The 72,089-nt window shown below is 40.9% G+C and overlaps 1 protein-coding gene across 2 annotated transcripts; it reads left to right on the top strand.

Moving 5' to 3' along the window:
• Positions 1–16,290: 16,290 nt before the first annotated feature.
• Positions 16,291–68,471, top strand: BDNF (brain derived neurotrophic factor). Of its 2 annotated transcripts, none has more exons than XM_040980297.1 (2): positions 16,291–16,935; positions 64,779–68,471. In XM_040980297.1, the coding sequence occupies exons 1-2, from the start codon at positions 16,933–16,935 to the stop codon at positions 65,541–65,543; spliced, it is 768 nt and encodes a 255-aa protein (XP_040836231.1). In that variant the 5' UTR covers positions 16,291–16,932; the 3' UTR covers positions 65,544–68,471. The 2 variants fall into 2 exon arrangements, with proteins under 2 accessions (XP_040836231.1, XP_040836232.1); XM_040980298.1 differs by lacking the exon at positions 16,291–16,935 and adding an exon at positions 37,803–37,850 and having other exon boundaries at positions 64,779–66,023.
• The last annotated feature ends 3,618 nt before the right edge of the window (positions 68,472–72,089 follow it).

Here is a 72,089-nt window from a genome sequence, read left to right as displayed (position 1 = left end):
CAAGCAGGGAACTGGATGGGAAGCAGAGCCGCCAGGATTAGAACTGGCAACCATAAGGGATCCTGGCGCGTGCAAGTCAAGGACTTTAACCACTATGCTATTGCACCAGGCCCTAGTGAAACTTTTGTAACACATTGTACACTAAAACGATTTTCCTTAGCCATTATGATGCTATTTCCCTGCCTTTCCCCAAAATTTCTTTTCTTTAAAAAATTTATTTTACATATTATTTGGGGGAAAAAAGTGACAGAAAAGGATGACAGCAGAAGAGGTTTCTGTTGGTTCATTCCCCAAGTGGGCCTAGCATCTGGGGCAGGAGGGGACTGAAGCTGGCAGCAGGCACTGCAACCAGATCTCACATAGAGATCACAGGTTTGCAAACCCCTGGCACCACATCCCGTTGCTTTCCAAGCTGTGCTAGCAGGGAGCTGCATGGCAGGTATAGCTGCTGGGTCTGAAAACAATATTCCAGTGTAGAATGCCATCACTATCAGTTGCTTAACCAACCACTACATCCCGGTGCAAGTCCCTCCTGGTTTCTGCAGAAAAATCTCTGAGCCTATGGAACTATATCATAAAAGAGACAAAAAAAAATGAATGAATGAGTGAATAAGCACATAAATGATGAGTTCTGGGGGTCAAGTCTTGGATGTCGTGTATTCCTCTAACATAGTCTTATTTGTTTATTTTGTTTATGTATTCAATATTTATTTATCTACTTGAAAGGTAGTTTCACAGAAAGAGAGGAAGATGGGGGAGAGATTCCATGCATCAATTCACTCTTTTAAACGCACACAACAATGAGGTCTGGGCCAGGTTGAAGCCACGTGCCTGCAAGTCTACCCAGGTCTCGCCATAGGTAGCAGGGCCCAAGCAATTGAACCATCTTCTGCTAATTTCCCAGACAAATTAACTAGGAGTTAGATCAGAAATGGAGCAACCAAGACAGACAAAAACCATCCTGTAATACTGGCATCACAGATAGCAGCCTAACGCATTACACCACAATGCCAATCTCAACAATCCTGAACAGAGTAAGTGGTATCATGAGGGCAAATTGTGCTAATACTAATTGTTGTAAAGCCCAGGGTACCTCCCAAGAGCCTCCGTTTTCCATCTGAGGATATTAAGCATTGTCTGCTAAAAATTCAGGCCACAGGTAACAGATCATGAGAATTTTTTCCAGTTTGATTACTAACACAGGACTTTGGGTTTTTTGAATACATTTTCAGGATTTGTAAAGGAATTGAATAAAAGTTTATACTTCATTAGACCTCTTGAGAAGATTCAGTTTGAAGATACACAGACTAAACTCTTGAAGCAGTCTCTAATACTCAGCACTCAACCACACCAGTTGGTTTTATCAAAGTGCTTGTAGCTTTTATTACATAATAAATGATAGGTGGTCAAAAACTAACACAATATTTGTTTAAACCCAGAATTCCCTCAAAAGTAAGAATGAACTGGAAAGTAAAGTTTACTTGGGTTTGGGGGGAGAGTTTGTTCTCATGGGGCTTGTCGTTACCTTGTTAGTGACAAGTTTATCTGCTTTTTTTTTTTCTTTAAACAAATGCTGTACCTACAGTCCTTTTGTGGATGCAGTATTTATCTTTACATTATGTGTATGCCCGTATCTTTTAAAAAGAGCTCTCATGGGTTCTAAGGAAAAATCCTGATTAAAATACCTAAGGAAAAAGCCTGATTAAATTAAGATGCCTCACTTAACAAAATATACTTCTATGCGTAGTTAATATATCAAGCATTAGGTGGTCTGAAGAAAGTTGATTTAACAGACAACAGACTTTTTCCACTAGAAAAGGAAAATAGAAATGAATATTTTTCCTATGTCAAATGTAGGAGGAGGGAAAAGAAACATCGTTTTATAGCTTTTCCATTCACTCCTATTGGATGTTCTAATTTTTGTCTTATTGGTTTGAACTTATTTTCCTTGAAAAAAAAAAAACACTCTTTGTACCAGTTCTTCCGCATCTCATGCTCCAGCGAATAAAATTGATATTGAACTCTATTTTTCTTCTTAGGTATATAATACCCAAAGAAAATTCAATAGACAGTTGATTTTATCAAATAGAGTAATCCAAAGATGACAGCTTCCTTTCAGACTGACTGTTTTTCAAAAGGAGGTCCTCACAGGATTTCTTTAAATAGTTATCTTCAGGACATTGATACAATAATACACTGTTGAGAACTTGATTCCGTGTATAATAAATACTTAAGGCATATCTATTTTATTGATGATTATGATCTTCCTGATACCATGCATATTTGCAGATAAATCTGTCCCATCCATAGAGTCAGTATGGTAAATTATTTTATTGCTTGTTCCAACTTAGATTGATTGGAAAGAGATGGTCAAAGCATTGCATTTCAAAAGACCATGAGATTGCAAACAGGTATAGACAGAAAGAGCATTATAATCAATTAGAAATGTCTGATGTGAGAGCAGCAAGGGAGAGTGCCTGCACGTGTGCTTTTCAACCACACCAGCAGTAAGTAGTTCTAGTGAAAGGACGCATCTTCAAGAAACTCAGCAAACACAGCACAGTTTAGGGCAGTAAATCCATTCATTTTAAGTAAGTGGAAAGAAAATTTTCATGACTGTTTGCTACAATTTGAACAGCTGCCTTATACATATCTGTTGTTTTTGCTACTGAACCAATGTGTTTATTGAACATATATCAGTTAGAAATCCCTTCATCAAGTTTGTCAAATTCCCTTCATCCTTTTCTCCTTGATAGGACTAAAGGGCACACACACACATTTACATCTTGGTTATAAACCCATAACCAGATTTTGATTGTCTTAGATTCTTGTGTAGCTTGGAGTCTCTAGGGTTCTGCCCACACTCACCTGTCTTCATTCATGGCCACCTGTGAGCACTGTTGCTTTGCAAAGTTATTCCTGCTAGAGTAGCAGCATTGGGAGAGTAGACAAATCCACTTATGACAGCTCTTTTTGAGTTTCCTAAATTAAATGGTGTTGACAGCGCTTAAACGAAATTAAATCAGAATTACTGAAAAAACATGCAATCCAAGATTTTTCTAACCATCAATAAAGTGATCGCAAGTTTAGAAGAGTGGTGGGCATTTGAGGCAGTGACTGAGTCACTGCTCAGGTTGTCTAAGTCCAAATCAGAGTGCCTAGTTCCTATTCCAACTCCCAGGCTTGCAATCCAGATGCCTGTCAAAATAAACCTGGGGAGGCAGCGTATGATGGCTCAAGAATTTAGGTCCTTTTCTATTATGTGGAAGACCCAGACTGAGTTCTAGGCCACTTGCCTCAGTATGGCCCAACTTTAGTTGTTGGGGGCATTTGGGGCGTGAATCCACAGATGGAAGATATCTGTCTTTCTCTTTCAAATAAAATCAAAATAATTAAGTAAAAAGTTTTGAAAACAAGATAAGGAAAATTTTGCTAGTTATAATAATGACATTAAGTTTAGGGTTGTAAAGATGTTTTGTCCTTTTAACAGGAAACTCCAGGTCTTAGAGCCTAGGTGCACATTTGAGCAACACAGGAAAACTTGGCACTAAACCAATAATTCCATGGGAAATTATACAAGTAACACATTGAATGCTTTGTGTGCCAACTTAAAGGTTTTCTCAGTTTCACCTAAATACATTACTACAGAGCTGTGTTGCATGAAGGTGCTCCTATGAGACTGTAAATATTCTAAAATCCTAAGAAAAGTTTGGAAAATGTGTACATTTTTTTCTGAAATAAATTGTTTTAAAATGTCCAAAAATAACTAAATCTCTCCACATAGGCTTTTATTTGAACTTCACCACACCTTTCCTCTCTCTTTCATATCCTTCCTTCATTTATATTACAGGTACAAGTGAAGCTTAGTATTTTCCAAGATAATATCCTATCTACATCAAGGAAAAGCAAGATAAAAGGCACATACTGGTTTAGCAATCTTTTCTTCACCCATACTTGCCAAATGGTGTGTGCTCAGTACACATTTGGTGATTGGAGGAAGAAATCATCTACCTGTAGCAGTAAAGTCATTAAGCTGTTAAGCAAGTTTTTATAGGCCTCAAATTTGGATTTGATTCGGTGTCATTGTGTTCACAACTTGACTTTTCTAAGAGCTACAAATGAAAGCAAGAACTCATTCTAATTTTGAATTTAAATATTACAATAGATGGCAATTAGCACAGACATCAAAGGAGTGGAAAAAATTTCACCATTACAAGGATGAGGATGTTATTATTATACCCAAAGAAAGATAATTAGATGCAAACCTATTAGAGCAGCTTCTAATGAAATAAAGCCTCGTAAAATGGGTTAAATTACTTCCTTAAGACTAAACAAATGATTTTTCAGAGGTGTCTCACTGGAACTGAATATGAGGACAAGTCGTGGCAATTTGAGCTCTCCTGTAATAACATTCCATGACAAAGACTGAAAATGAACGGATCGGTGTAATTGTGATCACACCAATATTTACAGAACCATCTCACTTTCCAATGTCTTTCACACATATTTTCATTCCTTTATTAGATTAAAAAGTGTGTTAAATCAGATTTGGGATGTTTGAATCTCAAACGAATAACCCACTGGAATCTATTTCATTGATTCAGTAACACATGTGACACCTGGCAATTTTCAGAGCCAAAGACAGTATACCTGCAAGAAGGGAAATTTGAATTCTCATTTCATTCTCCTCCCATAAATTCAACGATCAATCACTGTGGTGGAATTTTCATCTCATTCTAAGTGCCTGCCTTTGGCACTGGAAGGCAAGTAGTAACTTTCTAAAATAGTTCCAATATAGAAGGCAGGGACAGCCTTTTATCCATGGGAATTTCCTAAAACCATACAATGCCTTAAACGGTCAGAATTATTATTCAACCCCAGAAGAAGAACACAGCCTTTCAAAAGAAAGAACAGAATGGCTTACAAGTAAGGTGACACCTCAGTTTAACAGCTGAAGACAGCAGTGTGAAATGATTTGGGAGGGAAGTGAAGCTTACCTTAACCAATTGAAGGATGTAAGGGAACTCAAAATTGTCAGAATGCAATTATCCCAGCTGGAATTTGGTCAGGCCAGTATCTGACACTTCTAAGCAATGCTGCAGGCCTTTTTAATGAACATGAAGCCTCCAGATTGGATTTCACATCAATTCAAGGTATGAAGTCTGTACTCTGTGAGTAAGGAGTGCAAAGATGTTAATTAGTTCACTACCGTCAGGTTCAGAGTGTCTTCCCAGGAATCAATAGATCTAAGTCCATTTCACAAAAGGAAACTGAGACTTGAACAACACCACAAAATAAGCATATAACTTTTTAAAAAAGGTTTATTTATTTTGATTAGAAAGTCAGATATATAGAGAGGAGGAGAGACAGGGAGGAAGATCTTCTATCTGATGATTCACTCCCCAAGTGAGCACAACGGCTGGTGCTGTGCCGATCCAAAGCCAGGCACCAGGAACCTCTTCCAGGTCTCCCACAGGGGTGCAGGATCCCAAGGCTTTGGGCCGTCATTGACTGCTTTCCCAGGCCACAAGCAGGGAGTTGGGTGGGAAGTAGGGCTGCCAGGATTAGAACTGGCGCCCATATGGCACATTCAAGGCAAGGACTTTAGCCACTAGGCCATGCTGCCAGGCCCAAGCACTTAACTTTTGTGCTTTGTTTTGTGTTCCCAAATCCATGAATTCCCCAATTCAGTTTAATTCAACAACAATTCAGGTCTTTGTTCGGAGTACTGAGAATTTAGAAGGATACCTAATTTCTGCTTTTTACATTTTAATTAATTTATTTAAGATTTATTTATTTTTATTGGCAGGTCATATATACAGAGAGGAGGAGAGACAGAAAGGAAGATCTGTCTGCTGGTTCATTCCCCAAGTGGCCACAACGGCAGGAGCTCAGCTGACCTGAAGCCAAGAGGCTAAAGTCCCTTCCAGGTCTCCCACGCAGTTGCAGGGTCCCAAGGCTTTGGACCATCCTTAATTGCTTTCCCAGGCCACAAGCAGGGAACTGGATGAGAAGCAGGGCTGCCAGGACATGAACTGGCACCATATGGGTGTGTCCAAGGCGAGGACTTTTGCCACTAGGCTACCATGCCGGGCCCTTATTTATTTATTTAGTCTGCTTGAAAGGCAGAGAGATAGAAATCTTTTATCCACTGATTCATTTCCCCCAACTTTCCCCAACAGTGAAGGCTGGGGCAGGCTGGAGCCAGGACCTAGGGACCTCGTCCGGGTCTGGAGTGTGAGTGGCAGCAGCTCAACCATGTGAGTCACCACCTGCTGCCTTACAGTGTGCATGGTATCTGCTACTGCTGGAGTAACTGACATCCTCACAAGTAGTTCTATCAGAGAGCTCAGTGTGTTCAATGTGATATAGGTACTCAATGGGAAAAAGAGAGAGAAATTCTGTTTTCTGCAACAATATGGCAAAAAACTATGTAACATCATGCTTAGTGAAATAAGCCAGGTACAGAAAGGGAAATACTACATAATCCCAATTATGTGATATCTTAAAAAAAACAAGCAGGGTGGAAGAGGGCTTGGCAGAGGGTGAGATGGTGATGAACGGAAATATATTGATCAAAAGATACAAAGTTTCAGTTAAGAGAAGTAATTCTTCAAGACATATTGTAGAAAGCGGCGACCACAGTTAATAAGAATAGTTGGTATATTTGTATTTATTATAAAAGATAGAATTGAAAATTTGTAATCACACACAAAACGAACATGTGGGGTGGTGATATATATATTAGCTTAACTGGCTTAATTATTCCACATCTATACAAGTATCAAAACATCTCATGTATGCCATATATATATATATACATGTATATATATGCATTTGCCAATCATAAACAATAAACTCAGACATAAGCTCTAAAATGAAAGAAGACACATGTGCTCTGGTTGAAGAACAAATGCAGTGCTATGACAAAATGCCATAGAGAAATTTTAGGGTAATTCCTGGAGGGATCTGCATTCTTGTACTTCCAAGACTGCCCCATCGCTTCCTGCCGGGTTTACGGCTAGCATTTCTCAGATCTAGATCGGCTCAGGCATTTTCCCCTACACCTGCCTCTTCCCTCCCCCCGCCCCCACCATTTTTCCTTCTGCTATTGCAATAGTATAGACCTTCAACAACAGTCACTAGTCTATCATAAAATTACATTTAGACTTAGAATTCAGATAGGGCTTTACTAGGTGACTTTTTCACTCCACATGGTGTTGACTAAGGTCTCATAGTGCCGTGCAGCTGGTGGCTGGTGTGCTGTGGTTGGGGTACGCACATACTCAGTACCTTAACAAGGCAAAATGGAAGGCTGAGTGCAGCTGAGCTCTTCTTGATCCATGTCATCTCATGACCTCTTCTCATGGAATCACAAGGAAAGGTGGGCTTCTTAGTAGTGGCCCAGGGCTCCCAGGGGTAAGGGTTCATGAGAAAAGAGGAAAAATATAAGAATCTCTTAAGGCCTTGAACCCAAAAACAGACTGTCACTTTTGCTGTATCTTACAAGTCAAAAGCAGCTATAGGGCCCACTTAAATTTGAACAAGAAACATACAGATGCCATCGTTCAATAAAAGAATTATCAAATATTCATAGTCAACTTTAATCTACCCCAATACTAAACAGGCTGAAGGAAATTTCACAGAAACAGGAAGGTAGATGCTTGATTATTTTTCATATGTATTACTTTTTCCAGAGCTGGCAAAACAAAGACCCTCTTCTGCGTGGTTTCACCAACAGAAATTTATGTTCCTAAAGTTTTAAAAGGAAATTGAGAGGAAAGCAACTGTGGGCTTAGTTTGTCCTGAAGCCATCCTCTTTGCTATGTCTTGCCATAGCCTTTTCTCATGAACATCTTTGGTGTTTTTCTCTTGTAAGAAACCAATTTTATTGGCTTGGGCCATACCAATGACTAATGTTTTCACTTTAAGTTAATCACCCTTTTAAAGATTTCTCTATAAATGTAAGCACATTCCATTCTGTTGCACTAGAGGTTGGGAAAGTACCACAGCAATTTGGGAGTTGGGATGTTGGGAAGGCACAAGCTTCAACTCACAATAAATGTTAAATAAGTAGCAAAACAGAGGACTAGAGAGAGAAAATGTTTTGTCAAGGTCACACTGTTCAATTTGTAATAGTCATAGCTGTTTCCAGTGCAACCGTCTCCAATATTTTAGATAATGGTTCCAAGCTGTATATTCTGTCTTAGAGGAGACATGGAACAGGCAAGGGACACCAAAGCAAGGCTCCGTATCCAAGGATGGGGACAGTGGCAGGCATTCCCTCTCTTCTGAAATTGCAGATTTTCCATGACTGCTGAGTCCATGGGCTTCTTGAAAGACTTAGATCTCTGGCCTGCTCTTTCCTTCTCCCATTTCTTAGCTGATATTTCTAGCATTCAGGTCACTATTTAGACTCTGAATCACAGGAATATTGGAGAATATGATGTCCCTGTTTCAGCCTTAACGTAGATCTGTCAAGGCTTTGGGAACATCTCCCCAGTGATTTGCAAACTCAGATCCATTCTGGGATTCTGAATCATCACATTAGTGCCCCCTAATTTGCAATGTATACCCCATCTTTGATGCGCAGTTCTTGGATTTCAAGAATAACACAAATCTTAGAAAGAAATTAGCCTGCTCTGTCTAGGGTACTTCAAGCATGCATGGGGGAAGATTCTCTGCTCATCTTCCAATGTCTTCCTGCATTCCAATCTGTAATTATATGTTTTCCTGGGGATAAAATGAGCAATTTAGCTCCCAATGATAGGGCAAAATTTTATTAAGATTCTATTATATGTCAGTCACATTGAGAACAGTATAGGCAAGACTGCCTTATCTCAACACATTAACATAAAACAAGTTACAATAAGAGCAACAATGAAAATATTAAGGGGAATAAAAGACAAGGAGGGATTAATTTAGCTTAGTATTTACAAGCATAAACTTCAGAAGCTGAAAACCCCAAGTTATAATTCTAACTCTACCACTTAAAAGCTTTATGACTTAGGGAAAGTTAATCTATTCGTGCCTTATTTATAATGACAATATTATTAGAATACTAAAAAGAAGTATGTAGGTAACATTCCTCACACACAGTTCCTGACATTGACTTAGTGCTCAGAAATGTTAGCTATACTTTTAACTTTTTCCCAGTATGCCTATGAGAATTAAGTGATGTGGACCCTTAATCTCCCCCATTCTTAACCCACACTGGAAATCTGTTTTTCCTCTAAATCTTCTGCACACATTAAGTTGTATTTTTTTAGACATCAGTTACTCATGGTAAAACCTTTTCCCTTTCACATTCACCATAAACCAATCACCAAGTCCTTTTTCAAAATGTATTTTGCATCCACTAATTTTTTTTTAAATGTAAGCTTCATCTTTGATGATGTTTACATAGTTGGTTAGGGTGGGAAGGGTCAAGGATTAGGGGAAAGTGGGTGAGATCATTGTTTCCAAATTTTCTTTTTTTTCTTCCTGTGTCTGGTGGAAGGGGAGAGACAGGGAGGGAAACCGCGCTCTGCTACCCACTTACTAATTTTTCTAAGGTTAAGCCTCTGTTATGTTTCATCTGACACATCTTGCAGACTCCACATCTAGATCCCTCTAATACACTCTTCATAAGGCAGTCAGTCAAGCCTTCAGATGATTTACACCCTAGGCTAAGTCTTGACTGCATCCCATGATAGAACACTCCCATTTCCTCCCCTAGCCAAAATGTCCCAGCATAGGCTGGTATGGAATTCCTGACCAACAGAAAATATGGGTGTAATAAAAATTGTACTTAGTAACTTAGTTTTGGAGTGACTTGTTACACTGAGTTTTAGAGTAACTAAGATCACCTCTGGGGCTTCAAAAGAAGGCATCTTCTCGGTATACTCTTTCTTACTCTTATTTTTTTCTTTTTCCTTATTTAGAATGCAGAACAGAGAAGGGCCGTATGAAAGTGGGATGTGCAATCTCAATCTTGTCTAGGTGAAAGGGAGGGCAGTTAGAGGCAACAGCTTGTTTACAAGCTCCTCCTTCTTACTGCTTCCTGACTCTGTTCACAGAAGTCTGAGACAATGTAAAGTTGGGGATCCACAGCAATTCTCAGCAAGGAAAAATGGATTCTGAACTGAAAAATGGATTCTGACAGAGGTTCAGAGTTCTGAGCTTACCTAGTTGTAGTATAGTGGATACATTCCAAAACACTCATTAAAGAATCCTCAAAATGTCTGGAAATCAGGCCCAGAACAATGGCTCAATGACTAAATCCATACCTCGTATTTAGGCAAGGATTTGGTGTCCCCACTGTGCCACTTCCCATCCAGCTCCCTGCTTGAAGACTGGGAAAGCAGTAGAGGATGGCCCAAAGCCTTGGGATTCCACACCCATACTGGAGACCCAGAAGCAGCTCCTAGCCCCTGTCTTCAGTTCAGCTCAGCTCTGGCCATTGGGGCCACATGTGGAATGAATCAGTTAATGGAAAATCTTTCTCTCTGATTCTCCTTCTTTCTGTAAATCTGCCTTTCCAATAAAAGTAAATAAACCTTTGAAAAGAACCCTGGATATCACAGTTTCTAAAACTGTTTGCTTATCAATTCGACGAGCTGTTGATTCCCCTGACACAGAATAATAGTACCCAGGACAGCCTGCAAATTCTTCCATCACTGTCTTGAGGATCAGATGAAGATTTTGGTGCCCATATTTTAAGTCACAGAAAATGCTTTTTTCATCAAGCAAACAAGAAAATGTTTTCCAGCATTGACACAGAGAAAAAAAAAACTAAGAGGAAGTAAGAATCCTGTGTATTTTAACTGACTATTTACATTTCTCTGCTGAATTGATGAAAACAGTGCCATTTTCAGATGAAGAAGAAATAGAAACGTGATGTGTTACAGAAGCACAGTCTTTGATCCTGGGGAATGTTGGTAAAGTTCACCATGTGCTGTGAGTACAAAACTTCTATTGGATTAATAAATGGTCATTTGAAAATGTTTTTAATTAATAGGGAGCTATATCTCCTTTATCTCCTCATTTCCCATCTCTTGCTTATTTCCTGATCTCGTTCCCGTATTTATCCCTCCTTTTGTGAGCAGTAGAGTTTTGACAATAGGAACATCACTAACTGAAACTGAAGGCCCTTAACAAAGCAAGAGCCATCCTTGTGGGCTCCAGTCCTTGCCAGAATCCTTCTGTCTTCTTTCCATAAGGCACTCTTGTCTCATCCTATTACTTCCACTACTTTTAGAATGATATCACCGCAGTGAGGTAGCATCTTTTCTCTCTTTACAAAAGAAAATAGACCTAGTTTCTTTAACCTTTCAACAGAAGCAAATTCCCCAAATCCCTCTGTCATTCTGGTTGCCTTCTGCTATGCCTTCTCTAGTTCCAAAATATCCTATTTATAGAAAGAATCCCAGAATGAGCTCAGGACTCATAATGTGACCTAACCAATCCTCTTTACATGACTAGAATAATTTCCCCTGACTTCTCTTCCATTTTGCAATGTGTCCAACATATTGTGAACTGATTCTTTTTTCTCTTCTTCTAATATATAAGATTTAAAATTTTAACTATAGCCAATGTTATTGACAAAAAGAAATGAGGCCCACTATGCTCAAGAGTTGTCTAGAGTTAATCAATCAGGAACAGATTACAGTTTGTGGTTTGTATAACATTAGGGTTAAATGAACAAGTTTTCCTTGAATTATTTTTACTATACGATATTCACTTCAATAACTAAGAGTGTTACTCTTTCCTGTGTTGTTGTGTAGTATGTGGTGCAACTCCTTTACCCGAAATCTATTTGAAAATGCCAAGTCTTGGTCACTACCCCAGACTCAGAATCTGTTATTTAGCAAGTTTCCCAGGAGATTCATGGGTACATTAAAGTATGAGAAACATAGTTTAGTATCTGTTAAAGTTTCCTTCCAGATGTTCTGGCAAATAACATCTTAAGCACACTTTGCTTGACTCCATTATGACATAAACTATTACTCTCACACTTGGTTATCATGATCCTAAATTTTATGATTTCTTAGATGTTTTACTTAATTCCTAAAATAACCTTACATTTAGTTGCTTATATCTTGCAAATCCTGACCTGACATGTTCTTGACCTGTCTCATTCTTCTATCAACTTTTTCTATTAACATGACTTCTCCCTTACTTATCACCCATATTTCCTCTTACTCATCTTCTTGTCTGTAAGATGGTTTTCAAAGAGTCATTCAGTTCTTCCTCAATATTCCATGTGATCTTGCTTCAGCCTCATTATGGGTTGTCTGGTTTTCTGAAATTGAGTTAAGTCATTCCAGATCTTCTGTCTCATGCTTACTCGTCAGGTTCAGGAATACACAGAGGTTATTGCAAACCAAATCATGACTTTCCCAAAGCTCACTCTTATTTGCATCTTTTTGATGTTCTGATTGTTTCCTTTCTAACTAAACTAGGCTTAGTAGATGGAAGACTCCATGAATTCTTTTTAAGTATGAACTCAACAGCAGGTTCTTGGCAACTGTTGCCTATTCTTGTAGTTAGAAAGCTTTCCAAATTGTGCATCATGATTTTCTGCCTTTCCTCTTATTGCCTGTGGAGAACCATTAGAGATCAGGAAGTGACTAAGGGAGCCAATCTTTCTTCTTACCTGGTCAGAATCTTATAAACAGCAATATTTTGCTACATGTTTTTGTTTGTGTTGGACTCCAAGGAAGAAACTATTTCACCATTTGAAACCTCTCTGTTAGCACTCTTCTTCATTGATTAGTATAAGTATTTCTTGTAACAATCAACTAGGGGACGGAAGGGTTGACAGAAGGTAAGAAGGCACTGTTGACACCTTAGCAATAATTATTCAAGCACTCTTCAACTGAAATCTTCTGAGAACACTTAAAGTGGGGACTTAGTAATAGATGGATCACTGGCTACATCAATGTGCAGAAATAAATAAAAGTAGGAAGGGAGGAAAAAAAGATTCTAGCCAACAAAGGGTGAGGTGGACATCTTGACAATCAACTAAAACAAAATTTAAAAAATAAGAGGTAGAAAGAACAGTTGGAAGAATGAAAATACTATGTCTTCCATTTCTATGCTGATTGGTAGAATGATCTGGAATACCCAGATCATTTCCTTGAGTCATATGTTAAGTTTCATTTTTGACACCAAGAAAGTAGATTTTGTCTTGGGCAACATTCCAAGCATCTCTTAATTCTCTAAGAAAAGGGAGTCTTCTTTTGTATTTGTTTTTGTGGACTCTTCTGTTGCATCTCATTAATTCTGATCCATTTCACACATCTATTTAATGATGTGCTCATGTCTCCTAGTCCTGATGAACCCCTTCTCATTATTTTTTTCTCTATTAGCACAAAATTTCAAAGAACATCTTTATAACTGTGGCTTTAGTAGAAAATTGTGTGTGAATATCCTACAATGCATGTAGCTTAAAAGAGAAATCTTTCCTTCCATTCTGTGTTAATACATGTTGCTTTAAGTCTGGATTTGCTGTTAGGTAATGATGTTTGAGAGATAAGATTTGTTTGCCATGCATTTTGAAATGTTCTTATTATTACTAGAAACGAACAAGGTCAGATGAACCTAGAGAAGTGTGATATTCATATCACAGCTTACTACAGTAGTGCTGAAAAAAATATGACTCAGGAATAAGTGGTCCTGAGATTAAAAGTGTAACAGGTACAAAGCTTGACATCTATCTTAGCAAATAAAAAGCCTTCAAGCTTTTCTTATATTAGACACTGAATTCCTCCTACAAGTGAAAAAAGTTAGAAGGTACATGAATGGATATAAGTAAAAGCCCAGAAATTTAATAGTGCACCAAAAGGAAAGAATTAATCTTCCAGATCACTTAAAAATTAATATGGAAAAATACACACTTACATGTCAAATATTTTGTCTCTGCATTATTTCCCCCAACTTCCTATAGCAAATCTCATTATATAACAACTTGTGCTCCCAGTCTTAGTCCACAACTCCATAGCTCTAACAAAAAAGGCAATAGTTGAAAAAGTCCCTTAGGAGACATTTTCAACACAATAATGCTTTCTGTGTAATGTCAAACCACTCAGTCATTCTCATTCTGAATCCTCAGACACCAACAGAGTATCCCACTATAAAACATGACATTAAGTTTCCTAATAAAGATTCACCAGAAAATTAGCTGATAGTTTATACAGGCCTCACAAACTTTTGACCCTGTCAATTAAGCATATCTCATAGTTAACAATGGAAAATCAGCATGTTCAGGAAGTGATCCTCTCCTGGAGCCACTTCAAGACTCAGCTCTGTACTAGTGCTAGTGAATTCTTCAACCGGCAGGGGAATTTATTTAAAACATTATGAATGGTATTCTCAAGAATCTGGTTTTGCCCACAAAGGCTGCACCCCAAAACCTCTGAGGATGGTATGTGCCATCTGTCTCAGTCTTAGGGCAGCATCTGCTGGCTAATTCATGGATGGACAAAAATGGTAGTTTGTGGGCAATATGGGTAGTTTGTTTTCATGGGAGGAAACTTGGATTTGCTGACTGTGAGAGCATCCAGCATCCTTTGATGGTGACCTACCTCGGTTCTCCAGGAACCTACCAGGTCTAGGACTGTCCTTAACAAAGTCCAGGAAGCATCTACTGTGTGTCCCTTCCCGGCATCTAGGATTAACTTGGTTAATGGTGGAACATCTCTGAAGAGATATGAACTCTCAAAACCGGATTTGCTCTCAATAGCAACAACCCTGTACCAGTGGGACTCCAAATAAACAGGAGTCCACATACCGAATTAAAAGTGAAGCATTCCCATGAGGCAGGCATTTCGGGGGTGGGAGGGCATGAGGACTAGGAAACAGTCACTGATGGATAATGTCCCATTGCTTCTAAGTCATCCTGTCATGTGAATGAGATTTTCAGACATCAGAAAGTGCAAGTGACATAAGAATACATCGCCTTTGATTGGGATGAAGAAATGAGAAACTGAAAAGAATTAGCTAGTCTGAAACTTAAGAGCTATCTCCCATCTTCTGCAGTCAATAGCGCCGCGGCCAGGGCCTGAGCTGCTGTTGGTGGGCCCGCGTGGTGGAGAGTAAAATCATGGTGTCGGTGCCAAAGCGACGAAAACCGAAATGCGTCTGGGGACTTCCCAGGGCACTCGCGCTCCTCGGCGCGACGAGCATCTCCATAACAACTGGTTTACATCCATCCACTTCCTGTGCTCGGCCTTGCAGGCTGAAGGCTAGGGGTAGGCAAAGGACAGCTTCAGTGGAAAGATACCTTAGGTTAGCGCCTCCCTACGCCGGGGGATGTTGCCAACGTTCGAATTATCGTTATTTCCTGAAATTTCCGGAGTTCTGGCCAGAGCATGGCCCCTCCCCCCACCACGCCCGTCTTTCCCTTGCTTCTACACTAGGACTGGGGGTTGGGAGGAGCGGAATGGCGATAGGAGACTGTTTTATTTTGCTTTTCCCTTCTTGGCGAAGTTCATCCTTTTATTTCCAAGTTCGTTTCCGCCAACACGTGACCTCTCCACTTCCCATTCTGCGCAGCCAGTGATGGGGAGGCGCGGGTGCTAACCGCGGGGCTTCCTGGGAGGGCCCCCTCCCGATGTTCGCAGCCCCAGCCCGGGCTCCTGGAGCGCCCCGCTCCGCTCCCCCGCCGCGCTCTCCCCGCAGCGCTGCGCCCCGGCGGCGGGGAGCCCCCGAGGATGCGTCCGGGGCTCCTGGGGCTGAAGCACAAGGAGGAGGCAGTGCGCCGAGCCTGCGGCGGGGCCTCCCTCCCTGCCTCAGCCCGCGGCTCGGCGCTGCGCCGCTCGCCGTGCAGACTCCGCTGCGCACCGGGGCTGTTAACTCACATTTGAGAAGCCATAACCCATTAGAGCAAACGCAGTCATAACTTCATTCAACTCAGCCGCTCGAGAGCTCGGCTTACACTGGTTCCTGTGGGCAACTAGTGGCTCGCCCGGGGTGTCTCTAGCCTAGTCATCGGTCCCTAAGAGGAAAATGGAAAGTTGTCGGGCTGATGCGCGCTTCGACTCATGCAGTTGTTCCCAAGGACAAGTCACTCAGTCCCCTCCAGTGCCCCCCCCGCCCGACCCCCGAGCCCCCCGTTTGATCATCACTCACGACCTCATCGGCTGGAGACCCTTAGTCATGACCGGGGAGGGGGAGGGGTACGAACTTTTCTCAGAAGTTTCCTTTTTCCCGAGGAGTCACAATGAGTTGGTCACGTAAACAGGTCTGAGAGTCCTTGCCGCCGCCGCCCCCCTCGCCCCCTCCCCGCTGAGCTTCTGACACTGTTATTAAAGCGGTAGCCCGCTGGCGCTGATCAGCAACAAGTTCCCCAGCGGTCTTCCCGCCCTAGCCTGACAAGGCGAAGGTTTTCTTACCTGGCGACAGGGAAAATCTCCCGAGTCGAGCTCAGCTTTGCCAGAGCCCCAGGTGTGACCCCCGTGCAGTGGGCAAGGGAGCGGTGTGCAGGCTGGGTTATTTTTGTGAGGGTACCCCGAAACTCTCACTTTTCTCTGGGAACTTTCTGTGCCTGGACCCAGTGACGGGCGGTGGAGGAAGCAGCCCTACGAGCAACCTGCTGTACAGCAGGGCACTTAGACAGTCATTGGAAACCTCGCTCATTCATTAGAATCACGTAAGAACTAAAGAGGAAACGTGTCTCTCACGGAGTGAGGGCGTTTGCGTAAATCTATAGGTTTTTCAACATCGGTTCCAGTTGCTTTGTCTTCTGTAGTCGCCAAGGTGGTTGAGAGTTTAAGCTTGCGGATATTGCAAAGGGTTATTAGATTCATAAGTCACACCAAGTGGTGGGCGATCCACTGAGCAAAGCCGAACTTCTCACATGATGACTTCAAACAAGACACATTACCTTCCAGCATCTGTTGGGGAGACGAGATTTTAAGACACTTGAGTCTCCAGGACAGCAAAGGCACAATGGTGAGTAGCAATAAACCTTGCATTATAATTGAGAAATCTTGACATGTTGCTTAACAACAGGCATATCACGGCTCTTCCTAGCACTTCACACGCCAAAGAACAGCAGCTACTCGGGCCAGGAGAATCGGGTTTTTACACAGTGCAACTTTAATTGGAATCATTTGAGATTTAACACAGCAATGTGGAACTGCGTGGAACAAACTTGGAGCTGAAGATGGGGGTGTGTTATATGGGCTGTTCAGGGCTGATGCTTGTCTTGTGTTTCATTCTCTGCCTTTCTAATGTGTGAGCATATTTTATGATTTATATGTGAGCACGTAATTGACATTCGCTACGGGAATAATTTCCATATAAAAACAATAATGCTGTCAGAGGTTGGGATTAGGGCTGAAATGGGGTTATGGGTGGGGTAGAGACTGATAGTTTAGATACATATGGGGGAGGGGTTCGGGGGAAGAAATAAGTCAGAAGTGCATATCTCTGGTAATGTAATGGGTAATCCTGACATAGAAGAAAAGGGTCTCATCAACATGTGATCAACTATTAACAGGATGGCTTTGGCAAAGCCTTCCGCACGTGACAAAACGTAAGGAAGTGGAAGAAGCCGTCTAGAGCAATATCAAGTATCACTTAATTAGAGATGTTTTAGCCTTTTCCTCCTGCTGCGCCGGGTGTGTAATCAGGGAGACCGGAGTCCATTCAGCACCTTGGAGAGAGCCAACGGATTTGTCCGAGGTGGTGATACTCCAGGTAGCCCTCTTCGACCCCTGGAAAGCCAGCCCCGAGTCACCCTTAAAACAACGCCTTTCCTAAGGTTCGGCTCACACTGGGCTCGGGGCCGAAGAGAGAGATTTTGGAGCGGAGCGTTTGGAAAGCGAGCCCCAGTTTGGTCCCCTCATTGAGCTCGCTGAAGTTGGCTTCCTAGCGGTGTAGGCTGGAATAGACTCTTGGCAAGCTCCGGGTTGGTATACTGGGTTAACTTTGGGAAATGCAAGTGTTTATCTCCAGGATCTAGCCACCAGGGTGGTGTAAGCCGCAAAGAAGGTAAGCACCGGGGCGGGGACCCCCTACACCCCCAGTTCTTGAGCTATTTTGATTCTGGATCTACCGGAGAGGACGCCTGGTGGAAGGGAGCAAGTAGAGGAAGAGCGTTGGGGGGGTGTTGTTTTGTGGTATTTGCCCAGTTGGAATTGCCCTAGGTGAGAGCCAAGGGGCAAAGTGAAGGGGAGGGGGGAGGAAAAAAATGTCAGTCTTCCTGTGCATAGAATGAGTTTAGTTAACTTGGAGCTGCAAATGTGTAATTCAAAGATTTCTCTTTTTCTTCCCTTCACCTCCCTCTTTTCTCCCTCTTTGCTGGTGTGTGTGTGTGTGCGTGTGTGTGTGTGTGTGTGTGTGTGTGGTGTGTACAGTAGTCATTACTAATTATGAAGCTTTTACACAACGTTCGGTTTCCTGAAATTTGACTTTGTACCATTTGGAATGAGGCAATGGAGGTGGTGTGCAGTGGGGGAAAAGGAGGTGGAGGTTAGGGAGAGGGAAGGAGACAAGGCCAAATCTCCCAACACAAAATGAATCAAGGTAATTTCAGCTCTTCTAGTGAGGAGGTTTCATTCTCCCTGGAACCCTCCCTCTCCTTCCCCCTCCCTCCCTCCTTCCCGCCCCCCTTCTTCCACCCCGCCCCCTCCTGCCTCCATCCCTCCCTCATTCTATCTCTTCCTCCCTGTCGCCCTCGCTCCTCGCTGGATGTTTCTTAATTTTTTTTTCTTTCTATCCTCTCTCCCGGTGAGTTTGGGGCGCTGGCTTGGAGGGCTCCCGCTTTCTCAAAGGAAGGGGAACCACCGAGACCGCGCTCCGCTTCCCCGCCGGGCCGGATGCCTCACTGAGCCTAGGTCCGGATCGGTCTGGGTAACTCAGGGGAAAGGGAGCCTCTGCTTGGGAGTAGAAGGTCCTTTCCGAACCGTAGAGCCAGGGAGCGGGCCGGGGGCGGTGAGCTGGGCCACCGGAGGCGGTGGAGAATACCCGTGGTTCCACAGAGCCACCAATCAGCTGGGCGCGCAGACCGCCCAGGCAGGGCGAGGTTGCGTCCGGAGGCGCGGGTAGAGGGCGGCGGACTGTCCGTGGGGCCGCTGCCTCCCCTGCGAGCCGGGCGCCTGGCGGGAGGTGTAGGTGGAGGGCTTAGCCGGTGAGCTGGGAGAAGCTCGGAGACGCCCAGCCTTTGGTTCTACCTCCCTGCCCCCCGCCTGCGCCACCGGGGGACCCCGAGCGGTCGGACAGCCTTGCTGCGTCGTCCTCCAGATTCCTTGGAGAGCCAAGGGACACACACTCTCAGTCCTGGGCGGGGGACACCCACCTCTCCACCCTCCTGCAACCGGCACGGCCACCCCATTCTCAGACCCTTTGTTCGGGTCACATTGCCCTGCCCGGAGGCAGTTTTCTACCCCCAGCTGGGTTTTTCTGGACTCCTCCCTGGATCTGCCCTTCCAGGTTAAAAAGCAAGGGTATGGGATAGGGGCGAGGGGAGAGTGTGGAGAAAACAGATTTCCGAAACTCAAGACTCAAGACTGGTTTGACGAAGGAAAGAAAGAATCCCAACTCTGCGCAGGTGGAAAGGATGGATTCATAGGCAACGCGAGGATATTGTGGAAATTTAGAAGAAGACGAAAAAAAAAAAAAACTGGCTCTAGGATAAGATGACGGTGATAGGCTGCTCGGCACACAAAGGGAGCGTAGGGCAGGGTTTACGGAGCAAGCTCGCAGCGAATGGGGCACAGATTGTTCCGAGATCCAGTCGTTTTCTCAGTCAGATCTACGCGAAGGGAGGAGAGGGAGGGACGGGGCGGGGAGGGGAGTGTGGCGGGAGGGGCCGGGCTTGGGGGCGGGGGGATTTCTGATCAGTCTGATGCAATTCCAAGCGTGCTGCAAAGGAACTCCAAGGCGCCCGCATCACCATCGCCACCCACCCTTCCCAGATGGTGCTGTTTTAAATACGGATCTGCAGGGCTGAACGCAGAACCGGGAGATTTATTGCAAAATCCCAGGAAGGGGGGAAAATGGGGAATGGAGAGGCAGAATTTAAAGGTGCAACGCCTGCTTTTCCCCGATCAAACGGCAACCGGTCGGAATTTTTTTCTTTCTGTCTTCTTGTCTCTGGCTTCTAATTCACCAAAGAGGAGGTGTAAATATTGTGACATTTTTAGGCAGCTTGATGGATGGGGAAAAAATCATCTGTCACTCTTAATTGCAGAGTTCCCTCTCCCCGCTGCAAGCCTTGCTAGCGAACACTCGCTGCTGCCTAATACAGTTGCTAGGGTTTCAGATGAATGCACCGTTAAGGGAATATTATCCTTTTAGTCTACTTGCCAATTTATCTGACAGTTGAACCGAGAAAATTGTAGATTTCATGTATCTGGGAGACAAGGAAGGAAAATGCTAAACAATCTAATCTTTGTAACCTCGAGCTCTTTAACAACTTAAATAAACCTCAAAAGTGTCACGTCATGCTTGCGTGCGCGCCTGTGCACACATACACACATCCTTGACTTGTAAAATGAAATGGCTTCACCTAAATGTTGTGGAAATGAATACCACTTTAAGATTGGTGCATCTGATATTCACTGTTTACGTATATTTACATAGAACTCTTTAGCATGAAGGAGAGAGAATTATTAGCCTAAAAAATTAACAGTAAACGAGCCTATTCTTGTTCCCTGGGTTTTTACATATTAATATTTCTGCCTGCGAAATCTTGGTTTATTCTAGCTCCCCCCATGGAATAGAGCAGTACTGATTCATATGAAACTACGTGAACCTGCCTGTGTCTTCTTCAGTGTCACGGATAGTAAGCTCCACAACACAGCAGTTTTTGGAACATGAGAATGCTGAAAGAACGCACTCCCTATATGAGAGACATCATTGTGGCATTTTCCTTTCACACAGCATTTTCATTTCCTGAGAGCAAAATACAATTTACTTTATCATCTAATATCTGTGTGGTCCAGGCCCAAATGGTGATTTTAGAAGCACAGGATTAGTTATCTTACCAATAATGTTTATCAGTGTAAAATGAAAGGAAGATCTACATTTCAAACCCATAAGCTTCCTCTTTCACTTGTCAGACTCTTTCCCCATCACATGTCTAGATTTTTGCTAGGAAGAGAAGCTGGCGAGTTTCATTTCTTTCCTTTTCCTGGCCTGTCCTCTAGGGGAAGCTTCAGTAAGAAACAACAGTCCAAGATGAAGCAGTGACAGAAGGAAGGCAAGGGGCTGGATGACTAGAAAACAGCCAGCCAACAAAGGCAGCAAAAAGAAATGAGGGGAAATCGGCAGGAACGCCTGACCTCCAAAGAGTTTTGATATTTTAATTCTATCTTAATGATGATGGTTTTCACTTTGATCTTAGTTTCAGGTTCCAACTTGCTCAAATAACATTTTTTCCAATCATGTTGCTTACAATCTGTCGCTTAAGAATGATGTTTAACTGGACAGACTTTTCATTGAATACACTTCTACCGAAGGCCAATAAAACTAATCCTTGATTTTCCTTTGAACCAATTAATATGGCCATTTGTATAAGCCTAATGAGTTTGAACTGATATCATCTCTTTTTAAAACTCTGCTGAAAACTAAATTCGCTCTGAAAGCACTGACTTGCCAAAAATTATCTATTTTTGAGCTTTCTTTACACTCTATGGATAATTTAACAAGTTGCTTATTTTAATTTTACAACTGCTACCTCAGAAGTATCTCAAATTATCTCTCTTTGGCTAAATGTCTTTCTCTGCTGATCTGCAACTGCTGTGTGTGTGTGTGTGTGTGTGTGTGTGTGTGTGTGTGTGTGTGTGTAGTTTCTAGTGAGAATTTAACAAGCAGTCTTTTAAATTTACATACATAATTCATGTAAAGAGCAGACATAGTGCTCCATAATAAAAATAAACACTAACACTTAATGAAAGCTTACTATTTTGAGTTCTATAGACATGGGAGAAAGGGGAGTAATTTAAGGAAGAAAAACTAAGTTCTCAAATAATATAAATGTAGCATTCTTCCCCTTTTGGCTTAAGGATGGCCACAATCTCAAAAATAATTAATCTTCTTTTAATGTGGAATTTAGAGCTGCGGATTTAATAAATGTCACCTGAGAAAAATAGGCATGTTCAATAAACAATAATACTGTCTGCCCAAACACCATGATGCAGAAATCAAAACACTGAATCCTTGATCTCTGCTTTTACTATCATTTGGCAATTGTGAGGGATTCTGGGGTTTTCCTTCTCTCCGACATCCTGAAAGACGCTTATAACAAATTCTCTCTACGGACCACTCTGCTAGTAGGAGGTTAAGTCTGATTCAGAATTCCCACCTTCAAATTTCAAGGATGGCATGGTTGCCTCCAACTCTACCAAGGCAGTTGAGGGACTGTAGTTACTGCTTTCCTCACACTTTTCTTGTCTTTTTTCTTTTTTTTAAAGAAATTATCTACCAATAGCTCCAAAATTCTGAAGGGCCTAGTGCAAAGTCTATGGCCTTCCATTCCTGAATCTTTTTTCCCTTTCTCACAGTCACAGCTAAAGAAAAAATAAAGTGTTCCTATAGCTGACATGCTATGTAAGTCAAAGACACCAACTCCCCACAAAACAAATAAAGAAACTAGGCAGAGAAAAAACCAAGATGTGCATTACTTTTACTCATGAGTCAGACTCTGAAGGCTAGGAGGTGGTCAGAGGTCAACACAAAGCATGCCTGACACATGAATTCATGAATTTGTTTCCTTTCACCCTCAAATTGCATTCCTGTCCTGGATGCCTTGATATTTATTTATCTTAGTAGATATTTAGTGAATCATGAATTGACTGGCCATTTCTGGCTTGTTGCAAAAGATATACATTCTATAGAAGATGTAACATTTTAAATTGTATTCTGTAAGTGCTCATAGACATATTACACATCAGGAACTGTGTTGGTATCAGATATTCAGTAAGGAGCAGGACTGAATGGTCTCTTACTTGGCGAAACTTACACTCTAGAGAAAAAGACTTATCCCTTTATTACCTCTGTTCCTTGGGAAGAGGATGAACTTCTAGAATCCTACCTTTTCCAAGAGACCATGATGAGTCATATTAAAAACTGGAGTTCATATTTTACTTTTTTAAAATAAAAGAGATTTATTTTTATGTGAAAGGCAGAGTTACATCGAGGAAAGGAGAGATGGAAAGAGAGATAGGGAGATTTTTGTTTCTGTTGATTCACTGCCTAAATGGCCTCAAAGGCCATTGGGCTGGTCCAAAGCCAGAAGCTTGGAGCATCAGGTTTCCCACCTGTGTGCAGGGGCCCAAGGATTTGGACCATTCTCTGCCACTTTCCCAGGCATGTTTGCAAGAATCTGGATCAGAAATGGAACAACTGGTACTCAAATCCATACAGAATGCCAGCACCATAAGGCTTACCACAGTGTAGCACCTTAACTTTACTGCATGGCATCATCCCCCAAGTTTTACTCAACTAGTTATCAAAGCTAAAAAAAGTCAATCACCCAAAATCTTTTCCAGCTCTGACTTTGAGCTATATAAAGATGTGAACTGTAGCTACTTATTGGAATCCATGACTATTAGTTGTGTTAGAAAGTAGGTCTTAAATCACCCTTACCCTTGGCAATCTATAATTCTTAACTTGTTGAGAAGAATGTTACAAAAAATCAAAGTGAGTTATTTGAATCTAGCATAAAAGAATCTAGGTCTTGAATTTACCATTTACTAAGGAATGATGATTTAGAAAGTTAATTTCACCAATGATCTAAACTTCTACAGAGCATTTTTAAAGGGGAGGTGTGGTGGGAAGTCTTTTATCAAAATGTAATTTTTATTTTTGCATGTGCATATTTTAATTTTTCAGGTCATTTCTTTTTAAAATTAATGATATTATATTCTAGAATTGCCTGATATCATGAATAATTCATTATATACATATGAAAATAGATCATTAGATAGACTAACCAAGACAAACATGAAAGAGAGAGGATAGCCCAAGAATTGCAGAAGGTGTGTGGGCATTTTGACATCCAGGAAATGCTATAGATCTGTCCTTAGCTAACTCAGCCTGGTGAAGATAATTAAGAAAAAATGTGGGTGTAAAAAGACTGCAAGCCATTCCCTGGGATTGGTTAGACTGCAGCAGTAGTTCAAAAACAATTGGCACTGCCACCCACATTGGACATGATTGCCCTTTGATGAGGCAGCTATTGACTTTTATAAAGATGCCATATTTAAAATAACTTCTGATGCACTAGGGATGACAGACATCATTCTTGAATTCTATTTTAAACAAATGGAAAAACATATTCCACAGTATTAATTTAAAAATAAAAATCTTTCAAGTCTAGTTTCTAAAAATCAGCACTATAACAACATGTGACCTCTCAATTTGACAATTCAGCCTGAAATCGTGAGAAATCCATGTCTTGTATTTTTCCAAGTAATGGGCACTTTCTGAAAGTAGAAAGAATTTTTTATGTGTTTTTAATCAGGATGCTCTGTGTATTTAAGCTCAAGATGCTTATTATAATGTCACGTTATCTAGAAATTGCTTCAGAAGATGCTAAATCTCATATACACTGATATCAGAAAGAATGAGATCAGATTTTTCTCCCGCTTCAATAAAATAAATCAACTATCTATGATCCCTAAGTAATAAGGCTACAATTATGAGAAATTTCCAAGTTAAGTGACTACAGAAAGGCTCAACAACAAGTTAAAGTCCTTGGTACAGGAATAGTACAGGGAATAGGGGGGAGAAACAGAGTTGAAACATAAAAAGAGAAGCCAAGATAGGGTTGAGATTAATCTGAAGTTCTTGAATCAAAGCTTCCTGAAAATTCTCCTTAAGGTCATTTACCCAGGAAAATTAGATAATCTAATTTGCATACCTATTACTGCTCTGGCTGCCTAGGTTGGCCATCTGTGATATCTTGTGCTTTTATCTTACTCTTCTACCAAGAATCTCTTTTCCCCTAATGTCCCTTCATCATTTTTAAGACTCACTCTTTTATTATTAGCCTTTGTCAAATGCTGAATTATCATGAGGTATGTAACTTTGTAAGTGCTATGAAGTTCACTCTTCATTGTCTGTTGGATAATGCTTTTACATGAGTAAAGTCAATATTACAAAGATTTCAAAGAAATCTTCACACGGTCATAAAAATACTAGAACACTGTTAACTTTATGTGATAAAATAATATACACACTTTACCTGCATTGAATAGAACCTGGTAACAAGCTAAAAAGTATAATTTTGAAATAGTGATAAGCATCAATGCATTTTGTAATGTAACAACTGACAAAAGACACAAAGGTGTTTGCAGTGTCTATGTGTATTGAAGTCTGCAGATATTACTGCAAATTATCATTCATGTTTGCTAACGTAACACTTAGGAGATGTTTATTAATATTGTGTAGATTCAGAAATATTAAATTATGTAATAACAGCATTATCACCTGGGTTATCATACCTGAAAAGGAGAAATTTTCATGGCAAAGAACTTCTTAGATTCATTTTTGCCATTAGACAAGAGACCAAATGGTGAAAGGCCCAAATGATATGACAACTAGGATGAGCTGACATGGTTTTCCACTGGCTTAGTTGTTACTCTACAGTGCATGCTCAGGATTACCCAGAAGGCACCAACCCACTGCCCTGAGTATGCATCACCCCAAAGAAAAAGATTGGAAGTTCAAACTCTCATCATTAGCTGGTGTGCCTTACCAACTTCAATAGACTATTAGAATGCTTGATTTTAGTTTTTACTGTGCTGTGGGAAAATACATGCAAATCGTAATAAAACTCAGGTAACATTTATTTTACTTTTATCCAGTGCTATGTCATTCACTTTATATATAATGAGTATAATTTAACCCTCAAAACAGTTCTAAGATAAAGTTTCTATTCTAATTGTATGAATAAGGAAACTGGAGATTGGCGTGCGTAACAACAAACATAGCAAATTTCAACAGTGAAGCTAAATTTTAAATCAAAAGTCTTCTGGTTCTAAAGAAGCATAAAATTCTGGGCCTGGCTAATGGTTCATTTGGCTACTCCTCCCCCTTCAACTGCTAGAATCCCATATGGGCACCAGTTCGTGTCCTGGCTGCTCCCCTTCCCATCCAGCTCCCTGATTGTGGCCTGGGAAAGCAGTGGAGAATTACCCTAAGCCTTGGGACCCTGCAACCATGTGAGAGACCTGGAAGAAGCTCCTGGCTTACGACTTTCCAGCTCCACAGCTTTGGCAGCCATTTCGAAAGTGAACCAACAGATGGAAGACATTCTCTCTATATCTCTTCTTTCTGTCAAACCTGCCTTTGAAATAAAAAAAAAATTTAGTTAGAGAGAAAGACCTTCACCATGCCCTTTGAGATTATTGAGAGTGTTAAAAAAATTAGTGGCCACAAATGTTGCAGAAACATTTAGATCTTTACTAAGGAAAGAATTTTACACTTGATCTTAGCCAAAAGGCCGAAAAAATGGCAATGAAAAAATGTTAGATTTCTGATTATTACCTTCCTCTTCAGAAGCCAGTTTCCACAGTCATAAAATAGATAAAGTAATAATACTTAAGAATGTTTCTGAAAAGCAGATAAATGAATAAAATTAAACTTCAGGAACTGTCATTGTGGCATAGCATGTAAAGCCTTTGACTGCAATGTCAGCATCCTATATTGGAACCTGTTTGGTTCCTGGTTATTCCACTTCCAACCCAACTCCCTGTTAATGTGCCTGAGGGAACAGTAGACAATGGTCCACATCCTTTCAAATAAATACAAGAAATACTTTTTAAAAGGTTAGGACACCACCTAACTAATGAACTTTCCTCAATTAGCAGAGCCAATATGTAGCAAAACTGGACTCAAACATGCATTAAATGCCAAAGCCCTTTTAAGAAATCATCAAACTAATCTTCAAAGTCCTGTGAAGTCTTAGTTGCTACCATGACAATGATTATAATGCTTGAAATGTTATTATCATGAGAGAGAATTGTCAAGAAATAAGTATACTATCACTAAAGAGAAAGACGAGAACCTGGGGCTCTCCACCTGAATGCTCTTCCTTCCTCTTAATTTAGTTTATCACCCAATGAATGATGTCTAACTCCTTTCTTAACTTGTTTAGGGCAAAACCAAGTCAGTTAACCACTGAGAGTTATTGAGTAAGAAACGTTATAAATTGTTTAGATTAGGAGTTAGTATGTTTATAAGACATCTCATAAGTTTGCCTTTTCAGACTGTTACTGGCTATAGTAGTGCAGATGCAGTGATGGGGAACACCCTCTCCAAAGACACACAGTGGATGACAAACCTCCAAAGCTAACATGTTGTTTACACATGTAGAGAAGAAGAGGATGGACAAGTACAGTCTTAAACGTAATTTCAAGGCTTACAGTTCCTGACGGGGACTAAATGTTTATTGGCTTTCCTTGTGCAATTCAATGTTCTTCCTCCTAAGGCTCCACTCTAAACTTGGAACTTTTCTGGAAATAGCATCTCATTTTAAAGAATGCCAGGATGTATTGTATGGAGGCTTTGTGTCTGTGTACCAACTCCTACCTTGGAATATTCGCTCTAGAAACTCAGACATAGATGATGATTTGGGTAAGGAAATGATATATCTGTTTGAGTGTCTTCCTGGAAATTGTCACCCATCTTTCACCTAGAAAGTTCCTTCTCGGAGCTGATTTTCAACAAAAGATCGAATGCATGCTGGTAAGTCTTAGCACAAGTCAATGGTCTTGGCAGAGCTATCCAAGCATGCAAGGAGTCAAGGATGTGGGAGTCTAAGAGCAGATCTTGCACTTTCTCCACTCTGATTTGTTCATGGAATAACCCCAAGAATTCATAATGGTTTTGAAATTTCTTAGAGCTCAGAAACAAGGCCAGCAAAGTATGATTTTAAAGCATATTTTCATGTGTGAAAAAGTACTCCCAAAGTCTTGTCAGGTGTGACTAAATAATATAAGAGTAAATATCCTTACTTATCTTAGTTCAAAGTTCTAATTTTAGGAACTTTTTGGAATATGACTTTCTAATTTAGTTTATTAAATAATATGCTGCTTCTGAAAGGAGCCCAAATTTACACAGAAAATGTGCTTTAAAGATGATCTACTTCCTTGGTTTCTTTATTGTATTGAAATCACTTCAATAGTTTGTTCTTTCTGAGTTAGGGCCCGAATGTGTTGCCAGATTTAACAACTACAGTTTATAGCCTATAGATCTCATTTTACTGATTGGCCAGCCTTGGTGCATAGTACTGATGATCTCAAATATTCAGTAAACATTTACATGGAATTTATAGTATTTATATGGATAAGCCTGGGTTAATGATGCAGCTTGTCCATCTTGGCCAGAAAATTATAGTTTAAATTAGGATCCAGGTTCTCTTGACTTCTATCTTGGCACTAAAATCATGTCACTTGACAAAGACATTTCTTCTATTTTCCAGTAATCCTAACAAAAAAAAGAATAGCCTGCAAAAGTTTTTGATTGTCTTAGTTTGCAAAGTAAAGTGTATGTGTGTGTGTGTGTAATTCAAGCAACAAAAGTAGAAGCATACTTTTGTGAGACTACAATTTTAGAACAGTATAACTCAAAAGCATCTTTGTAAGTATGGATGCCATATGAAGAACAATGGGAAAAGTTCTAACAATTAAAAGGCATAATTACAAAATTACAAAATTCTATAATTAAAGCATTGTGGAAAGATCTTCCATCCACTGATTCACTCCCCAAATGGCCACAATGGCTGTTATTGGACCAGTTTAAAGCCAATAGCCAGTTGCTTCTTCTGGGTCTTCCACATGGGTATGGAGACCCAAACACTTGGGCCTTCTTCCACTGTCTCCCTTGGCGTATCAGCAGGGAGCTGACTTGAAAGTGGAGCAGCTAGTAGTCAAACTGTTGTTCATATGGAATGCCAGTGCTGCTAGTGGAGACTTAACCCATTATTCCACATCACTGAACCCTACTGACTCCTCCACTGTTACTTTACAATTATAAAACTCTAGCTAAGACAGGACAAAGCAAAACTTCAGGTTTTAACAGATTCCTGCAGTAATACACTTTTGAGTTATACTGTTCTAACATTGTAGTCTTACAAACATCAAATAATTGAAACGTAACTTAAAGATTTTATAAAGTAATCCAACAAATGGAGGATTACTGTAGGTAAGTAATTTGAACTTCCAAAATAGAACAATAAAGAGCAATATTAGAAAAAAATATATATTCTAGCAAATAATCAAGACTATGTCAAATTTCTACAAATTTGGGAATATCCTGATATTGTACAAATTAACATTTTTATCTTCTTATAGAATTGAACTAATTTTTATCCACATTAATTATTTTTTCTTTGCAGACAACATGGGAGGGAAAGGAAATTTGACTTGCAAAATAGTTCTAACATGATTTACCTCCACCTGGCTGCCATGCTCTAGTAATATATTTATCGTGTGATCATAATAATCAACTCCACACGACCCTCCAAACCAACCCACCTCCACATAATCACCAACACACACAACCACAAAACAACATGAAGGCACGGAATAGAACCCATTGCAAAAACCGAGGGCCCCGCTACATCTGAGACCCCACACCATAAAGCTACAAGCATTGTAAACCTCATTTTGGTTGCTTAATCTAGGGACTGTTTTTTTTTTTTTTTAACTATTAAAGAGTTCCATGATGGTGACATGTTCAGTTCTTTTTTTCAAAGACATTCAGGAAAACATGCCTATGATATCAAATGCTCTTAAATGATTTCGATTGTCCTGCATTTTGGAGAAGCATGCAGTTTTATAATAAATGAAATATTGGTCTTCATGGTTATAATAGAGCATTGAGGCTAACTTGAGAAAAATTCACATGGATCCCAATGTGTGTTTCAGAAGTGTATTTAATTTGTATCATAGCATCGACATGTGACTTCCAAGCCTAAATATCTAACCACATTCTCAACACAAGACCCTGCCCTAGACACACATGCCAACTCTCCTAGGTCTTGACTACAGTCCAAGTAGCAAAAAATAAGGAGTTTCCAAAATGTGTATATCACTATGACTGCAAAAGATAAAATTAAGGGGACTTGGAATTTAGATTCTTAGCGTTTACCTCCTATTCATTTTCTACTGCAGCCCTCCAGCCTCCATACTAAAGAAACATTTTATTTGTCACATCCAGCTTCATCAGTATCACTTTTCTCAGATCCACTAGACTTGCTACTTCTTGGTATCTTTATTTCAGAATGCCTACTTTTAAGCAAACACTTCCAGTTGTCAGTAAATGGTTGCAGGTTTCCTTGATAATTGCTCGAGACACTGCTCTGAAGAAGTAAATCATCTTCGTTCACAGTTTTTTTTAGGGTGCTGTCTTCATTCCACATTTGGCCTAATTTCTTCCAAGGACAACTGAACTGATTTTACAATCACGACTGAATATGACCTAAACAAACAATTAGGAGTAGCAGCAATGGAGTATCTGCTGATTGTTTGCTCTTCAGCTGAGGTATAACTAGAGGACCCCAAATATTTGACCACATTGGGTGTTGTGACAATAATGAACATGTTTGTGATGGTGGAAATATTGAATTATATTTGATTTTTTAAAATCGTGTAGGTTAGAATTTATCATGGAATCCAACTTAATTTATGTTACTTTAATTAGACTTGTGTACACACAAAATGAAAAGCAATGGTCTAATTTAGGACAAAGTGAAAGGTCAGAAGTACTTTCTGAGAGAAATTATGTCAAAATACAAATACTCATGGTGTGCAAACACTATAGGTGAAGGGGCCACAGCTTGAGATATTAAGTACAGAAAAATCACTTGGTCTTAACTGTTTTTTGTTGGGGTACGGTGGAATAAAAATTAAACTTGCTAGTTAAGATCTGTTTCTTTTGAAAAACTGCTTCCTCTAAAAGCTAAGGATGTAAGATACAACTTTGATATGAAAGTTCATCCTTTTATTAAATAACCACCTCTGTCTCCAAGCTGTATGGGGAAAGATTAGTCAATCTAATTGAATCTTTCCTGGGCTTTTTCTCAACAGCTGTGCTCAGATAATTCATGACTCCCATGTTTCCTGAGCCCTGGATAATTTCACACACATGTCTAGTTTCGGTCTCCACATATTCAAAAGAATATAGAGACCTTGGAGTACATCCAGGGTAGACCCATGGAAGTGATTAATAGATTGGAAGTTGGAGTTTATGGAGAAGGTTGTGAGATTTGATCTCTTGCTATGAGAAAGGTCTAAGTGGTGATTTACCACAAGGAGGTTAGTAAACAGCTGTTCCCCATCTTCACTAAGGTTGGATGAAATAAGATATAAATTGCAACAAAAATAAAAATGTATTACAAGTGGGAACCTCCAAGCACTAAAGCTGCTGAATTCCAGAAAAGTCCTCAGAATAAGGGTGTGTAGTTAGCCTCCGTGATCTCAGTGAGAGACCAATAACTGGTAAGGAAGATGATACAGTCGCTTGAGATTTTTTTCTGAACCTTTCTTGTTATAATTTTGCAAAATGAGCTTTACAAAATTTATTAAACTCAAGCAAAAATTCTTTATCCCACTTTTTCCTTACTACACCTTCCACCCATGATCCTTTGGTGACTTTTTGTGAAACTCTTAATAACCAGGAATGCCTGTGGTAGTGATCAATGCCAGGACTTCATCCCCTCTCTACTACCTCCTAGGTACTCCTGCAGCTTTGGGAACAAGTTTCTTGCCATCACTACTACCCCCTGGCCACTAGAGGCATGGCAAGTGTCATCTTTCTTTACATAAACACTTAGCAAGGCAAAAAATATATATACTTTTGCTGCCCCTGATGAATTCACAAACAGCCCAAAGGATTGAAACTATTTTGTGATAGGATGAGAGCAATGTATACCTAAAAGGTTGAAATGTGTTTTATTGCCTGGCTGTATTATAGCCCGTAGAATGGTGTCTGACTCAGGCACTTAACCAAGTTTCCACTGCTTAAAGGAATATAACTGTAAAATAAGGGGAACTGAAGTTGAGAAAGTTTCCAGATGATGTTGCATGCTAAGTGTACCTAAAGCCTAACCTGGTCTTATACACATGCTGTTGAAGACTGTATTCCCACCAGGCCTGGTGGTCAGGAGGACCAGGACAAGGGTGCCAGTTGAAGATTTTGCCCAGGTCCTTTGTTTAAAAAGACCATTACCATCAGACATTTTTTAGATTCACATATTAGCATCATATAAAAATTAACCAAATTCTTAATGTATTGAACCTGACATTGGGAAGTTAGGTAATTACTTTTCTCTCAATTATCTTTTATTATGCTTTTATTTTTAAAGATTCATTTATTATTATTACTATTATTATTATCATCATCATCATCATCATCATTATTATTTGAAAGTTACAAGAGAGAACGGGAAAGATAGAGGTATCTTCCATGCCCTGATTCACTCCCCAGATGGCTGCAGCAGCCAAAGATGAGCCTGTGCTGAGACCCAAGAGCTTCCTCTGGTGGTCCCACGTGAGTGTAGGGGACCAAGGCTTGGACTATCCTCTGCCACTTTCCCAGATCATAAGTAGAGAGCTGGATTGGAAATGGAACAGCCAGGATTAAAACAGGCACCCATATGGAATGCTATTAATACAGGTAGAGTAGTAGTGTGCTAAGCCACTGTGCTGATCTTTTATCCATTTTTTCTTTCTCTATATTCTTGAAAATTAATAAATTTAGAAGATCTCTCACTTCAGTGATCATATAGCCTAAACAGGTGATCTCAAAAATAAAATAATTTGCTCTTTATCAGATGAGATCTCCTGAAACCCTTTAGTTTAATCTCATGGCTCTTTTTCTAGCACAACAAACACCACAGTGTTTATAAGTTTAAGTGTAAACCCTAATTCCACTTCTCACATCCCTTTAGACCACACTCACAGAAATAATATAATGAATCAATCATTTTGTCCTTCCCTATTGATTTTTACATATTCTCAGGGAAGAATCTGGTAATACAGAGTGTTGCAAGTTATATGGTTCTCATATGTTTAGGGGTTAGTCTCAGCGACGGCAGAATGGTTTTGGTGGTGTTGTATGATCCAACTAAATGTTCAAACAAGGGTCGCTGTTTTGCCTCTTCCAATCTGTGGGTCTTTGCTGTTACCTGCCACAAAGGGTCATGCTTGATTACATAATTCCTATGATAGATGGTGACTGATTTGAACACTTAAGCATGGCTCTATTCTGATGAATCTGAAAAGTCTTGGTGAGAGTCATCTAACAAACAGGGAAACCGTTTCTCCCTTGAAGTTTTTCTTAGGATAGGCCTTACTCCAAAATTTTGAGGACTGAGGCCGACAATTCAGAACTGGATTGGACCTTGGAAACCACGAAGCATGAATTTGAAAACACCTTTGCCACTCTACTCAGCAGAGGATATTTCTGTTCACTTACTATGTTTTCTGTGCTAATTACTTTTGTTTCCAGAAGTTTTGGGGATCAATTCATTTGATACTAGACATTTTTTTTTCAAGAAATATTGAAGGCAGGAGTAAACTAGGAAACTTGAACAAAGACAATTAAGCATAACATGCTTATGCTGGTAGAATTGACCTCAGCCAATTAAAATTATTAACAGAAAAAATATGTCAATGTCAAATATGAGCTTACTGCCTCTGTTCCCACTTGGGTAATGAAGATTAGTTTATATTTCCTGACTAGATGGGAACTCAAATTTCTCGCTGGCCTTTGCCCTCCTGAAACGTTGAATTAGGATAGCATTAAACCAAAAGGAAACAAAAATGTTCTTAGTTCAAAATTAATGTTCAAGTGCCACAAAGGAGAAATAGATAGCACTTTCTTATTAAGCTGTGGTGCCTGTCTTCTTTTTGGTAATGAACATGTTCATGTCACAAACCTGAAATCTTTACTCCTAACATACTGGTCATGTCAGAGACCACTATTTGTAAAGAATCAGAAATTCATCTTTTATGTTTTCAACATCTCCATTGATCATCATGGGCAAAAATTCCAAGAACAGTTTGATCTTATAGATCCAAAGATATCCCAACACACTACCCAATTTGAATAAAGAAAAAAGAAATATGCAAAGGTCCATGCAAGGTACTGATACAGCTTAGGGTCATCTTGTCTTCGCTGAGATTCTTCACTGTACATGTGGGTAACTCACAGATCAGAAAACGTGGGAATACTCAGTGGTATTAAGATGACCTGAATGAGCACAAAACCTTTGATTTCTAGACATCCCTGCTTTTGCTGGCTCCTCTAGTCTTTTCCTCAGTAAAACTGCACCACACACTGGAACATGAATATACAAACCCTTATTTATACAATATCAAGTGAGAGAAGGAAGAAGAAGATTGGTTACAGATCTATCCAATCAGACTCTCAGAAAGCACAGCATCGTTTTTTTTTTCTTCAGCAGAAACGCTGAGGCAGCAATGTCAATTTAGCAGGTAAAAGGTTTGCCATAACTCCTGACTGAGCAGCACTGAGAATGCTAAATTCTTGACAGTCACTTACTTGCCAGGTAGTTCTCAGGCAGGAAGTAAAATACTAAAATTCTGGGGGATATAATTCATTTTCATGCAAATTTAGAGTTAGTATTAGTTTGATATTGACCTAAAGTTAGAGTGTGAGATAATCTCCCAAATTCATAAAGTAGCACAAGTGTGTGTGTGTGTGTGTGTGTGTGTGTGTGTGAAGTTACCCTGTGTAAAACCAGTCTTCCACATTGTATTAGAATAGTAAGTGAAACTGTGTTTACTCTCGAACTACATTCCTGGGAATCTATGCAGAGTATCCCGGAGTGCTCGAGCCCAGCCTCGTGCTCTCTGTCGTTCACTGCTTTCTGGTTAGCCTCCATATTTCACATAGATTTAATATGCCACAATGAACTGCGCCATCTGTGCAGCAGGGTAGTTTGTATTGGTCGTGTGCTCTGTCAAGTTGACAGAGGTGCAAAGCTAAATGTGTGACACTCTAAGAATATGCATATATTTGAATAATTTGACTAGTCCAACAATTTGCAGACACATTCTGAAGGATCACACATTCTGATAGCACTTCCCCAGAGCTTCGTTTACTGGGGAGGAAGGGAGGAAATCAGGGGCATTCCTTGCAACAGCATTTACGTTTACTGAAATCGTGTCCCTAATACTCCCTGTGAACTCGGGAGAGTTATTTGGAGCAGCCAGTCTCAGGCTCTCCATTTATAAAACGGGAATAGGAACTTCTATCACAGCCTTTAGAAGCTTGAAAATAGCTAATGTCAGTGAGCTCAGTTTGCTGTAAGCCACTAGGTGAACTGAGCTGAGGATGTAGTAATACTATGTATTCAGTTCAACAGCACATTCTTGATAACCACAGAGGGTCCAGGAAAGGAAACTCTTTATCTTTCCCTTTAGCAAAATTAATTCTGAGGAGTTTCAGAAAATTATTACAGCACTGAGCCTTAGCAATTGTAAGGTCAGACTCTGGAGAGTCCAGAGAAAGCTACGTACAGGTAAAAGTTCCTAGGAAACCTGGAGGGGGGCGCAGGAGTTCTGGAATTCAGCTTAGCACCTGAAGCCAGGCTTCAGACTGCTTGCATCTGAATTGCTTGAGGGAGGTGTTGATTAAAATACTGAATCCTGGACTCTGCCCTACCAGGTAAAGCACAATTTTCAGGAGAAGGCACCTCCGCCTTGCCACTTGCCTAGGTGATTTCTAGGTGTGGAAGGACTCCAATTTAAGTACCGCTATCATCGCTGCTTTGTTTTTGATATTAATGTCCGTCCTGATACTTATGAATTCGTTAAACTAATGAGAAGAAATTTTACTTCTAAGGCCAGAATCCAGAAAAACGATTGAACAAGTTGGTCAAATGAGTAGCTGAAAATAATTCTCTGGCCCCTTGCCATGTATGCTCCCTGCAAGGGTCTTAGCACACGCAATTAAGAACCCCAAAGATGGGTCTTCCTCTGTGGGCAGGGCGAGCAGGGAATGGAAAGAGGGGTAAACCTGGGTGGGAGAGAAGGCACCGAGCCAAGTCCTAAAGACCCCCGGTTGAAAGCAGAAGGTTTTAAACTTGTACTTGCTGTCGGATTCCGTATTAAAAGGGGTGGCTTAGGCGTGTCAATTTGCTTGGGCTGGAAATGAAAACATCTGCCAGAGCGTGCCATGCCCCGGAACGGAACTCTTCTAATAAAAGATGTATCATTCCAAATGCGCTGAATTCTGATTCTGGTAATTCGTGCACTGGAGTGTCTATTTCGAGGCAGCGGAGGTATCATATGACAGCGCACGTCAAGGCACCGTGGAGCCCTCTCGCGGACTCCCACCCACTTTCCCATTCACCGCCGAACGGGCTGCTGCCGCGGCCGCTCCCCCCGCACAGCGAGCTAGCATGAAATCTCTCAGCCTCCGGCGAGATCAAATGGAGCTCCTCGCTCAAGGGGTGCGAGCCTCACCTCCGCCATGCAATTTCCACTATCAATAATTTAACTTCTTTGCTGCAAAACAGAAAGAGTACAACCGGGCAGCAAAGGCTTGCGCCCCCCTCCCAACCCCCACCTCCTTCTTTTTAACCGAAGGGAAGGTGGGAGAATAATAATATTATTATTAATAGTAAGCGTCTGGGAGTTTGGGAGCCGAAGTCTTCCCAGAGCAGCTGCCTTGATGTTTACTTTGACAAGTAGTGACTGAAAAGGTGGGTTGCTTTTCTTTCGTTTTCCGTTTTCCCTCGTTGGGTCGCCGAGAAAGCGTGTAGCTTTAGCCGGGGCTGTCATTCGCTTCGGCTTCCTGGCTAGAGCAAGTAACTTGGTGTAATGTTATCTGGGGGCGTTCATTAATAAAAAATGCCGTTATTATCTTGATTGAATTCCTATTAGGCAAACTCGGGAAAGGTCAGCGCGCGAACTCTGGTTAAGCCGGCGTGTTTAAGGTAGCGGAGTAAACCCGTAGCCCCCACGCTCCGTGGGATTTCATTGTGTGTGCTCGCGTCCGCAGGCTCCGTGGTGCGGGAAGGTGCGGGAAGGTGTGTCTGTGGTTCGGGAAACGCACGCCCTCTCCCGCGGAACTTGGGTGTTGGGATGGGGAGGAAAAGGGGGAGAGTTGGCAGCGACAGGAGCAAGCCCTCTGGGCGTCCGATTCGCTGACGCCCTCCCGCCCTGGCACGCTCTGCCCGGGTTTCCACGGAGGGCGCTGGGCGCAGGGCGCACGGTTCCCCACCAGTGGGGCTCGCCCACCCTCTCCAGCGGCGGGCGTCCTGCCCAGGCGCCCGGGCGGGCGCGGTGCTGGCCGGGCTACGTAGTTGGGGTGATGGACGGAGTGGGGGGGGGGCGCTCGGGCCTGGGGAGCCCCCCACCCGCGGCACCGCCCGTGTGTGTGTGTGTGTGGGGGGGGGGGGTGATTCCTAGGCTGAGCAGGGCAGAGGAAAAGGCGCGGCGTTCCCTTTAAGCGACCGCCCCGAACGGGTATCGGTAGCGCGGGCGAGCCTGGGCAGGGGGGCGGGAGGGGGGGCGGCGCCGTCTGACCAATCGAAGCGCAACCGAAGAGCTAAATAATGTCTGACCCGAGCGCGGGGTGCAGGCTGGAGTTCCAGGTCCCCGCCGCCGCCGCGCCCGGGCGTGCCCGCCCGCCGTCCCGCGCACCCCGTCGCGCCTGGAGCTCCGGGGCCGCGTCGTGCAGCCGGCCCCGAGCGCCCCCACCTCCCGAAGCTCGCGCGGCGTGGATAAGACCCTAGGACTTGGCAGCTGCCACTCATTTCTGCCGCGGGGCCGGCGGGGCGCCGCGCCGCGACGGGGACCGCCACGGGGCGCAGGGGCCAGGAGCGGGACAACGATGTGACTCCGCCGCCCGGGACCCGAGAGCTTTGTGTGGACCCCGAGGTAGGCGAGCGCCGGGCGTGGGAGCTTGGCGCGGGAACTGCCCGTCCGAGAGAAAAGTTGACCGGAGGGTGGGGGGTCCCCAAAGTTGTTCGAAGAGGCCAGAACTCCGTCTGCTGTCCTCTTCGGGGGGAAGGGAGGATGTGGAGTGGCTGTTGGGGGGCTCTTTCTGCTCTGCCGTGGGCCCCAGTGGCTGCTGGACCCCCGGCGGCCCTGAGGCGTGGGAAAGGAGCCACGAGGGGCTGCATTGCGCCTCCGGGATCTCTGAAGCCTGACCCCGGGCAGAGGGAATCGCCCGGGAGCGAGATTCCGGGCGCTGGTAGCGGGAGCCGTGAGCGATGGAGGGTGTGCGGGGCTGGGGCATCCTTGGCTCGGGCCAGGTGTCGTCCTGCAGACGGCGGGGCTTGCGCCCTCCTCTCACGGCCGTATCCCCGGGCTCTGGCCGGAGTAGAGACCACAACGGACGTGCAAGTCCAAGGCCAGTGTAGCGCGAGCAACTTGGGGGTCGTTCTTGTTCTCTCAACTGAAAGGGTCTGCCAGCCTGCTAGGGAAGCGGTACTCACACCTCTCCCCACGCTGCGCCCCTCCCTTGGGGGCACCCTCTCTGGGGACGTGGAAGTTTCTTCAGTCTCTGGGAGTGAGGGTATGTGAGGGATAGGGGTAGGAAGCATGAGAGTGGGAGGGAAGGGTGGTCCTGACTCGGGTTGGTTTCTGTGGGGGATGCAGAGCCGGGAAGAGAAATGGGCGAGTGAAACTGCTGCGCCTGGAAAGAAATAGCAGACGGTTGGGGGGCTTTGTACCGGCTAGACCGCGTGGAAGGAAATTGGAGACTTGAGGGCACCCTCCGGAGGCGGCGGAAAGCCACGGAGTGTGGGGGTGAATCGAAGCCTCCACCGAAGGATGCAGTGTTTGCGCGTCGGGGGACCGCGGGGTGGGCGGGGAGGGGAGGAGGAGGAGGGGTGGAGGAGGGGCCGGGAGAGCGGCTCTAGGGAAGGTAGCGGGTGCCCTCTGCCGGCCACACCGCCAGGAGCTGCCGACGGGGGCGCGGGGCTGGGGGTGGGAACCGGGGATGGCTTTGCGGGGATCACTTCGGGAACTGGTAGGAGGGACTTGTTGCATGACGTCTCTGCCTCCAGCCGGGTGGGACTGGCGGCTCTGCGTCTGAGGTTTAGATTTTAACGCGCTTCTGTGGCTGCAATGCCAAAAGTTTTCCTCGCGCTCAGAGAGCTTGACTAAGCCGCGGTTGCTGATAGGTTAGGTTGTCCTGGACGGTATTTCCAGGAGTCTCGTCAATGCTAGTAGAAAGCATGGACCCTTTCTAATGAGAATGCGGGAGTGTTAGGGGGCTGAAGCAAAGCAAGGCATGTTTCTAGCTGTGTTAGCCTCCTGGTATAATTAAGAAATATATAATTGGAAACTTCGATTTTTAACTGCATAGAAGGTACTGGTGCCATTAAAAGAGACCTTTCAAAAGGGTTCAGCTTTTTAGAAAACAGCTCTTTTGCTTTTATTTTTTAATCCAGAGGTGTATACTTTAAGTACGTTGGCTATCAAGGCAAAAATCATTTAATTGGTCTTCCAGTATAGTACTTTTTTTTAATGACGCCTTTACTTAGTGAAGGTGTAATTGCGGGTTGGATTCATCTGAACATGGGAACCTTCAATGTATATACTTCGTGCGACACATCACTTGTAGGCTAGAGGTTTCTAGGACTGTTGACATGTTGCACACATCAGGAAACAGAGCAAAGCTTTCACTCCGGGGACAACAAAACTCACTTGACATAATCGGTGATGCCTGCTCCCTGATTCTGCAAATACTTGGCTTAAGACTTACTTGCTTTTGCGAGTTTACCTCTGAATTAGCAGCAGAGGTAAGAGAAAGGAAAGAGACGCTTGTTGAAATATAACCATAACCTTTATTGGAATTTAAAGCACGTTGGTTTCCATTGCTGGAATTCCAGGGTCATAATGTTGTTGTTTCCCCCCCCCCTCTACTTTATTTTGTAAAATGTGAGAAAACTTCATATATTTAGACCAATAGAGAGTATTAGGAGTTGGAAAGTATTCTGCATATAGAATTGAGTTATTACAGAGCAGTTTCTGTTTATAAATGATATAAGCAGAAAGAAATGCTTTCCAGATAAAAACCTGTGCACATGTTTTGAAGCATTACAACATTGCAGACACATTTAGATATAAAAATTTTTTAGAAACAGAGTAACAATAATTTCCACATACTTTTGCACCCTTTAAAAGCCCATGCAGAGTTGAGTTAATTAATTCTTTATTTGAAGATGATATGAAGGCTTTTTTAATAGTAGATCAATGTTTGTATGTTCTGAAGTTAAAGCACTTAGGAAATCTGCTTTAAGATGTCACTGTGTAACTTTTACTTGTAAACAAAAGGACCCAAGAAAGTGGTCATTTGCCCAGAGTGCAGTAGTCAACTGGTGATTCATGCTTTGTAAGTTAATTGCTTAAATCTCTTAACGGCCCCTGGGAGGGCGGAAAGGTGCTGGGGTATTGCTGTTCATTTTGACTCACCAGGTGGGGAGAAATTCTGCAGATTTCTAAAGTTAATGCTCAAGTCTTTGGGTTTCCTGTTTACAAGGGCCACCAACAAAATGTAAGCTATTCTCTTCTCCCTGCAGTCATTAAGAGACAGCTTTTCAATAGGGGCAATGTAGGTGATTGATAATCTTATTTCTTTCAAATATGATTAGCTCTGGTGTGTAGTCTGCATAGAATAAGCTGAGCACACCCACCTGATAGCATAGCAACTAACTTGTAACTTGTTTACTTTTTTTTTTTTTTACATTCATCTTTTAAAACCTACAGGTCTCTTCCTCCCTGCCTACACACACACATACACTCCATATCCAAGATGTGCACTTCAAAATGTAAAGTAGCCAGCAGTTTTGGGTCTCACTCATAGACCCTATCTTCCAAGCATCAAAAAAAAAAATATGATGATGTATGCAGTGGAAAGACAATATACTAGAGTTTCTCCAGCATTTTGAGATTAGAAAGTTAGTCCCAGGGAAGAAACAGTTTCAGACTCTCTAAATGAGAGCAGAAGAGGTGAAGAATGGTTGAAAGCTAAACTCTGAGTTGCAAGATGAGGGGTGCTTCTGTTTTAGATGTCTGTAATACTGATTTTATTTTAATGGTTAAAACATAATTTTGCATTTGCTTCTCCCAGTGTGGAAGATTCCTACTTCAGGGGGCTCCTCCTAGCCCATTGCAAGTGAATATATCCCTTTAATAGGATAATTGCTCACTTGTCTCAACTTGTTTTCAAACAATTGTTATGGAGCACGCCATTTCCACTAATTACAAAATTGCTGCTTAATTGAAGGACTCTCAGCCATCTAGTGCAACCATTCAGCCACTGGCAGGCTCTGTGATCTCAAGCTGTGAATTGCATTTTAAAGAGGAATGGAGGAGAGATTTCTGTGGAATTCTAGGTCTTAAATGCTGGCTGTTGTTCAATGGGGAAGAACTCATTTGAACAAGAGTCACATTAAGTTGAGTTGGGATAAATTTACTTTATTAAGATGAATAACATGCACAGATGGGCTTCAAAACTGAATGAACAAAGTTACTGGTTACACTGCCTGCATTAATTCTGTTTAGTATAGAGTAATGTGAGGCAATAAATGATGTTGGTAAATGAAATCAGTATGTCGTTTGCATGTGGGACTTAACCCCTGGAAACCTAAGGAGGCTTTGGTACTTTGAAGTTCAAGTTTGTAAGTTTTGAAAGTCCCCTTACACTTCCACTCAAGGCCTTGAATTATTTAGTCCTAAATACTTTTATGCTTAAGGGTACCACTGGATTTCCACAGTTTTTGCACTAAAGACCTAGGAAAGTCATGGACTCACTTATTGAGTATAGGGAGTCATTATCAATGGCAGTTGCAGCTCACTAATGAGTTGGAGCTCACTAATGTATTGGACAACTTTGAGGGAAGAGGAAATGGAAATGAATATATTCTCTAAGTGGAATATAAGTATCTGTAGGCAATTGTTGAAAAACATGAGTATTTGGTCAAATAATTATGGGAAATTTCACGTATAAGTAAATACTCAAATTAAAGTGCAAACCCTTGGCTTTTGGTAAACACACTTAGCCAAATATGCCAGATGCTAAGAAGTTTGGGATAGGCTGATATTGGAGATTGGTGCGTAAGATAACTTAGGGGATCTGGTATGGGATTACAGAGTGACTGGGGGGAAGCAATGTAAATTTACAAGCTCTGATGACAGCCATAATAAAGTAAAAGCTTATTTCCAAAGAGCCCAGAGAGTAACAAATGTTATGTAGTTTTCCCAAAAGGTTCACTTGAAAGACTTTTCATTGGTTGTCATGGTAGTAATGTCCTGGTTTTGAAAGCTTGCAGAACTTAGTAGCTTTTAAATGTGCTTTCATCTTTGTTCCTTTGGTCTGATGGAAACTTTATGATGTCTTCTGTGTTTTTGACATGCCTCTGCAGTCCAAGAAGTGGGGAGGTAGGCAAAGTAGGTTTTCTTAAATCTAAGAGAATATAGCAAAGGAACATAGCATTGCATGATAAAAAAAAAAATTACAAAAACATAAAACTGTCTTATTGGACCAAAACCTAGAAGCTATCTTCATCTAATTACAGCTCGTATGTATGAAATTAAGATCTATATGATAAAAATTCAAAGAAAATAATTTGTTTCAAGCTCCTTGAAGCAATTCAGCAAAAATTGAAGTAATAGTGCCACCTAGAGAACAAAATCACTAGCCTTAGCAGCAAAAGGGCTTCTTTCCTTACGAACCATGTTTCCAAGACTACATTAAATGGAATTGCTGTGCTATGCGGATTAGTTGAGTGTAGATGGGAAGCTGAGATAAGAGGGAGAGGCATGGTGCATCTGGGATTGTAGATGAAATTTTAAACCAGGCAGAACCATAACTCAATACATGCAATAGGTTAAAACACTTTTAATATTGTAGCCAAGGGTAGAATAGCTTGCCAGGAGTCAAAGGCTGGTCTCCTTTTCCACATTTGTTATTTTGGGGGTATGTACTAAGCACGGAGTACAAAGCTTCTGATTTTATTCATTTGCCCCAGGCAAGTCACTAAATTCTTGACATACAGTAACACCAAATAAATTGAGTGGAGAAACTTTTAAAATTGCTTTTGATCTTTAAGTTTAATGATTTGAGAAGATGTAAGAATAAAGTACAGGTTCCTATTTGGACTTCAACACACCTCGTCTACTCCCCCACCCCCACCAAAAAATGGGGAAAACAGAGGAGGAGGACGAAATGTAAATAAAGATGTTCAATAAAAATATACAACTGAGGCAGCATTAATAATAACAACCACAGTAGTAGTAATGATAGTAGCAGTTAGGGACCAGCAGTTAGAATTTGCTTAAAATTGTTGGATGACAGTCTGCATTTAGTTCATTTTTTCAAGTTCTCCCAACAGCACCCAGAATAGAGCTGACAGCAGAGAAGGCACTTAGATAAAAGTTGTTGAGTGAACAAATAAATGACTAATAGTTGTTTCAGATTGTCGTTAGTGATGTAGACAATGAAAAAAAAGCTTCGTAACTGTAGAAAAAAAATGTTTAGCTTGCTGACAGAAAGGCAGAGATTAGAGAAAATAAGTTTCATGATGCTTGTATTTTCCAGTATGTGTTATGAAAGTCAGCTAGTTGGCTGAGTTCTAAAATTTGCTACTTATAATCTGATTCACTCATGAAATTCTGTTTGGAACATTGGAAATGTTAAAGTCAGTTTAAAGTACAACCATAAACTTGCTGGTGGATTTTGTTTTTAAAATGCCTTTATATTTTTGGATACTACCAGACATGTCAGTTACTGTACTTTCAGAAATGGAATGTGAGGGCATATCAAAAAGCTCCTGGAAAATCGAAATTAGAATGTTTGTTTTGATGGCAAGGAAAAGTGAAACTCATGTGTATATTTTTCATAACATATTTTCCGTGAACTTTTTGAAGGCCCCCTGCAATAGTCTATCTTAAATTCATGCCAATTTCTGGTAAAGAGCTTGTATCATATTCAAAAACAGTCAAATACAAAAAGCTTTCTTTAAAAAAAAACTTAAAAAAAAGATGTGAGAGGAATAAAAGGAAGCCCACTGAATAAACTTTCTGCCACAGAGAATATATTCTAATCAGTACTGGTTTTGGAGCTGCTGCCATCAGCAGTTGTATTTTCTGGTGCTTTCATTCTGTCTTCTTGTGCCTAGTAAAACTGAAAGCATGCCCAAATTGAAACTAGTTTCTCTGTCTTTTCACATGTTCACTTATTTCTTGAATGTGTGTTTAAACACAGAAGATTTTTCTTTACATCATACAGAATCTGAAGGTCGGGAAATTTGGTGTTATGTTGCTGGAGGGGAGATGCTTGGCAGAACCCCAGGCCACATTCGTAGACCCAACTCTCTTGAAGGTGTTCTCTCTTAGGCAATATTCAGAAGTACATCCAAAACTGACATGTTGGCTGATAATCTGTCTGAAGGCACAGATGATGTGCTTATCATATTGAAGTATAAAGCCAGCAGCCATTCTGTTGGAATTCATTTACTGAAATGTAAAATACTGTGATTAAGTTAAAAGGCTAGATTGGTAAAGTAGGGAGTTGGAAGTGTACTTTGGGCGATGACTTCTCAGCAGATTGTAGGAAGGAAACCTGCGTGTTTTGTATAAATGCAGGCTCAGAAAGAACCAGCAGTGTGACTCGGTGCTGTTAAGGTAGCTGCTGAAATGTTGGATTATGCAGTGTAATTCTAGTGCAATTCTCAGAGAAACTAATAATTCTCTGCACCTCTCAGGGAAGTCAGGAGGTGATTTTGCTCAAATATGTGGTATGAGTAAGAATCCATGTGGTGTTTATGTGTTACGTAAATATGCCAGTATAACAAGAGCACAATTTGGCAACATCAACTCAGAAATGTTTAACCTCTTAGTTAACAACAAGGAAGCAAACTTTGAAATAGCTCTTTTATGAATCTCTAAAAAAAAAAAAAAACCCCACAAAAGTCACTGGGCCAAGTAGTGGTTATAGATCCCACTTTTCTTCTGAACCCAAATTATGCTGCATTCCCAGACTTTGCTGTCACTGCTAGGCAGGGAAGTCAGAATAAGCAGTACATAAAGTGGTGGCAGCAACCACTCCTTTTCCCATTCCTTGAGGTAGAACACGTCCACCAACCTGTAAGTTAGTAGTATAAATATAAATAATCATAACTAATGTATATATTAAGAAAACTAGTTTTTAAAATAAAATGTTATACAGAAACCCTGTACATAAAACAGTAAGGAGTGCTGGTCTAGTTGAGCCACAAGAGGTGAAACATCATGGCTGAAAGTTCTGACTCAAAACTCAACAAGGAGTATAGAGAAGAGGTCTTGGATGCTGAGGAGTCATAGGCTCCTGATACACTCTGGACGGATGTAGCATTGAAGAACTTTCACAAGTGATTTGGATGTGCAAGAAAGCTTCTAACCTAGATACCTAAGAAGCAGAAGGCTGTGAGATTTAGAGATACTTATCATTTATTTCATTGTCCAAATACTTGGATCAGATCATGGTTAGAAGTATTTGTAGCCTTGTAAACAACAGAAATTTAAAGGTTTTGATATGGAGGCCTGCAGCAAATTTGCTTCTGATTTGACAGAAAGTTAGACTTGGGACAGTATTCCTGAACCTGAGGAGGGAATTTTATCCCAAGTCCAACATTTAACTAGATCCATGACCTTGGGCAATTTAATTGAGCTCTCTGTGCCTCAACCTCTTAAGAGGGTAGTGGGAAAGATTGCATGTGTTAATACATATAGAGTTTAAAACAGAGCTTGGCTTAGTAAAGGTCTAATGCATTCCAGTCACTCTTTTTTTGTTGTTGATATAGTTATTTTTGTGGGAAAGTCAGATACAGAGACAGGAGAAGAGACAGAGAGGAAGATCTTCCTTCCGATGATTCACTCCATAAGTAGCCGCAATAGCCGTTGCTGAGCTGATCCGAATCCAGGAGCCAGGAGTTTCTTCCAGGTCTCCTTTGCAGGTGCGGGGTCCCAAGGTTTTGGGCTGTCCTCAGCTGCTTTCCCAGGCCACAAGCAGGGAGCTGGATGGGAAACAGTGCTGCTAGGATTAGAACCTGTGCCCATATGGCATCTGGGTGCATGCAGGGCAAGAACTTTATCCACTAGGCTACTGTGCCATGCCCTAGCCACACTTTCTTTATGAGCAGCACTTTCCAGTTCACAAATTAAATTATTTATTTTATTGTTATCAAGATCATAAAAAACATAATCAATACACTTGATGCCTAAATTTGCTTCACTTTGTAGCAAAGTTGACAAGACCAGAACTCTGTTTCGTTATAGTTTTCTGAATCTATGTATTTGTTTATGACTTCCTCCTCGTTCTATCCATTCAAATCCTACTCATCCTGCAACTTGCTGCTGCTGGCATTTTGTGTCCTCTTAGACATCACTGGAAATGAATCTGTCCATCTCAACTTCCAGGTTCATCTATGATCTCTATGTCATAACTTAGTAGTTACTAATATAAGCAATTATAAAACCATTAAATGATTATTGTGTGTCTTCTCTATATTAAGCTCTGTATTAAGAGCAAATAAATATGAAGTTCCTGTCTAGAAATATGTTCTAGAATGTCCTACTCAGAATCGTCTGGTGACTTTAAAGAAATATTTCCTGAATAGTAATGCCAGGGGCCCGCCTGGGCCTGGTGCCTACATTCCTGAACCTGCTGATTAAATTTGATTCCAGACACACCACTTACTAGTTCTGTGATCTTGGGCAAGTTATTAACGTTATCTGTGCCTAGAACAATGTGGATGAAAATACTTTTCCTCGCCCCTGTGCTTCTACAAGGGTACTTGCTTCCTGAGAGGGAACACTGTTCCTTGCTCCCTTTTGTGAGAAGAGGAGAATATGACTGATTAAACAAATTCAGTATATCATCATTCGGACTATACAGTATGTAAATCAAAGCAGTGGACTGCTGCAATGAAATTCAGCTCCCTTCCTCCATGGGACTGTTACACCTAAGTATATGGACTCTTGGCATTCAAGGTACTACATAGTGAGCAGTAACTAGAGGGCCAGATTCCTCCTTCCCCCACCATAAAATCTGCCCACTCAATTCCCATTTTAATGCCTTTGTAGCTCTGTGGTCCCAGAGGCTGGATTTCAGATAGTAGGAAATAGATCCCACTCCATTTTCTAGCATCTTAACTTTGCTAGTGTAAGACTGAAATAAGTACGTTCATAGGTAGAAACAGAAGTATGTCCCCATGCAAGCAGTATAAGGATGAACTCACAGTGAAACGGCAGATTGTCTCCTACATGATTGGGAGACACGTCAATGGCAGTATGATGGGCTTCTGAGGGTACATGAAAGACACTTACTGTAAGACTGGAGGGGAGAACAACGGGGAGGGGAGGGAACCTGGGGAGGAGGAGGGAAGACCCCAGTGCCTATTAAACTGTGTTGTAAAATAAAGAAAAACAACTGGCCCTGTATTTTTGTTATCACTTGCCAACTTATTTCTATTATGTTCTCAATTCAAGAGTCCAAGCTGAGAAAATATGAGTACCCTAAATATGTAATGTTCTTTAACTTCATATTGTTGTAAATTTCCTAATTTTCTCCTGTTATTGATTTTGTTTTATGGCTTTTCATTTACTGGGATGTATAATAACTCTGTAATAGGGACTATCATATCCAGATGTGAAGATACAATGCAGTATGCATCTCTACTTCCAAATCAAAGATGGACTCCCAGTGAATAAATAGTAAATTTTCAAAGCTGTATGATACGATTCTTGTCATAGAAAAGCTGTCTGGTAAAATTTGGCTTTTTTCGATTTGTGTTTTTTAATATTGGGTCTACATTTAAGTTGTAAACCTTTTGGAAGAAAACTGTATCTTCTGGAATTGTTAGTTCTAATAGTTCATACAGGCTTCAGGGAGCATACGTAGTATGTGACATTGTAGGTACCTACAAAACCTTTCATGAAAATCCCTCATGAGAAAGAAAGATTTCAACATTGCCATCATCATCTAAGAAGGGAGTCTAATGGGAGGTCAATTCTGAGCAAGTATTTATAAATGAGTCTTTGGCTTCCAGTTTAAATGCACCAATAAGCACCAATCTCTCCATGGTTACATGTCTTTATGAGTTGTACATGTTGAAGGGTTGGCAGATCAGCTAATGCAATCTTGTTCTGCAAAATGTAATCTACATTGAGCAAAAAAGCTGGGTCAATCTTCCTCCTTCCTTTTCTTTCCTCTTTTGAGATTGCCCTCTGTGCACATGTCACTTAATTACAGCATGTACTGGTAGTTCATGTGTCTAACCCACTCCTCATCCCTCCCTCTAACAGTGAAGTCCCCAAAGACAGATTCTGTCTCAAGCATTTTGATGTCCCCAGTTCCTTGCTCAGAGAATGTCTGTTAAAGGAGCAAATAGTTAAATGTAGAATGAAGGAGAAGGCGGAAGCAGTCATCATCCTACATCGTAAGTCTGATGAGTTGGCATCTGAAAGACTCACAGATAACCACAGATCAACTGGTGCCCTTGGTAGCTCTGAAGGGAGAATAGGCAGAAATGGGCTTTGGAAATTTTGTGGGTTCCGCCCCCACGGAGTAAAGTCTGCAGTAGCTACGTTCTCTTCACACCAGAGGATGAGAGGGAAAAAACTGCCCGCCCTCTCCCGAGCTCAGCTGGTACAGTTGGGATCATGTCACTTGGGGGTGTCAGCTCGTTGTTCCCTTCAATGCTTTTGTAAACACTGGTATTTTTTAATTCTCTTAAAATGATCAACCAGATTAAATTGAAAACTGAAAATGCTTTTCTTAAAAACTGTTACTAGATGAATGTATACATATGCCCACCTCCCTGGCCGCCTAATTTTCTTGTACATAAAAATCATTGATAATTTAAACTTGGGTAAATCAGTGATGAATCCATTAAGAGCTATCAAGTTATTTGTTCCTACTTCACCTGCAGCAATCTTAAAAATTATTTTCCTGGGCATGGTGCAGTAGCCTAGTGGCTAAGGTCCTCCCCTTGTATGCACCAGGATCCCATATGGGCACCAGGATCCCATATGGGCGCGGTTCAGTTTGAGAGAGCTACAGATCTTCCATCTGCTACTTAACTATCCAGATAGTCCTGGGTGAAGCTGAAACCAGGAACCAATGCTCCCTGCTGGTGTCTTACATGGGTGGCAGAAGCTCAAGTACTTAAACCATCTTCTGTTGCCTTTCCAGGGGGCACTAACAGGAAACCAAACTGTAAGCAGAGTAGCCAGGATGAATAATGGCATTCCTACATGGCATACCTGTGTCACAAGTGGTGGCTTAACCTGCAGCTGCACAATGCTGGTCTCTGTTATCCTAAAACCAAGGCAGTTTGAGTCTCTGACTTGAAATAACACAGGACAGCAAAGCTACAGAAGTTTCTGTCAGGGAACTGAAGCTCAGAGGAAACTACAAAAGTCTTAAAGATCTCTTAATTCAGAGAAAGTCTCAGGGACCCTTGCAAAGGAATGTGGCGGTGGGCCCTTTCCTGGTGAGTATTAGATGTTCTTTACTAAATGTCTCAGTTCACAATAGCCACGTTCCTAGTGTGGCATCTGGATAGCATCCCCGAGTCAGGGCACCTTCAGTGTACTTCCTCATGGTTATTTCCACTACCTCGGAATGTTTCATTTTAGGAAAGTGAGGAAAGGAGCGGCCGGATTTGTGTGATGAGTTTAACATTATGTTGCAGCCTTAACTATCCATTTAATGGGAGATCTGCTTTCCAGATGACTGTACATATGGAGAAGAGAAGGATTTTCTTTTGTGAGGGTGGGGGGGTGGGATGAACTGAAAGAGTGGCTTTTCATTCAATCTAGAAATTAGCAGTGAAAGGTCCTAGGGGAACATTTTCACAAGTTTTTGAAGTTGGCGTTTGCTTTGGGGGGGTACTTTGGAGCCCTACCTACGTGACAGGTACCTCCCCGCATCAGCTAGATCGATCACAAGGAATAAGGGCCAACCGTTTTTTGTGACTCCTTCCACATTGATCACATTCTTCACATTCAAGTCTGTCTCCTTACAGTGTATTCTCGGATCTGACTCCCTAATTTCCTCATTAGTCTTTTCAGAATTTGCAGTATATCCAATTGCAGCTGGCCACATATGGAGTCATTTAACCATATCCTGCTTTTAAAGTCTTGGTCAGCCTGCCCTTGTTTTCTACTTATGTCTAGAGTCCTCTTCTCTGAAGTTTTCCTTCCTCCATCCTGTTTCGGTGTACTATATTTGGCCGTGGTCACCCTTCAGTTGTTTATAAAGTTGTCTGTTTCAGTCTCCGTCTCCAAAGCCCTTTCCATCTACTGATGATCTTATAGTAAGGCTGTGAGTATTCCCATCTTCATCAAGCACAGAGGTAATGTAGCAAGCTCTTTGAGTTTGTCTTGTTGGAATGGTCAAATATCACTTAATTTATGGCATCAATTTAATAGGCTGTATATGAGGCAGGACTAGAACTCGGCTCTTCAGTTTCTGGTCCACAGCCTCAGGGACTGTCTGCTATATTTCCCTATGTGCCTAAAACTGTGATGATAGTCACTAGCTTGCAGTGTTGTCACCACCAGGACACAAATGGACTGGTAGAAGTCTCTGCAGAATCTCTTGCATCCAAGAAGTGTGGTAATTGCTTGATTCCCCAAACAGAGCCACTAGGTTAAACATTTTTTTGAGATGGTTATTTTTGATGTTAACAGTCAATGTATTTTCATAATTCAGAGTCAAAAATACTATCCCAAGAATGTTTTTATTGAGAAGTCTTGTCCCATTTAGATCTTGCTAATGTTGGTTTTCTTATGCTACACACACCTTCTCTAGGTTGATATGGTTTCTTATGAGTCTTCAGCAGTGTGTTTTAGGGAAATATGAAAGAAGCATAAATTGAGTCCCCCCACTTTTAAAAAAAGGTGACATGCCACATCTGTACCTTGTTTTTATCACCTGCTAATAAAGTTCCAGGAAGCTTTCCATTTCAGGATATAGAGAAATAAGTTGTTAACAGTTACAGAGTCCATTTTAAGCATTATTATAGATTAAATATTTTCTTGGAGCTGGAAATCAGGCTGTTTCTAGTATTTTTGCTATTATGTACCTTGTTGTAATTAGTAACTGTGCATACGTACCATTTTGTACACCTGTGTGTTAATTTTCAGAAATGGAATTCCTGGGTCAACAGGAATGATGATGATGTACTCCCATCATTAGAAGATGAATATCTACTTCTCAAAACCTCAGTGACACTGTGTGAGCTATGATGGGAAATGAGAGACCAACTTCTAAGTGAAGACTGTTCTTTATCCTGTCCTGTTTGCAGCAGGGATGCTGCACAGTTCCAAGAGCTTCAGTTCCGATGGAAACAATGCCTTAGCACAGACGTGGGCTTACACCAGCTCTTGTGACACACACGGAATCGACCCACGTTGCCACTTGCAGAATTTCCTGTAATGGAAAGTTGAGCATGCATTCATTATTCACTTAACTAGCAATGCTGGATCTAAAGATCAAGGCAGTGTTTACTGGAACAAAACATTGCTCCACCACAGCACACTGCATACTAGGCTTTCAATGCTCTTTTCTCAGCTTCTCCTAGGACTGAGTTCCAAAGAATACATCCCAAGTCACAGAGGAAGTCTTCCTAAGCTTTGAACTTTCATACCCATGGGATATGAGCTTACCTTTCCCCCTAGATTTATAATTAAACAATTAGTTAGGTTAAAGCTTCCAGGTTACAGTATAAACACCAAGGCAGTATTATTGAACTTCTTCCTTAAAGTTTCCATGCAGTTTTCTGCATTACACAAATAGGAATCCTGTAAAAACACTTTGACTGATGACCTACATAACGTCTGCATATTTTGAAAAGCACAGACTCCAGGTACCCTCACATAATTCCTTACCATTCTCAGAAGGACTTTCTCAGTCATGTTATCTGCGGACAGAACAATGTATTTAAGAAAAATCCTGTCAGTTTCACTGCATAGAACGGTGGTAAGTGAGCCTGGCAGCAGTTCCATTCAAATGGCCAATCCAAATGAATCTGCTTTTTTTTTCCCACAGAACTTTTGGTGGAGCCCTGTTAAAAGGGAGGGCCTACCTTATCCATGAAGTACTTGTACTAGAACAATTACATTGATGCCTGTATCTGGTCTACCACAAGAGGTCATTCTGGGACATAGAAGGGTGGATTGCCAAAAGCTAGCTGACACATCTCTGACAAATACACATTTTCTTTTGTTGATAATACCTGTGAAAGCTTTCACAACAGGCTTTTCCAGTTTTGTTCTCAGGCTTCTAGCAGCTGCCTTGCTAGAAGTCTACTCTCTGTCAAGGGTTGACCGTTGCCAGAAGCCGGATGATTTGTCCTTTGGGCTGTCATCATCTATGTCTGCATGCACATTCAGCATGTCCTTGTCATCTCAGTGTGGGGGTGGGGTACAGATTGCTTCTGTCATTCATGCCAGGGACTTGTAGGTACCAGTTTGGTGGGAGGGGATGCAGTCCCAGGACTTTTGTTCCCTTGGCCATTTTGACTCGATGTTGGCATACTATGAGATTCTGCTGTGTGAGCTGTGCTGGGTAATCTGTTTTGCTGTCTTGGTGGTCTTCACCAGTTGTTTGAGCTACATCTGAGATCATATTGCCTCCCCATTCTTTTCATTCAGATCTCAGCCCCTTAACCTGTATTCTTAAAGAAACAGGACAGATGAGATGGGCCACAAGCAGGGTGGCATGAAGTACCAAGCTTCCAAGCTTTGAAGGGATCTGCTAAAGTGTTAAGAAGAAATTGTAATTGTTTTTAAAAGGCACATTGGCAGTTTGGTCCTGATTGAAAACATGTTTACTTAAGCGGGGTTGACAGAGGAATATTAGGTGGTTGTGCTTATGAATCTGAAAAACACGTGGTTCTGTTGCAATGCTTAAAGAGTTTTCAGAGGAAAATGTTCTGACATCTTCAACAAATTACCTTCATGCATAGTTTTGACACTATGTCCTATTAAGAACGCATGAACAGTTGGCACCTCAAAGGAATAATTCAATATGTGGAAGAGAGTAGTAAGAAAGAAACATTCGGGTTGCATGCACTCTCTGTGGAAATAGTGTATAGCCAAACTGCTTGTCAGAAATGGACATATGGGAGGCTTGCTTAAATAAATAAGAAACTGGTGCAAAGGAACTGTAGGATATCTTTGTCAAATATACTCCCTCAAAATATAACACATCATTTTTGCATCTGACTGCATCTGGAAAGTCATTAAAGTCAGAACTGGTTCAGATGTCATCTTCACCACAAGTCAGACATACGATCTTAAGCAGTTTAATGAACCTCTTCCAGTCTCAATTTCCTCAGCTAAATAAATTGTGCACAACCAGATTATCTACCTAATTGTTAAATATTTTTAAAATGCAGAGATAAGCTTGATATTACTGATCAAGTGTCCAACTATGTGGAGCATCTTCCAAAAATCTCCCTGATACATAGCACCACCCTAGTCCATGGCTTAGGTTTAATTTATTGATGCTTGAGTGTGCTTGTCACCTGTAGGATTCAATGTGTAGTGAAAATAGGTAGAGACAAATGTATATTCTTACAGTCCTGTTACAGCACCTCAATGTTTACATACAGGTACATTCAAATGGCTTAAGTGATGAAGATATTTCTGACTAGCTATGTGGATCTTCTGACATCTGAGATGCTCATGTTTTCCTTATGTTATACAATATTTCAGAATACAGCCCGTTTCTTGAATAGGGCCTATGTGGCCCACTATGCACAGGACTCAGAAACTTTACTTGTGTTGTTCAGATATCTGAAGAGCAACACTTAGCAGGGAGCTGAGGCCAAGTGTTAGGCAGAACATACTCAACTTTTTTTCCTCCTTTGTTAAACTACAAATTATGAGCACTTTAGTGTGTTTTACAGTAAACAATTAAAAAAATTATAGAATTGGATACAAAAATAACCCAAAGGACGACTGGATGTATGGACCCATCAATTTTCTCCATGCCTACAGAAGGTTAATCCTCATTAACACTTAGAACATTGAGTTTCTATTGAAAGGGTTGCATGTCCACACATGTTTTGGCATCTGCCCACACACTTCTGTTTGGTGTGACTGTGCATCCCAGAAGGGCTGTCGTGTGTGCCTCAGCACTCCGGTGGAATTGAACGAACCGGTTCCTGAAAATGGTCTCATAAAGGTGAGCAACAAAGAGTGAATAGCCCTGACTCGCTAATTTTATTTGTCACCTGGGTTTTGTGATGGTAGTTTGAAAAGTAATGTCCCTCTTCTGTCTCTCTGACTCTTCTTTCTCGTGTCTTCCTCCACATAATTTCACTTCTCTTGCCTTTGTAAGTTTAACATTCTGTGTACTTCAGAGGATTGGGGTCTAGAAAGGTCTCCTTATCAGGTGAGTATTATATATCCCATTCTCATTTTAGCCCTTCTGAATGAATGATATTGAGTCAATCAGCTTGGTCTGAGATATTCTTGTTCTAATGGAAATTTCTTGGATAACTAATTAACCACAGCAATACATTGTCCATGGAAAGATTTCAGGACAGTATCTGGAAAACTGGGAAGAACAGGACTCCAGCACATCTCTAGGATACATTAAGACTGTGATTATGCTGCCATTTCCGGGGTGATTGACTGAAATATATCACACTGGTCTTAATTTTTTCTTGTGCTCAATATTCTGCTGTGGCACATTCCCAATCCCCACATAATAGCAAACTTACTTTCTGTTCTATTTAAAATTATTTTAAAAATATTTATTTTGCTCTTTTGAAAGTCAGAATTACAGAGAAGGAGAGACAGAAAGAAAAAGATCTTCCATTTGCTGGTTTACTCCCCCAAATAGCCATAATGAGTGTGGCTGGGGCAGGCCAAAGCCAGGTTCTAGGAACTTCTTCTGGGTCTCCTGTGTAAATGTCACACTTTCCCAGACATGTTAGCAGGGAGATGGTTTGAAGTGAAACAGTTGGGTCTTGAATTGGTGCCCGTATGGGATGCTGTGGTGGTTTAACCTATATTTACGTCACAGCATTGGCCTTCAAACTTATCTCCTCGAAGAAGAATTTCCTTTTTCGCAGTGATGAAGAGTGACAGCATGCTCTCTGCTTCCCAACACATAATGCAGTTGTACCCTCCTTGCATTATATTTTGGTGTGGCTCATGCTTGTTCTTAGATGAGGGAAGTCAGGGCTCTGTTTAGCTTTCAGGACATCTCCTGTTAGTACGTCTGCTTGTGTATAATTTGGAGGAGGTAGAACCTTGATGATACTGACACATGTACTCTTCAACTTGGGTTTCCAGGTGAAACCCAAAAATATTGGAAACAGTCATTACAGTCCCACTCATTTGCAAGTGATTTAACAGCAGTATTATCAGGCTTCACAGTGCAAGTTATTTGCATATGGACTTGGTGACTTCTTGGCATTCAGAAGCTGGCAATCCTTATGGTCATTTGCAGAAATCTTGAATGCAGTTCTGTTTATAAAACAGATGCCTCAACTTTCACATGTTGTTCAACCCCCAATCTGAATCGTCAGTATTTGCAATACTTTAGTTTGGAAGCTAAAGATCACAAATGTTAGCTACCAACTGAAAAACTGAGTACCTTAATTAAAGTAGAGACAGATCTGGGTTGGAGAGGGGTTTTGATGCTTTATACTTTTACACTCATGTATGAATATTTTAAGGTTTTGTTTCTGGTGCTGTTGTTTTTCTTAATGAGTTTCTTTTAAACCTTGTTAAAGATTTATGTTTAACGAGTTTTTGTTTAATTTATTTTATATTAAATGGTGTATGACTACAGAGAGATGATTCTGTTGGTTTTAGGACATATCTAGAAACAAGAAATTCAGCGTTGAGTGAGTGGGTCCCTTCTCCTCACTTGTCTCTATTTCATCGTTTCAGAAGAGAAAGTGCTTGTATGAACCGAAGACATCTGGTTGAAAGTAATCTGACAACTGACTAAAGTTAAGCACCTGGTGGACTACCACCTGCTAAAGCTAGTCATAGCATTTCCAGTATGATTCTGAGTGAGTGATGGAGCCTAGGCTATGGTTAGTGATTGGGTTGGCCCTTTGTGCTTGCATTTGCCCTAGAGCATTTAGGTAAAAATGCATGACTGAGTAAAAATCCAGATTTAGGTCAGCAGTGTAAATTCTTATTCAGCCAAACATGTTTGTAGGTTTCCTTCACTTTGTGGCGTAAACACAATAGTGGAAAAGCCAGTGGACATAAACAGAACTCATGTCTTACTTTATAGTATCAGGAAAACAAGTGTATTTTCTCACATAACAAATAGCCCAATAAAAGAAGCTGAACAAAGGAAGAAAGATGGGTTACCCTATGGCATGTTGAAAAAGAAGTATAATATTTCAGTCGACTTTGACACTTTTGTTGTTCCTTACCTTAAGCAACTTCTTTTATCACTTAATCTAGTGCTTCTCAACTTTACTAAGTATATGAATCATTCTCAGGCATATGAATCTTGTTGCATTGCAGGTTCTGTTGAGGGGGTGTGGCTGGGGGATGGGAGAAATAGCTAAGAGGTTGCATTTCTTACAAGCTTCTACCTATGCAATGCCACTGCTACTGGTACATTGATCTAAGTTTCAGCTCCTGAAGTTGATTCCATACCTGAAACCCTAACGTCAGGCCCCAGAACTTTCTTCCTTTGCTGGAGTGTTTTTAATGGCAAATTTGAATTGTGTAAACTCATAGATATAGTATTCCAATGAAATATTTTCTGAAGTTTGGGACTTTAGGCTGCATAAACTCCACACGTAACTTTTTTCTGTAAATTGAAAAATCTGAATATGTAAGTATCATTAAAATGCCTGTATTTTGGTGACCTTTGTTTTGTTTTTAATCTCCTAATATTTCCAGAGTCATTGTACCTTTACTAAAATTTTCCCCCTCATGATTTCACAGTAATTGTGGAACACCTATCATTAAACATGATGCTTACTTGATGATTTTTCCAGATCCTTCATTACTGAAACTTCATGGAACCAATTAGAATTAATTAAGTCCTTAATTAATGTCAGCATCTACCAGGTGTGGGAATTTGGTAAATAATACACTGTTAATTCTAAACTTTGCTTTAGTGAGTTGTAACAAATCCCACCTGAAATTCTGTTAAGGAAAATAGAGTCCTAATTAAAGAGATTATACTTTCATTGAATGCCAACTGCCACTTGGGTCCTATAAACTAAAAAATACATTTAGAAAACTATTTTCTGACAGCCTACTTATTTGATATGCATGCAATATGGGAATGTTTGTTGCCAAGACTTCTTTATTCTAGACTAGACATGTGTGCAGTTTGAGCAATGTTCCTCTGTGACCAGCGGTTAGAGAAGCGGGCTGTCATCCCTGGTCAGTGTTAGTTTTCAGGAATTCTTCATGGGTTGCAGAGGTTTCCTGGGCCAGCAGTAACAGAAGCTTTTAGAGCCCTCTGAATGGTGCCAGTTGAACATGGATTTGGGATGCCAGGTGTAGTATTTTCTGTCTGATTCTGGTCCTTATGCTAGGCATTTTTTTTTTTTTTAATTATTCCTTGTTCCAAAACTGATGACTTTATCCCAGCTTGCTTTAAGACTCACTGATCTTACTTTAATTGCACCCTTCTAACTACTATGCAGGTAATACCAGCACAAAGAGAACTGAGTCATTCAGTGTCAGAAGAACCTGGTTTGTACAGAAGACTATTCAGATTGCTCCAGGTGGTAATTTAGGGTGAACAGCCAATCCTTATGGAACATATGGAATACATTTTCTTTTAGAGACAGATAGGTCTCCTGCCAGGTAAAAAAAGTGCTTATGTTTTGTTTGAAGGTGAGATGAGGTAGTATGAGCAGAGGCATGCAACACAGGCCTAGTGCTATCATGTTTCCATTAAGCAAGCATTTAAATCTATCAAATTAATAATTCAGGGAAATTATGCTTTTTTTTTCTCTCATGGTAGCTCCATGTACTTTTTACTCTTGGTATGAACTAAAAACCAGTCATTTTCCTGGCATTGTTAGCAAGGATAACTAGTGTCTGAGAGTGCCACTTAGCCCCATGGTGGACTGGAGTGCACTCTGTATAAAAGACTGTATTTTATGCAAAGTTTTGTTAGGGTTCTCCAGAAAAATTGAACCAATGCAAGTCCTACATAGACATAAGAGAGGGGATTTATTAGAGAAATTTGCCCCTGTGATTATGGAGGAGTCCCAAGACAGGCCATTGGCCAGCTGCAGACCCTAAGATACTGAGAGTGCGGCTCAGTCCAAGTCTGAAGGCCCAAAACCCTTCAGGATGGGTGTTGGGACAGTGTAAGTCCTGGAATCCAGAGGCCTAGACTCAGATGCTGAAAGAAAAGAAAAAGGAAAACCAATTCTCTTCTGTTCTGTTCAGTCTGGGCCTCAGGCCAAGTGGATGTTCCCTGTTCACTTTGAGGGCAGATCTTTCACACTTAGTTGACTGACACCATTCTCTGAAGTCAGGCTCACATGCAAAACTGATGCCTTCCTAGTTCTCTAGATACTCTGTCAATACCACAGTGACAACTAGAATTAACCGCCAAAGAGGCTTATTTTGGATACCCTCACGCATAAACTACATTGTAGTTGTAAAACTACATCTTCAGAGGAATTGCCTTCCAAGCTTTGGCTCACCTGCATTATCTGATGTCATTCACTGAGATATTTAATTAGTTTCAATTGAATGATCATTCAGATAAGTAGGTGAGTAAAGAGATCGTATTTTTTCCATTTCATTTGTGGATTTCAACTTATACTTTTTGGAATTATGTATTTTAATATAGATTTTAGCTTATAATTTTTTAAAAGATTTATTTATTTATTTATTATTGGAAAGGCAGATATACAGAGAGGAGAGACAGAGAGGAAGATCTTCCATCCGATGGTTCACTCCCCAAGTGAGCCACAACAGCCAGTGCTGTGCTGATCTGAAGCCGGGAACCTCTTCCAGGTCTCCCATGGGGGTTCAGGGTCCCAAAGCCTTGGGCCGTCCTCGACTGCTTTCCCAGGCCACAAGCAGGGAGCTGGATGGGAAGTGGAGCTGCCGGGATTAGAACCAGCGCCCATATGGGATTCCAGGGCGTTCAAGGCGAGGACTTTAGCTGCTAGGCCATGCTGCTGGGCCCTTAACTTATAATTTTTAAGAAATATGTGTGAGTTGTTTTAGAGGGTTTTTAAAATTTGCTTCCTAACTCTTGGCTAAGCAACACACATACAATGAGAAAAATAATGCAGAAATCGTGCAGAATAGTGACACAAACTAAGTCTAGTTTATGGCCTAGTTTCCTTTGGAATCTGAAGATCTGACCTTGTTCTAACAAAGGAAACACAGCAAATGGATGAGTTGATTAAAACTCCTGTACAAAATGTGGATAATTATGGTTACCTATACCCCCAGGGTCCTATGAGTCTTAATTACTTAAGATTTGCAAAGTGTTTGGAGATCTTTGAATTAAAAGTGCTGAGCAGTGCAATCAAAGTTTAGTGTAATTATAATTGAAATGAAAGTCTGTAGTCTCAGCTTCCCCCTCCCTCTATCATGTCTTTTTTTCTCAACCCAGATGTTACTAACCATTGCAACTCAACTATGCACAATTCTTTCTGATTGCTTTGCTGCTTGTAACTCACTGCACCCTATAAATCAACAAAAGAGGTGGTTAACTAAGTAAAAAGATGTAGCCAAACTCTTAACCCCACACTTAATGACAATATGTTTAGAGCTAGGCAGTCACTAAGAGTAAAACTGGCAAACTAACTTGTTTCTTCCAGGCTGTCATTCTTTCCTGTCCTTCCACACATAGTGATACTCTAGTCTTCCTCAAGCATTCACCAGCTCAGAAATGCTCCTGGGCTGCAAGGCAATATCCAAATGCTTCAGTGTCATCCTCAGAGCCGCGAGACCCTGGAAATCATTCTGTCTTATTTCTTACTATTCCTTTTCCAAAAATCTTCTCTGCAGACACTGACTCCCACGCTTTCCCAGCACCATCCCTTTGATCAAGCTGCCACTAGCTATCTTTTCTGCACTTGTCCAAGCTCTTTGTAATCTTTACAAAGCATTTCCTTCATCCCTTTTCTGGAAGTAGTTTCTTTCTTTTGATAGAATTGTATCCATATTTTTTCTGGGTAATTTCTATCTTTATGTTTTGGTTTTACGTACTTTCTCCCTCTGTAAACTCTGCCTTTAGAACAAACAGATAAATAACCCTTTTAAAAAGTAGATAGATTGATGAAGGCATTGAGGGAGGGAGGAAAAGTGAGGAGAGACAAGAGAGGTTAGGTATCTGTTCATCTTCTTGTTCCCTCCCCAAATGGTAGCTGGATTTAGCCAAGCAGAATCCAAGAGCAAGGAACTCTATGTGGGTTTCTCTCTTGAATGGCAGGAAAAATCAAGAGCTTAACATATTACCTGCTGTTTCTCAAGCCCAATAGCAAGGATCATGATCAGAAGCAGAGTAGCCAGGACTGAAAAAGCACTCGGATGTAGGACAATCAAGTGGGACCAAAAAGTTCTGTGAAAGAGACTGATGAGAATGGTTAGTCAGACAGTGGTCATCAGAATTGGACAGAACAGAAAATATGTCCAGTAAGGCAAGGACACATTATCATCATAAAATGAGAGCGTGAGAGCTGAACAAGATAATGGCAGTGGGATAAAGACAGAGGAAAGGTCAGGAGAAATATCTTAAGGAAAAATTAGCAGGACAGCTTTCTAAACCAGATTTGAGGACTATAAAAGAAATACATTGTCAAACATTATTCTAAGATTTCTAACCTATGTCTAAAATGCCTAAAATCTAAGGAAACCGTTGTTAAAAGCAGAAAACGTCAGGATGTCATAATGCTAACAAAAAATAATGAGTTTTGTGTTAACTCCTCTTTTAAAAAAAGATTTATTTTATTTTATTTTATTTTATTTTATTTTATTTTATTTTATTTTATTTTATTTTATTTTTATTGGAAAGGCAGATTTACATAAAGAAGGAGAGACAAAGATCTTCTGACTGTTGGTTCACTCCCCAAGTGGCCACAGCTACCAAAACTGAGCCAATCTGAAGCTGGGAGCCAGGAATCTTTTTCAGGTCTCCCACACAGGTGCAGGGATCCAAGGCCTTGGGGAATCCTCTACTGATTTCCTAGGCCACAAGCAGGGAGCTGGAAGGGAAGTGGATCAGCCAGGACATGAACTGGTGCCCATAGAGGATTCTAGTGGTTAAAGGGGATGGTTTAGCCCTTGAGCCATAGCACCAGGCCCCAATGTTAAATCATCTTGAATTCAAGGCTTAAAAAGCAAGGAACCAGTAAGAATTACAGAAACAGAGCCTACATTTGGACACGGTGGTTAAACCTGCTCTGATTTGTGTCTCTGCTGCTCCACTTCCCATCCAGCAACCTGCTAATATGCCTGGGAAGGCATCAGAAAATGGTCCTGGGCCTCATCACACATGTGAGACACCTAACAGAACTCCAGGTTCCTGGCTAAGGCTTGCACAGCCCAATCATTGTGGCCATTTGGGGAATGAGGCAATGGATGGAAGATCTCTATCTCTTTCTCTGCAACATTTTTTTTTCAATGAATAAATCTTTTATATAAATGCATGTGTGTTACAATCTTCAAACTCTTAAGATGTCTGAGAATCTTGAGCCACTTTTAGTTACTCTGAATACTTAATAAATACTTTTTAAAGTAACTATACTTCATTAATCCTGAAGGGCACCTTTGTTCTTACTTTAATACCTCTCAAATTGGCTTAAATTAAATCCATAGCATCTTGTTATTGTTGGTTCTGGCAGTAGTCATGACAGAGCTGCCAGTATTTTAACCAATTTATTTTTCTTATTTTTCCTTTTTATGCACACATGAAAGTTACTTATTATAACTTGTGTCCAAGTAAGTCTAAAGGATCTCTCTCAGCAAGTGTGCAATAGAATTCTGATGAAGAGTTTGGCTGCATTATTTTGCCAGTGGTGCATAAAGTGGTGTATTTGTTCTATTATGAGGCTATCTTTGGTATAACAAAGTGTATTTAAAGATAGATGATCATAGAAAATCTCTGCTGAAGTAATACAGATGGTTAAAATGTTCTAAATTTGTACTTTTTTCCCTTCTGTCTAAAAGTGCAGTGTCCTTTTGGTTGTTTTAGTTTGCGCTGGGAACAATAGGAGAAAAGGTTTTTATCCAATAGTGTAAGTGCTGCCTTGCAGGAGTAGGCATCTTCTTGAATAATCCATATCTTTAATGCTACAGAGTGAGAACATTAGTAAAATGTAGGTTTAGCAAAATGGACATAGGTATATTGCTCTAGCCTATTTGCCCTTCCTCCTTTCAGACTACTCTGAAATCTCCACAGTTCTAAACATGCTTGCTGTTGCTGCACAGCGAGAGTGACTCTACAAGGTCCTTTTTGTGTCTACGGATAGCATAATGTAGAAAATGTTATCTCAGGCCCAGTGGTGCCATTAGACCCTGCAGTAGCCTAGTGGCTAATGTCCTTGCCTTGCATGCCCCAGGATCCCACATGGGCACCAGTTCATGCGCTGGTTCTTTCACTTTCTATTCAGCTTCCTGCTTGTGGCCTGGGAAAGCAGTCAAAGGCCTTGGGATCCTGTCCCCACATGGGAGACCCAGAAAAAAACTCCTGGGTCCTGCTTAGGATCAGCTCATTTTTGGCCATTGTGGCCACCTGAGGAGTGAATTGATTTATTATTTTTATTGGAAAGGCAGATACAGAGAGAAGACTAGAGACAGAAACATCTTTTGTCCGATGATTCACTCCGCAAGCGGCAGCAATGGCTTGAGCTGAACTGAGCCAAAGCCAAAGCCAGGAGCCTTTTCCAGGTCTCCCACGCAGATGCAGGGTCCTAAGTCTTTGGGCCGTCCTCAACTGCTTTCTCAGGCCACAGCAGAGAGATGATGGGAAGCGGGGCCGCCATGATTAAAGCTGGTGCCTATATGGGATCCTGGTGTGTTCAAGGCCTTTAGCAAGGCCTTTAGCCGCTAGGCTACCATGCCGGGACCAAAATAAATTAATCTTAAAAAAAAAAAGCTATCTCTTGCAAAGATGGAGGGCAGAAGCATTTGCTTTTCCAAATCAGAGTTTTCAGTCATTTCTACACTGGGACCTATTCACTGGAGGAAAGTTGCTTATTTGTTCAGTGTTACTTTTGTTGACAGAAACCTAGTTCCTTTTTCTTACTGATTTGTACAGCATAATAACTCATGTGTGTGTGTGTGTGTGTGTGTGTGTGTGTGTGTGTGTGTGTGTATGTGTTCGAAAGTTAGTATATGCTCCATAACTTTCAAGTAAGAATGTGGGTACAAGGTTAGGGCTGAGCGATGCTACTACTTGCTCCTAAGGGACACAATACTTCAGGTAAGTGATACTGAAGTCCTTCACCACCTGATGGTAACCTTGGGTTGGTCCATAGGTATGTTTCATTTTGCTTCTTTATCCATTTTAATTGGCCTCCTAGAGCTTCCTTGTCGAGGTAGAGTCTAACTGAGGTTACAGCAACCCTCTGGCCAACAGAAAGAGATTAATATTGTGGCATGCTGTTGGGGGACTTCCCAGGAAGCTTCAAAAGCACAGAAAGGCACACTTGCTGCCTTTTCCAAAATATGTAAAATATCATTCAGTTTTCTAAAAACATGAGAACATCAGAGCCTGCTTTCCCACAGTCCTCTGCCTTGCCTGCCTTTCTCTTACACACACACACACACACACACACACACACACACACAAACATGCAAACATAGGATCATATTTCCAATTAAAAAGAGAGTTATGTGGGGGGAGATCTGTATTTTAGCCAGATAAGCCAAAAGACTGAGGGCTTCAGAGAATTGGTAGAGATAAATGTAAAACCTGTATATGGGAGGTATTTGAAACGGGTTTAAATGGATTTTTGATGCTTACTTCTCTAGTTTTTTCCTAAAGTGAACACATTGTTTTTGTGACATCAGCCCCAGGCAGGGAACACAGCATTAAAATAAACATAAAGAAAATAGTTTTCTGTCTAAAGATAAGAAAAACATTTTCAGTGACCACCCAGGTGTAATAGAAAGAACACTGGAGTTGAGAGTCCAGACTTCTAATATAAACTTTCTTCATGGCATGGGATAAATCCTGTATGGCCTTTTAATTTCTTTATTGAGAATAGCGTGGCTCAATGAAATCTTTATCTTCCACAATGTAATATTTACTTCTATGGGAGGAAAAAAGGTCAACGTAAAGGATCTTATAGCTCTGTATTTGCTGTTTTAATGTTATGCTGTTCATGTTGGGACATCACATAACCAGAAGGCTCATCAGACCCTTCTGGCCACTTGTGTTCCTGTGACACATTGCTGAGAAGGAATGCATTGCTAACTTAAAAAAATAATTACTGCTACACTGGCAGTAGTTTTTGGTAACATTTCTGATGTTGTGGTTTTTGAGATACCACGAGCAGAGAGCTTTTACAATTACACTTACAAAGCTTGCTGAAAGTGAGAAGAGAAAGGAGAACTTGATGCCACAATTTTCTCACTTGCATGAAACCCATCTAAGGCTTATATTCCTTGTGTTGGGGAAAACTGCATGTCTCTGGTTTACATTAAACCACATAGAGCACACCACTGACATTGATTTGTGCCTGGTGCAGCTGGAGTTGATCATCAAGATGCAAAATTCGTTGACCCTGCAGAATGGCCTGGAATTACAATCAGATGGGCTCCACTGTATCCCTGTGAAAGAAAACCCTAACCAGTGTGGTGTCTTCTTTGTGTTTTTCCCTACAGTTCCACCAGGTGAGAAGAGTGATGACCATCCTTTTCCTTACTATGGTTATTTCATACTTCGGTTGCATGAAGGCTGCCCCCATGAAAGAAGCCAACGTCCGAGGACAAGGCAGCTTGGCGTACCCGGCTGTGCGGACCCATGGGACTCTGGAGAGCATGAATGGGCCCAAAACAGGTTCAAGAGGCGTGACATCATTGGCTGACACTTTTGAACATGTGATTGAAGAGCTGCTGGACGAGGACCAGAAAGTTCGACCCAATGAAGAAAGCAATAAGGACGCGGACTTGTACTCTTCCAGGGTGATGCTTAGTAGTCAAGTGCCTTTGGAGCCTCCTCTTCTGTTTCTGCTGGAGGAATACAAAAATTATCTCGATGCTGCAAACATGTCCATGAGGGTCCGCCGCCACTCTGACCCTGCTCGTCGTGGGGAGCTGAGCGTGTGTGACAGTATCAGTGAGTGGGTGACAGCGGCAGACAAAAAGACTGCAGTGGACATGTCAGGTGGGACCGTCACAGTCCTTGAGAAGGTCCCTGTATCGAAAGGCCAACTGAAGCAGTACTTCTACGAGACCAAATGCAATCCCATGGGTTACACGAAAGAAGGCTGCAGAGGCATAGACAAAAGGCATTGGAACTCCCAGTGCCGAACTACCCAATCGTACGTGCGGGCCCTTACCATGGATAGCAAAAAGCGAATTGGCTGGCGATTCATAAGGATAGACACTTCTTGTGTATGTACATTGACCATTAAAAGGGGAAGATAGTGGATTTATGTTGTATAGATTATATTGAGACAAAAATTATCTATTTGTATATATACATAACAGGGTAAATTATTCAGTTAAGAAAAAGATAATTTTATGAACTGCATGTATAAATGAAGTTTATACAGTACCGTGGTTCTACAATCTATTTATTGGACATATCCATGACCAGAAGGGAAACAGTCATTTGCGCACAACTTTAAAAAGTCTGCATTACATTCCTTGATAATGTTGTGGTTTGTTGCCATTGCCAAGAATTGAAAACATAAAAAGTTTAAAAAAATAATAAATTGCATGCTGCTTTAATTGTGAATTGATAATAAACTGTCCTCTTTCAGAAAACAGACAAAAATAACAATAACAAAAATTTGAACCAAAACATTCCGTTTACATTTTAGACAGTAAGTATCTTCGTTCTTGTTAGTATTCTATCTGTTTTACTGCTTTTAACTTCTGATAGCGTTGGAATTAAAACAATGTCAAGGTGCTGTTGTCATTGCTTTTCTGGCTTAGGGGCTGGGGGGATGGGATGGGGTAAGTTTTTGTTTGTTTTGTGCTTTATTTTTGTTTATTTGTTTTGTTTTTTAGTTCCCACAGGGAGTAGGGATGGAGAAAGAATCCCTTCAGTATATATTCTGATTGATGAAAGATACATTTGTATGTTGTAAACATGTTCACAGTATCAATCAGATGACTGGAAAGTGAATAAAAGCTAAGGCAAATGAATGAAATGTTCACATTAACTACATGATGCATCTCTCAGGCCCCTGCTCACTCTTTGTGCATTGGTTGGAGGGGAACGGGAGAGATTCTTTCCTTGGAAAGACCTGCATTTGCTCAGAGCACATTCTTTCCTTCCCTCCCCCTTTGGTCCCTTCTTTGTTTTGTTTTAACTTAAGTGGGGGGAGGGTTTGAAACTCAGTTGCGCGCTCTGAAATATTTCACCACTGCTGTGAATAACTCAACAAATTGTGTCCCATCATGGCACTCTTATAAGCATGGAGAACAGTGATTTTTTTTTTCCCCTGCCTTTTTTTTTTTTAAAGAAGAGAAAACAACAACAAACAGAAGCAAAAAATTGTTTCCTTTTTAGAAGTGAATATTTGCATAAGTCATTCTAACACTTTTAAAAAAATCAGGGGAAGGCTGGAAAATGTGCTGCAAGTGAAAGTAGGAATTCTGAATGAATCCAGCAAACCTAGGTCAGAGCAGGAATCCATATTGCGAGTGAAATGAGACTAAGCAGCTAGATGAAGGTTATGTGGAGCTGACATCATTCTTGGCAATGCAGGAGGAATTTCTGAGTAGCCCTCACAAGGGCTAGGTGGAGGTGGGGAATGGTACTTGAGACATTCCAAAACGAAGGCCTCTGAAGAACCCTTTCAAGGACACTCTGGAATGACATGAGTCAAATTGCTTGGACCTCATGCTTTAAGTGCCTACATTATCTAACTGTGCTCAAGAGGTTCTCAGCTGGAGGACCACACTCAAACCAACTTATGCCCTCCATTCTACTCCTGGATAAATGTGCATAAAGTTGGATTAGCCTGGAACAGTTCTGGAGTCCAATGTGGCATTTGTGACCACGCGATTCATGCAATGAAATAGAAGATGCTTGCTACATGAACACTTAATTGCATTGAAATTAGGTTTGAGGTAACCAGGGTTTTATCTCTTGAGAAAAAAAATGAAAGGAACAGAAAAAGGCCCCAAAACTCAAGCCAAGTGACCAAGGCTATTGATAGAAATCTTGTTCAGAGGCAAGACTCTGGGAAGATGCCTTGTTCCATAGAAGAGGCTGGGACACAGCTGGCAAAATCTTGCTTCCCAGTGTAGGCCACAGCAACCTCCTGCCCATCCTGTCTGTTTATTAAGAGGGCCCCTGCCTCACCTCTGCTATTTTGGGTTAGGAGAAATCAAACTAGAAACCTGGAATTAGTGGTCCTGAGATAAAATGGACCATAATGAAAATCAGTGCTCATCCCATTAACCTATTCAGCCTGCTTTAATACCTGAAAATGCTGGTGGTTACTATCTGGACTGGTGTCCTTGAGGGTCACAAACAGCTGCCAGCAAATGTTGTTGCATGTGCACATGGTGAGGGATAAGTATATGTTCCAGGGAATAAAGATACCACCAGCAAATAATTTCTGCTTGTTCCATTTTTCATTTACAACTGGCCTATCTTTTACAGTGTCATCTGAACACTTGTCTTTAAAACAAGGAAGACTTTATGTAGTATAGGTTTGTTATGTGACATTGGGAAATATTATCTTTGTAATTATTTTTAGCCTGTAAGGAATGCTTGGAATATCTGCTGTATGTTAACTTTTTGCAGCTTCCTTTGGAAGGGCAAAATTTTTCAAAACAAAGTCCCTATAGCAATCTTAGAGTATTGCAAGGGCCAGCTATGTTAAGCGGTTTCATAGGAGACGTTTAGCGATTGTGTGGTAAGTGGCTCTCTCTTACCCAGTGAGATACCGCACAGTCACATGCTTGGTGATTTATGTTGATCTAAGATTTATTTTGTTAAAACTTCTCTCTGTTGCTCTTTGTTCTTGTTCTGTTTTGTTTGTTCTGTTTTTTTTTAAAGTCTTGCTGTGGTCTCTTTGTGGCAGAAGTGTTTCATGCATGGCAGCAGGCCTGTTGCTTTTTTATGGTGATATCCATTGAAAATGTAAGTAATTGTCTGTGGCCTTGTTCTCTCTATGGTAAAGATATTATTCACCATGTAAAACAACAACAAAAAAGATATTTATTGTATTTTAGTATATTTATATAATTATGTTATTGAAAAAAATTGGCATTAAAACTTAACCGCATCAGAAGCCTATGTAAATACAACTCTATTTAAGTGTACTAATTAACATATATGTTTTAAATATAGAATTTTTAATGTTTTTAAATATATTTTCAAAGTACATAAAATCTGGGGGTTCTGGGTTTTTTTCTCTTCATTGTAAAACAAACATGAAAACGTGTATCATTATAAATACGTGTGTTCCTTGCTTTTAAGACCAATCTGACTAGTTTTAGCAACTAAACAACCCCCAGAGAGGATGCTTATGTCAGGGCCTGGGGAGGCCAATCCTGCAACCTGTGAGCTTTGGAGAAGCTCTGGGATTGGATCTGTCTTCCACAGTGGAAGACAGGAGTGTCATTCTCTAGGACACTTGAAAGTTTTCCTCTTTGAAGTGATATTCTTTCATGAAATAGCAAACCATGTATCCTAGCAACATCAAAATCCATGAATCAGGGCTGGTTGGCTCTATGTGGTTATAAAATAACTGTTAAAAAATCAAAGTTGTTTTATTTAGGGATAATGAGAATAAATGAATCCACATTTAGGAAGTCAACAAACAGGGAAAAAATACAGAAATTCAGTATGTGGAAACAGGTTATACACCCTCAGTTTACAGTATGCATTTTGTATCCATTGCACCGATTTAATTTTTGTACAAGGAGCTTGCAGATTTTATATTATAGTACCCACAATCTAACAGATTGCTAGGATTTCTAAAAAGATTTGCCTCTAAAAGATTTGCGGCTGCCAAGCCGCTGGGTAATTTAGTAAAAGTGTTTAAAGTTATCACTAAATCTTGGTGAAATAAATGGAAGGATTTTAAATTAGAGAAAGGGCCATTAAGGAAAAAAAGCATCTGTTCCTACTCTTCAGAATCCCCATTTGAGCACTGACAACCCATCCCAGAACGTGGTGAACTATATCTGTGCAATGTATCATTTCTATTTCAAACATACACACATGGTTTCCCCTTGTATTGTCTTATAAATAAGGATCAAGAAAGTCATAACAAACGTTGACTTGTGTTGTGTGTATGGAAGGTCAGATAGAACTAGATGAATTATTCCATTCTGTCCAGTGAATTTGCAGAGTATTCTAAACTCTAACAAATTCTTGACTGCCAGGCATGACAGCCCAACCATGGAATTAGGACTTTGGTAAACACCAGGCTTAGCCAATTTTCATAGTTGTGGACATCTAAAATATTTTTGAAAGGATTTAGTAAAACAAAGTGAGAATTAAATGTGACGTCCAAATTACTTACAGAGTTTAGTCAAAATGACTAGTCAAAAGATAAGGTTAGAGAAACAACAACAAAGATGCAGGTGTCCATTCACTAACTTGGAGTTAACAAGAATAACCACAGTAGTGTGGCTGCTGGGTAAGCAGCCAAATCTTGTCCAATCATTAAGATGCCTAGAACTAGACCATTGCTTTGATTTATTTTTCACCATGCTGCAAAGTTTTTGTGGACACTAGTTGTACTGCACTACTTCTATGATTGTTGTCTCAGTTCTGAATGAGAATCTGAGTTAAATCTTTAGAATTCGCCAGTTTAGACTATGGATAAAAAGTTGAACATCTTTTGAACTGAAACCAAAGTCTTTAGGCCTTGCTTCAGTTCACCTCATATTCCTGGCTGTATTAGAGTTTGAGCCCATTTCCAGCCTATTCTACAAATGGAAATGGTTGCGATTTTTTTTTTTGGCAAGCCATTGTTAAAGAATATTAATAATTGGAATAAGAAATGATGTATGTAGATATAGAGAAATGACATGTTTCACCTGGAAAAAAACGTCCGTGAATGAAATCCAACCTCAAAATATTGACCAGCAAAACTGATGTTTGATGGACCCTGGACCATTATTCCTTCAGTTGTGCAGTATTATTTTAAAGGCTGGTTAGTTGGTTTGTGGGATAGGGTGGGAGCATCTGGGTTACACGGAGGTAAATAGTGGCTGATGAACTCACCTCCTAAGAGCCAACTCCTATGGTTGCTGCCACTGCGAACTGGGAACCATCTATGAACATTCTATTCCACTCACACCACTACTCTAATCATTCTGAGCAGCTTAATAGATTTCTGGTTTTTTTCCTAGCTACCATTTTAATTCTTTTCAGAAAAAAAAAAGCTCAACTTCCTTATTTTTTGTGCCCTCCACAGGATTTTCCTCATTAAGAACAAGATCCAGTTCTGTGTCATTAAGTAGGATTCCCCTAGACTTTTATCTTAACATCTCCAATTATTTTCTTGGTACAAACCACCAGATCAGGAACTATTCAGCCTGGAATTTGCTTTTCAGAATAACAATGCTAAGTGTTTGATCATTTCAATGGTGAAATCTGCTGTACCATGTTATTAAATCTCATCACACACAGTGTAAACAAGACATTTGCACAAATTATTTCATATAAACTGAGCTGCTTTATATATATATATACACACACACACATATATATATATATATATTAATACCTGACAAATAAATGTCCCTTGGAAAATTAAACCCTGCTGTCCTGAAAAAAAAATCTCACACATAATGTCTTATTCAATGAGAGGACATGACTTAAGCCCGTAAATAAAAATGTTGGCCTGAATTTGAGGACTTGAAATGCGAGCTCCACATTAGCCAGGGATGATGCCTCTGCAGCACCACACTTTAGTCCTCCATCATGTGTCTAATGACTCCTTACACATTAGAAGCTGGTCTGTGTGAATGGCTGAAGGGATGGGAAATATTTTTGTTTAAGTGCTCACATTTTGGAAAAATCTATTTCAAGTACTGTGCTACACATTTGAATTTAGTAAAGCTCATTCTCACTGAGCCCCAGGGTTTAAAAATTAGTGTCAAAGCTAACATCTCAGGAAGGAAAAAGAAAAGACAGAAATCCTTAAAGAACATAGATCTTTTAAGAAAGACACTAAACAGCGTTTATTTGGGGATGGCAATACTCATTTACTCCAATGGAACTGATGCTGCAGTGATTCTGAGTGTGATTTCTGGCCAACAGGAATGGCAACATCTCTGGGGACTTGTTAGCAATGTGTATTCCTGAAACAGAAGCTCAGGGGGTAGGGCCCAGAAAGCTGTGTTCCAGCCAGTGACTTTGTGCCCACTCAAATGTAAGTGTCATTGGATTCGGGGGATTAAGCAATCAGTTCTTCATGTGTTCTTCTAGATAATGGGAAATAACAGAAATAATGCAGCTCAAGAATTTGAAATGGTTATGATCCTAGCCATGCACTACCTCTTTCTACAGCCCCCAAAATATAATTCCAAACCATCTAGATTTCTATTTCCTAAAAATGCAAGAGAATGGGTACTCTGAGGCGCTCAGTGTTGGGAGAGTACACTGATGCTTTAAAAGTACACATACAAATGTGTGCCCAGAAAGATCACTGCAGTTCACAATTACAGTTCCCCCTTTCCTTTCAAAGCAAAAACAATAGTGGATTCAGTACCCAGAACATGTAGTCATTTGTAACACATTTGGAACAACTACAAAAAAATGAGAAGCAACATGCAGCAAATTAATAAGGAAAAGATCATTCCATCTGTGGAGCTGGATTCTGCACATGGTGACACAGTCCTCTTTCTGTCAAATACAGAGCTATATTGCCTCAAATTAAATAGAAATCTGGAATTATTTAGCTGTTAATGTCCAGCTGACGAGTCCCAAGTTCACCCCTCCAAAATGCCCAGACTATGTAGGCTAAGGTCTTTGTGACAAATCTTTCCCTA

Source organism: Ochotona curzoniae, unplaced genomic scaffold (genome assembly GCF_017591425.1).
Source record: "Ochotona curzoniae isolate NIBS_2020 unplaced genomic scaffold, NIBS_Ocur_1.0 contig_3432, whole genome shotgun sequence".
Classification (NCBI taxonomy): Eukaryota; Metazoa; Chordata; class Mammalia; order Lagomorpha; family Ochotonidae; genus Ochotona; species Ochotona curzoniae.
Note: the sequence above shows the minus strand (reverse complement) of the source record. Positions and strands in the feature narration are given on the sequence as shown.